This window comes from Ranitomeya imitator, chromosome 2, assembly GCF_032444005.1.
Source record: "Ranitomeya imitator isolate aRanImi1 chromosome 2, aRanImi1.pri, whole genome shotgun sequence".
Classification (NCBI taxonomy): domain Eukaryota; kingdom Metazoa; phylum Chordata; class Amphibia; order Anura; family Dendrobatidae; genus Ranitomeya; species Ranitomeya imitator.
In genome coordinates this window covers 547,041,670-547,113,758 of record NC_091283.1, presented here as the reverse complement: position 1 = coordinate 547,113,758, position 72,089 = coordinate 547,041,670, and the positions used below count along the sequence as shown (strand labels likewise).

General features: G+C 45.5%; 1 protein-coding gene across 1 annotated transcript; it reads right to left on the bottom strand.

The window, feature by feature from the left end:
- Nucleotides 1-39,434: 39,434 nt before the first annotated feature.
- Nucleotides 39,435-62,342, bottom strand: PIGT (phosphatidylinositol glycan anchor biosynthesis class T). The gene is made up of 12 exons (XM_069751947.1): nucleotides 62,098-62,342; nucleotides 61,161-61,338; nucleotides 58,348-58,475; nucleotides 57,129-57,229; nucleotides 56,967-57,053; nucleotides 56,741-56,828; nucleotides 56,450-56,544; nucleotides 44,845-45,013; nucleotides 44,390-44,590; nucleotides 43,633-43,798; nucleotides 43,459-43,542; nucleotides 39,435-41,639 (listed from the first exon to the last, which is right to left on the bottom strand). Exons 1-12 carry the CDS (start codon nucleotides 62,276-62,278, stop codon nucleotides 41,387-41,389), a joined length of 1,731 nt encoding a protein of 576 aa, XP_069608048.1. The 5' UTR covers nucleotides 62,279-62,342; the 3' UTR covers nucleotides 39,435-41,386.
- Nucleotides 62,343-72,089: the final 9,747 nt, after the last annotated feature.

The window sequence follows — 72,089 nt, the reverse complement described above, 5'->3', positions numbered from 1 at the left end:
ATTAAAATAAAAAATAGTTATATACTCACCCCTGGGATCCAGCGAAGCAGCGGCGATACGCGCACAGCTGCCGCCATCTTCCGTTCACAGGATGCATTGCGAAATTACTTAGATGACTTAGCGCTAAGTCTTCTGGGTAATTTCACAATGCATCGCCAGGAACGGAAGATGGCGGCAGGCGCGTGCGGCTCGGCAGACTACGGAGGGTGAGAATAGCAGGTTTGTTTTTTTTATTATTTTTAACATTACATTTTTTTACTATTGATGCCGCATAGGCAGCATCAATAGTAAAAAGTTGGGGACACACAGGGTTAATAGCAGCGGTTATGGAGTGCGTTACCCGCGGCATAATTTGGTCCGTTACCGCCGGCATTAACCCTGTGTGAGCGGTGACTGGAGGGTAGTATGCGGGCGCCGTGCACTGACTGCGGGGAGTAAGGAGCGGCCATTTTCTTCTGGACTGTGCCCGTCGCTGATTGGTCGTGGCTGTTTTGCCGTGACCAATCAGCGACTTGGATTTCCATGTCAGACAGAGGCCGCGACCAATGAATATCCGTGACAGACAGACAGACGGACAGACGGAAGTGACCCTTACACAATTATATAGTAGATATTTTGATTGGTGCATTGCTAATAGTACATTAATGGTAGGGTACATATCTGTACTCAGGGGCGCAGTATGGGGGAGATACATATGTATGTATACAATGTATGTGACCTTGTTATTTTCAGGGCTGTGAAGACAAGACGAGTCATGGCTGGGAGACGTCGACATGAAGGTCTGACCAGATGGAGAAGAAACAGGAGAAAGAGGCTCTAATCAGATGAGACGTCAGCGGTAAGTGCCTGGATATAGATATTATTCTGTATCTGCACTGTGTGATGAGGAGTGATGATGTTTTTTTCAACATCCTTCATTCTACATTCTCACATTTGTGTGAATTGTCCATGTGCTTCCAGGTTTTTTTATCGGATGGCACACGGACTCAGAGTTTTATAGGTCCAATAGCCTAGAAAGGGGCCATGGATACTGTCTCCCCAGACTAAAAACATCAGCTCTCAGCCGCCCCAGAAGAGGCTCATCTATAAGATGTGCCAATTCTGGCACTTAGCCTTGCTGTTCCTACTTGCCCTGTAGCGGTGGCAAGTGGGGTTATAGTTGAGGGGTTGAAGTCACCTTTGTATTGTTAGGTGACATCACGCCCCGAGATTAGTAATGGAGAGGCATCTATAAGACGCCTCCATTATTAACCCCATAGTCATATTGTATAAAATCATATACAGAAAGTCCTTTAATTGAAAGAATGACAGAGACTCCTTTAATAAATTTTAATTAAACCATACTTACGCCATCGCCCATTCCTGAGACGCCATTGTCACCTGCAAATAAGTTAAAATAACAAGCTGTTGCAATAACAATTTTCCTCACCAGATGCAAGCAGTATTGTTTCTCCTTGCGGAGAGTGACATGATAAGCAAGTCGAGGTGAGGAGACTTAAAGCTGCAATGCTCCTCTGGGAAATATGCAAATTGTCTCTTCAGAGAGGAAGAGGACTAGAACTCTAGTGCCACCTATTGGAAGTAGCAATCCTAACAGTCAATGTCAACCCTTTACCGAGCCTTGTCACATGACTTAGGATAATAGCCAAACCAGAATCTCAATTTGCAGACACTGTGTTTCGGGGTACTGCCCCTCGTCAGTGCAATGTGGAGATCTGGTTTGGCTGATTGAGAGGCGTCTGACCGGGATCCAAGAAGTATCATTTCTCCTTGTGGAGAGTGACATGATAAGTATGTTGAGGTGAGGAGACTTAAAGCCGCAATGCTCCTCTGGGAAATATGCAAATTGTCTCTTCAGAGAGGAAGAGGACTAGAACTCTAGTGCCACCTATTGGAAGTAGCAATCCTAACAGTCAATGTCGACTCTTTAACGAGCCTTGTCACATGACTACCAGATGATAATCCATTTGTCTCACAAAACCCCGATTACAAATAAAACAAGCTCTTTGCATGAGATTTCTGAAGTCTCATAGCTTTGCTGGTACTGTAAACCCAGCTGAAAATTTGCATTAAAAACGCTGCAAAAACGCCTAGTATGAACTTTAGCCTAAGTGTTTCCAGATGCATTATGTAGTCCGTGGGTGGAGAAAGTTGCCATTCTCAGTTATAGTATTTGAAGGCACAGTGGCATATGATTTAACCCATCCTGCTGGAAAACGAAAATCAAAACAATAATGTGAATTATTATTCTATTCCATTCATAACTTTCATAATTACCCCCAGCAGAGAGCAACTTTAAGCATATGCATCATTCTTCATCTTTGAGGCATACTGCTGACAAATAGGCTCGAAAATGTTGTTTCATTGCAAATAGCGGAAAGTTTGTAAATTTTGTTAATAAACCTAATTTTCAATCGGAGTTGAATATGTTTGACTGCAACTGTAAGTTGTACTGCTGTCAGGGACCAATCTCACCTTTGAACCGACACCTACCCATCACATGGGTATTACAAAGTTTTACTTATAAAATGAAAACCCTATTGAACAGGCAATGATGTGCAACTTGGTTCCCAACATGATGGCCTTCATATCACAAAGGTCTAATGAACAGGTCTTAATTAGTAATGTTTTTTTTCCACATGGAATGTGAGAGGTAGTATTGAAGATCAGATAAAGTCTGGAGGTCACTCTGCTAGACAAGAAGTGTAACATGTTCCTCAGATGGAAAGCATGTAATCCAGATGGCAGCCTTTTATGAATCAAGTCAAATCTCCTACTTGTTCTTTATTTCAGTCACAATGGGTTAAAAACACATCTGTACTAAATTTTCTCTGAAGCCCTCAAAATTCCAGAGAATACTTTTAGGAGCAAATCTAGTTATGCATGGGTAGAAACCGCTGGCGGCTGAGGTTAGGAGACATTTTCGGGCCTTTTCTATGGTTATATGCTATGGTTGGAATAGTTAAGCCTTTGCCCTGACATTTGGAGAACAGCTGCATTATTTCAGAGTCCAGCTGTCTCCGTTTCCCAGAACAGCTGCATTTCATGAGATGCTGCTTCCCAGCTGTGGCCATGGGTGGCATTTTTCTTAGTTTTTAGGCCTGCGAATGTTAATTTATCACTACTCTTGGTTAAAAATTTCACTCATATGAGTGTTCAGACAAATATAAATTGGAACATTTATATTTGTCTGAACACTCATATGTATATATTCATAAAACAGTATGTATAACTATATATACAGTATATCCGAGATGTAATAAAAATTACGCAACCTATAAGTAATTTCTGTTTGACACTTATAAGACTACCATTTTTATGTGAAAGAGGGGAATAAAGACCTCTGAGTTCACAGAGTGCTGCCGTCATCAAGCTGCTGAATATCAGGGCCAGGAAAGACGAGCGCTCCTCTCTCAAAGTCAGTGTTCAAATGTATTCACATTTGAAGGATGCAAATACGTTTGAACACAGGAAGAAGGGAGCGACGTCTCATGGACAGCTCTGCGGGCTGCCTAAAATCCTTCGGCGGGCCGTCCAACATCCTTCGGCGAACCACATGCAGCCAGCGGCCGTATGTTGTGCAGGCCTGGTCTACCAGGAATGGCTGTAACTCTTCATTATCTGTCTTTTTTGGAGCTCCTCTCAGCTGAATTATTGGCCACAGACTACAATGAAGTTGAATGTGTCAGGAACCAAATATACCGTAAAAGCAAAATTGTGCAACATTTGTATTGAAAAACTAGTTGAAAACTGATGTTTGGACCCAAAAATATGCATTTAAGTAAAAAAAAACACATTTCCCCAAAAGGTGGACAACTCCTTTAAGCTCAATGAATACTCCTTGTTTTTAATTCCCCTACTAATGTATTGCATATAGTAACTTAAAGCTTTTGCTACCCAACCTGAGAGCAGCATGATGTAGACACTAATGCCAGCTGCACCCGCCAATATCTTAAGAGTTCGGCTGAAACTCCAATGTATTTGGCGGTATTAGCCAAATTATGGTCAGGGGAGATGTGAATCAAGCTTGTCTGATTTCGGACTACCGATCACTGTGTTCTTCAGGAGAGAAGCATAGATGTCTATCTCCAATTTTCTCTTAGAGAACACAGGAGCACTTGGCAAACGATTGCTACTGATGAGTAGGGGAAAGACAGCCATAATATGTATGGGAGCTTTTGGGTAGGCACCCTCAATTGGTAATGTGTACAGTAATGACTAGTGATGAACGAGTATACTCTTTGCTCGGGTTTTCCTGAGCACGCTCGGGTGACCTCCGAGTATTTATGACTGCTCGGAGATTTAGTTTTCAAGGCAGCTGAATGATTTACAGCTACTACCCAGCTTGATTACATGTGGGGGTTCCCTAGCAACCAGGCAACCCCCACATGTACTCAGCCTGGATATTAGCTGTAAATCATTCAGCTGCCGGGATGAAAACTAAATCTCCGAGCAGTCATAAATACTCGGAGGTCACCCGGGAAAATCCGAGCAACGAGTACACTCGCTCATCACTAGTAATGACCTTCAGGTGTACAATATGACACTTACAACCTGCTATAGCCCTGAAGGTTACAAGGCAATTAACTTTCCTTGGTTCACATCATTTTGCTATACACAATGGAAGCAGTAGAAGAATTCTCAAAAATCCCTCATGAGAACTATAGAACGGAATGGTTGTAAATAAGAACATAAAGAATTTAGCAAGAATCGTGAGTGGGATCACCATCAAACATGTCCTGACTTTCACTGTACAGTAGAATAGACAATTAGTTCACATCTTAAAGTTACAGAAAGTCTGGTCAGCTTGTACTTAGGGTTACACTGGTTTTTTAAAGATTTAGATTCTTGTTCTGTCATGGTTCCCACGCGTGAAAGAATGAGACCAGTGTAATTTCCGGATGTATGTTAATTTTTGCATGGTTGTCACGTTCAGCAACATATAAATTCTTGGAATGCTACTTACCATAGTTCAGACGTATCACCATTACTAAGTGTTCTTAGGATCCGTCTCCAACATTATACTATTGTTCTAGGGATTTCCCATTTTGTAAAGCAACCAAGTACCCTATTAGATTAAGGGAACTGTTTGGTTTGAATGAAAGATGAATTGTAATTTAACTATCTTTATTAATAAGGTGATATCCTTATGACAATTCTAGTAACATTCTGATTAGCTTGCAGTACAGAGCCCACTATACACCCAGGGCCCAAGTCTTTGACTGTTGTGCAAAATTAGTAAGAGCATTTAGCATTATTGCCTACAGTACAGAATCGAGGCAGGACTGTGGGTAAGGTCATTGGCGCTGCCATGGCCCCTCCACATTTGTATGAGCCTTCTTTTTTAAATTGTGCTCGGTCTGCGCCTGAGCACATTCATGTCCCGGTGTTCTCCAGCAAAATGGCGTCGGGGCTGCGCATGCTCAGACGGGGAACTCTGCTCATTGTTGAGCCAAGATCTTGATCCGCGCAAGTGTCATCATTTTGCTGGAGACCGTAAGGTTAATCTAAGCATGTGCTGCCTGTGGTGCATTTTGCTGGAGACTGCTGGAGGTTAATCTGAGCATGCGCCGCCTCTTGCGCCATTTTGCTGGAGAAGACCAGGACATGAATGTACGCAAGCGCCATTCGCTGCAAGGGCAACGCTAGTGCAAAATTTAAAAGAGGAGGCTCATACCAATTCGGAGAGGTCACGGCAGAGCAGAAGACCCTACCCACATTCCCGTCCTGATGCACAAAGAGGCTATTTCACCCAAACTTCAGATGTGAATTAAACAAGAACCAGGCTACAGATTTTTTCACTACAGGCATGTATTAAATCAGTACAACAGTGCAATTATGGCCATACCTTTAATAGGTTAAATCATGATAACAGGTTCTTTTTAACCCCTTTACCCCCAAGGGTGGTTTGCACGTTCATGACCGGGCCAATTTTCACAATTCTGACCACTGTCCCTTTATGAGGTTATAACTCTGGAACGCTTCAACGGATCCCAGTGAATCTGACATTGTTTTCTCGTGACATATTGTACTTCATGACAATGGTAAAAATTCTTCGATAGTACCTGCGTTTATTTGTGAAAAAAACGGAAATTTGGTGAAAATTATGAAAATTTCGCAATTTTCCAACTTTGAATTTTTATGCAATTAAATCATAGAGATATGTCAACAAAATACTTAATAAGTAACATTTCCCACATGTCTACTTTACATCAGCACAATTTTGGAACCAAAAATTTTTTTTTGTTAGGGAGTTATAAGGGTGAAAAGTTGACAAGCAATTTCTCATTTTTACAACACCATTTTTTTTTAGGGACCACATCTCATTTGAAGTCATTTTGAGGGGTCTATATGATAGAAAATACCCAAGTGTCACACCATTCTAAAAACTACACCCCTCAAGGTGCTCAAAACCACATTCAAGAAGTTTATTAACCCTTCTGGTGCTTCACAGGAATTTTTTTAATGTTTAAGAAAAATGAACATTTAACTTTTTTTCACAAAAAAATTAATTCAGCTCCAATTTGTTTCATTTTACCAAGGGTAACAGGAGAAAATGGACCTCAAACATTGTTGTACAATTTGTCCTGAGTACGCCAATACCCCACATGTGGGGGTAAACCACTGTTTGGGCGCATGGCACAGCTCGGAAGCGAAGGAGTGCCATTTGACTTTTCAATGCAAAATTGACTGGAATTGAGATGGGACGCCATGTTTCGTTTGGAGAGCCCCTGATGTGCCTAAACATTGAAACCCCCCACAAGTGACATCATTTTGGAAAGAAGACCCCCCTAAGGAACTTATCTAGAGGTGTGGTGAGCACTTTGACCCACCAAGTGCTTCACAGAAGTTTATAATGTAGAACCGTAAAAATAAAAAATCATATTTTTTCACAAAAATTATCTTTTCGCCCCCAATTTTTTATTTTTCCAAGGGTAAGAGAAGAAATTGGACCCCAAAAGTTGTTGTACAATTTGTCCTGAGTACGCTGATACCCCATATGTGGGGGTAAACCACTGTTTGGGCGGATGGGAGAGCTCGGAAGGGAAGGAGCGCCGTTTGACTTTTCAATGCAAAATTGACAGGAATTGAGATGGGACGCCATGTTGCGTTTGGAGAGCCACTGATGTGCCTAAACATTGAAACCCCCCACAAGTGACACCGTTTTGGAAAGTAGACCCCCTAAGGAACTTATCTAGATGTGTGGTGAGCGCTTTGACCCACCAAGGGCTTCACATAAGTTTATAATGGAGAGCCGTAAAAATAAAACAAAAATTTTTTCCCACAAAAATTATTTTTAGCCCCCAGTTTTGTATTTTCCCGAGGGTAACAGGAGAAATTGGACCCCAAAATTTGTTGTCCAATTTGTCCTGAGTGCGCTGATACCCCATATGAGGGGGGAAACCACTGTTTGGGCGCATGGGAGGGCTCGGAAGGGAAGGAGTGCCATTTGAATGCAGACTTAGATGGAATGGTCTGCAGGTGTCACATTGCGTTTGCAGAGCCCCTAATGTACCTAAACAGTAGAAACCCCCCACAAGTGACACCATTTTGGAAAGTAGACCCCCTAAGGAACTTATCTAAATGTGTGGTGAGCACTTTGACCCACCAAGGGCTTCACAGAAGTTTATAATGGAGAGCCGTAAAAATAAATCAAAAATTTTTTCCCACAAAAATTATTTTTTAGCCCCCAGTTTTGTATTTTCCCGAGGGTAAGAGGAGAAATTGGACCCCAAAATTTGTTGTCCAATTTGTCCTGAGTGCGCTCATACCCCATATGTGGGGAGAAACCACTGTTTGGGCGCATTGGAGGGCTCGGAAGGGAAGGAGTGCCATTTGAAATGCAGACTTAGATGGAATGGTCTGCAGGTGTCACATTGCGTTTGCAGAGCCCCTAATGTACCTAAACAGTAGAAACCCCCCACAAGTGAAACCATTTTGGAAAGTAGACCCCCTAAGGAACTTATCTAGATGTGTGGTGAGCGCTTTGACCCACCAAGGGCTTCACAGAAGTTTATAATGGAGAGCCGTAAAAATAAAACAAAAATTTTTTCCCACAAAAATTATTTTTTAGCCCCCAGTTTTGTATTTTCCCAAGGGTAACAGGAGAAATTGGACCCCAACAGTTGTTGTCCTATTTGTCCTGAGTACGCTGATACCTCATATGTTGGGGTAAACCCCTGTTTGGGCACACGGGAGAGCTCGGAAGGGAAGAAGCACTGTTTTACTTTTTCAACGCAGAATTGGCTGGAATTGAGAACGGACGCCATGTCGCGTTTGGAGAGCCCCTGATGTGCCTAAACAGTGGAAACCCCCCAATTATAACTGAAACCCTAATCCAAACACACCCCTATCCCTAATTCCAATGGTAACCCTAACATCACCTCTAACCCTGACACACCCCTAACCCTAATCCCAACCCTATTCCCAACTGTAAATGTAATCTAAACCCTAACTGTAACTTTAGCCCCAACCCAAACTGTAGCCCTAGCCCTAACCCTAGCCCTAGCCCTAACCCTAGCCCTAACCCTAACCCTAGCCCTAACCCTAGCCCTAGCCCTAACCCTAGCCCTAACCCTAGCCCTAACCCTAGCCCTAACCCTAGCCCTAGCCCTAACCCTAGCCCTAACCCTAGCCCTAACCCTAGCCCTAACCCTAACCCTAGCCCTAATGGGAAAATGGAAATAAATACATTTTTTAAATTTTTCCCTAACTAAGGGGGTGATGAAGGGGGGTTTGATTTACTTTTAGAGCGGGTTTTTTTAGCGGATTTTTATGATTGGCAGCCGTCACACACTGAAAGACGCTTTTTATTGCAAAAAATATTTTTTGCATTACCACATTTTGAGAGCTATAATTTTTCCATATTTTGGTCCACAGAGTCATGTGAGGTCTTGTTTTTTGCGGGACGAGTTGACGTTTTCATTGCTAACATTTTCGGGCACGTGACATTTTTTGATCGCTTTTTATTTTGATTTTTGTGAGACAGAATGACCAAAAACCAGCTATTCATGAATTTCTTTTGGGGGAGGCATTTATACCGTTCCGCGTTTGGTAAAATTGATAAAGCAGTTTTATTCTTCGGGTCAGTACGATTACAGCGACACCTCATTTATATCATTTTTTTATGTTTTGGCGCTTTTATACGATAAAAACTATTTTATAGAAAAAATAATTATTTTTGCATCGCTTTATTCTCAGGACTATAACTTTTTTATTTTTTTGCTGATGATGCTGTATGGCGGCTCGTTTTTTGCAGGACAAGATGACGTTTTCAGCGGTACCATGGTTATTTATATCTGTCTTTTTGATCGCGTGTTATTCCACTTTTTGTTCGTCGGTATGATAATAAAGCGTTGTTTTTTTGCCTCGTTTTTTTTTTTTTTTTCTTACGGTGTTTACTGAAGGGGTTAACTAGTGGGACAGTTTTATAGGTTGGGTCGTTACAGACGCGGCGATACTAAATATGTGCACTTTTATTGTTTTTTTTTATTTATTTAGATAAAGAAATGTATTTATGGGAATAATATTTTTTTTTTTTTCATTATTTAGGAATATTTTTTTTTATTTTTTTTTACACATTTGGAAAATTTTTTTTTTACTTTTTTACTTTGTCCCAGGGGGGGACATCACAGATCGGTGATCTGACAGTGTGCACAGCACTCTGTCAGATCACTGATCTGACTTAGAGCAGTACAGCCTTCACAGAGCAGGCTCTGTGAGGCCACCTCCCTCCCTGCAGGACCCAGATCCGCGGCCATCTTGGATCCGGGCCTGGAGCAGGCAGGGAGGGAGGTAAGACCCTCGCAGCAACGCGATCACATCGCGTTGCTGCGGGGGGCTCAGGGAAGCCCGCAGGGAGCCCCCTCCCTGCGCGATGCTTCCCTGCACCGCCGGCACATCGCAATCATCTTTGATCGCGGTGTGCCGGGGGTTAATGTGCCGGGGGCGGTCCGTGACTGCTCCTGGCACATAGTGCCGGATGTCAGCTGCGATAGGCAGCTGACACCAGGCCGCGATCGGCCGCGCTCCCCCCGTGAGCACCGCCGATCGCGCTGGACGTACTATCCCGTTCGTGGTCATAGGGGCCCACCCCATCTCGACGGGATAGTACGTCCGATGTCAGAAAGGGGTTAACGGAAACCTGTCAGATTCCCTAAGTGTTGAAAGTAGGGTTGAGTGAAACGGGTCGATCATTTTCATAAGTCGCCGACTTTTGGCAAAGTCGGGTTTCATGAAACCCGACCCGATCCCTGTGTGTGGTCGGCCATGCGGTACGCGACTTTCACGCCAAATTCGCGTTTCAATGACGCAAAAAGAGCCATTTCTCAGCCAATGAAGGTGGACGAAGAGTGTGGGGAGCGTGATGACATAGGTCTCAGTACCCACCATCTTAGAGAAGGGCATTGCAGTGATTGGCTTGCTTTCTGCGGCATCACAGGGGCTATAAAGGGGCATTCCCGCCGACCCACATCTTACTGCTGCTGATCTGAGCATAGGGAGAGGTTGCTGCCGCTTCGTCAGAAGCAGGGATAGCTTTAGGCAGGGTACATTAACCCCCAAACCGCTTGTGCTGTAGCGATTTCCACTGTCCAACACCACCTTTTGTTTGCAGGGACAGTGGAGGCTACATTTTTTTCCTCAGCGCTGTAGCTCATTGGGCTGCCCTAGAAGGCTCCCTGATAGCTGCATTGCTGTTTGTACACCGCTGTGCAAACCAACTGCTTTTTTCAAAGCACAAATCCTGTTGCTCCTTCCTTTCTGCACAGCTATCTTGTTTGTTTGTCCACACTTTTGACTTTTTTGTGCAGCAGTCTACTCCTTGTTATTGCTGCCTGCCATACTTTGCTGAGGTTACTGCAGGGAGATAGTAATTGTAGAACAGTCCCCCTTTTTTTTTTTTTGTTTCGTTATATCTCTTCAAGCCACTTTCTGCCAGAGAAAATATACTCTAATACAGTGGCCCAGATTTATTCACTAGTCTCCCTGAAGAAAAAAAAAAAGGGTGCAGATTAAAATTGGCAAATCTGTATCAGTGGCAGACCTGTGTGTGGCATCTGTGTCTCATTTTCTGGCACAGAAAACATACAGTCTAACAGTGGGCCTGATTTCTTGCCAATTCTCCCATAAATAAAAAAAAATAGTGGGAGATTAAGATTGGCAATTTTGCCTCAGTGCCAGTGCTGTGTGTGGCATCTGTCTCTAATTTTGTGCCACATTAAACCTAGTGTGTAATACTGGGCCAGATTTCTTTTCAATTCTCCCTGAAAGAAAAACAGTGGGATATTAAGATTGGCATTTCTGCTTCAGTGCCACTTCTGTGTGTGCCACCTGTGTCAAATTTTGTGCCACATTAAACCTAGTGTGTAATACTGGGCCAGATTTCTTTTAAATTCTCCCTAAAAAAAAATAGTGGGAGATTAAGATTGGCATTTCTGCTTCAGTGCCACTCCTGTGTGTGCCACCTGTCTCAAATTTTGTGCCACATTAAACCTAGTGTGTAATACTGGGCCAGATTTCTTTTAAATTCTCCCTGAACAAAAAAAATAGTGGGAGATTAAGATTGGCATTTCTGCCTCATTGCCAGTGCTGTGTGTGCCACCTGTCTCAAATTTTGTGCCACATTAAACCTAGTGTGTAATACTGGGCCAGATTTCTTTTAAATTCTCCCTGAAAAAAAAAATTGTGGGAGATTAAGATTGGCATTTCTGCTTCAGTGCCACTCCTGTGTGTGCCACCTGTCTCAAATTTTGTGCCACATTAAAGCTAGTGTGTAATACTGGACCAGATTTCTTTTAAATTCTCCCTGAACAGAAAAATAGTGGGAGATTAAGTTTGGCATTTCTGCTTCAGTGCCACTTCTGTGTGTGCCACCTGTCTCAAATTTTGTGCCACATTAAACCTAGTGTATAATACTGGGCCAGATTTCTTTTAAATTCTCCCTAAAAAAAAAAATAGTGGGAGATTAAGATTGGCATTTCTGCTTCAGTGCCACTCCTGTGTGTGCCACCTGTCTCATATTTTGTGCCACATTAAACCTAGTGTGTAATACTGGGCCAGATTTCTTTTAAATTCTCCCTGAACAAAAAAAATAGTGGGAGATTAAGATTGGCATTTCTGCTTTAGTGCCACTCCTGTGTGTGCCACCTGTCTCAAATTTTGTGCCACATTAAACCTAGTGTGTAATACTGGGCCAGATTTCTTTTAAATTCTCCCTGAAAAAAAAATTGTGGGAGATTAAGATTGGCAATTCTGCCTCATTGCCAGTGCTGTGTGTGGCATCTGTCTCTAATTTTGTGCCACAGAACATATACTGTATAAGAGTGGGCCACATTTCTTCAATATTCTCCCAGAAAAAATAAAAAGGGGGAGATTTTTATTGGTAGTGTCTGCATCAGCGTCAGTCCTGTTAGTGGCATATCTGTCTGCCACTGAAGCTGTGTACTGTTATACATTGGGCCTGATTTTCCCTGCAGTCTCACCCACCTATAAGGGGATATATAAATCCAACAGAAGTTTGAGTTCACCTTGTAACTGGTTTTACAGTAACAAATACCGTTAGTTTGGTTACGTTTTTCAAACAATGAGGAAGTCTGGTGGAAGAGGTCGTGGCCGTGGGCGGTCATTGCCAGCTGGTAATGATGGTAGTGGTGGTGGAGCATCAGGTGGTCGTGGGAAAAGCAATATAGCACCTAAGTCTCGAGTGGTTGAGCCAGGTTCGTCGTCTGGCTACACAAGGCCTCGAACGCTCCCTCTTCTGGGAATAGGAAAACCGCTTTTAAAGCCGGAGCAGCACGAACAAGTTTTCGCTTTCCTTGCTGACTCAGCCTCTAGCTCTTTCGCCTCCTCTTCTGAAACTGCTAAATGTAAAAGCAGCGCGTCGTTAGTGGATGTTCACGGTCAGGGACAAGTCGCTTCCTTGTCTTCTTAACCAAGAACAACAGAGAAGGATGCGTCAGGCGACACAACGGGTAACTCCATGGAGCTCTTTACACATACCATTCCTGGGTTAGAAAGTGAAACAGTTAACAGGCCATGCCCATTACAAGTTGAATCGGACATGGAGTGCACAGATGCACAGCCACAGCCAGATTACTATGCTGTTCCTTTGACTTAGACCAGAACATTGCCCTCGCAGTGTACTGATCCAGAATCAGACCCTGATGAGACTATGGTGCCCCGTCACGAACGCTATACCACCGGCTTACACGGTGACAGACGAAGTTGCACACGAGATAGAAGAGGAGGTCATAGATGACCCAGTTGTTGACCCCGATTGGCAGCCATTGGGGGAACACGGTGCAGGCGGCAGTAGCTCTGAAGCGGAGGATGAGGAGCCGTAGCAGGCATCAACATCGCAACAGGTTCCATCTGCCAGGCCCGTATCTGGCCAAAAACGCGTGGCAAAACCAAAACCAGTTGTAGGACAGCGTGGACATCCGGTTAAAGAAGCTGAGTCTGCAATGCCTGAAAAGGTATCCGATAGTAGAAAAAGTGCAGTCTGGCATTTTTTTAAACAACATCCTAATGATCAGCGCAAAGTCATCTGTCAAAAATGTTCAACTACCTTAAGCAGAGGTCAGAATCTTAAAAGTCTAAATACAAGTTGCATGCGTAGACATTTAACCACCATGTATTTGCAAGCCTGGACTAACTACCAAACGTCCCTTAAGGTTGTAGCACTCTCGGCCAATGAAGCTAGTCAGCAACGCTACATCCCTTCCCTCACTGTAAGCCCACCATTTCCCGCACCATCTGCAGTAAATGTGCAGGTTTCGTCGCCAGGCCAAAGCAGTCAGGGAATCACCAGTTTCGTAGTAGGAAACACTGCATGTAGGGCACCAGCAAGAATACCATCTCCATCCCTCTCTGTCTGCCATGTCCACCGGCACCCCCGCTAGTTCCACGATCTGCAGCTCTCCAGTCCAGCTCACCCTACATGAGACTCTCCTTAGGAAAAGGAAGTACTCATCCTCGCATCCGCGTACACAGGGTTTGAACGCCCACATTGCTAGACTAATCTCATTAGAGATGATGCCCTACCGGTTAGTTGAAAGCGAAGCTTTCAAAGCCCTGATGGACTACGCCAGCCCTCCACCAGCATGTAAAAGACCGCATCGTCCATACACTCAGGCAATCTGTGAGTACAAACATGCACCTGACAACAGATGCATGGACCAGTAGGCATGGCAAGGGACGTTACGTGTCCATTACGGCACACTGGGTTAATGTGGTGGATGCAGGGTCCACAGGGGACAGCAATATTGGGACAGTTCTGCCTAGCCCACGGTCTAGGAAGCAGTTGGCTGTAGGCGTTCGCCCTCCTCCTCCTCCTCCTCGTCCTCCTGCAGAAGCGAGAGCTCGTCCACAGACCGCAGTCGCACAACCAGTCCATCTGCAGCTGCCACTGTTGCACTCGAGGTGTCCCATTATGGGACAGCTAGTGGCAAGCGTCAGCAGGCTGTATTGGCAATGAAGTGTTTGGGCGACAACAGACACACCGTGGAAGTTCTGTCCGAGTTCTTGCAGAAAGAAACTCAGTCAGGCTGGGCACTGTACATCTTGAGGCAGGCAAGGTAGTGAGTGATAAAGTAAGGAATTTTATGGCTGCCATAGCCCTTTCCCAACTGAAACACATTTCTTGCCTGGCTCACACCTTAAACCTGGTGGTGCAGTGCTTCCTGAAAAGTTATCCGGGGTTCCCTGACCTGCTCCTCAAAGTGCGCAGACTTTGCACGCATATCCGCCGTTCGCCCGTACACTCCAGCCGTATGCAGAACCATCAGCGGTCTTTGAACCTTCCCCAGCATCGCCTAATCATCGACGTTGCAACAAGGTGGAACTCCACACTGCACATGCTTCAGAGACTGTGCGAACAGAGGCGTGCTGTTATGTATTTGTGGGAGGATACACATACACGGGCAGGCAGTTGGATGGCAGACATGGAGTTGTCAGGTGTGCAGTGGTCGAAGGTACAAGACCTGTGTCAAGTCCTTCAGTGTTTTGAGGAATGCACACGGCTGGTTAGTGCAGACAACGCCATAATAAGCATGAGCATCCCCCTAATGCGTCTGCGGATGCAAAGTTTGACGCACATAAAGGAGCAGGCGTCTGCAGCCGAGGAAGAGGATAGCCTTGATGACAGTCAGCCATTGTCTGGTCAGGGCAATCTACAGGACGAGGTAGCGGGCGAAGAGGAGGAGGACGAGGAGGATGATGGGGATGAGTATTTTTTGAATGAGGAAGCTTCTCCGTGGCCAATAGAAACTGGTGGCGTTGCAAGGCCGGGTTCAGGTTTTTTGAGGGAGACAAGTGACGTAGATTTGCCTGAAACTGCCCCTCAACCCAGCACAACCGCAGATTTGACAACTGGAACTTTGGCCCACATGGCGGATTATGCCTTACGTATCCTCAAAAGGGACCCACGCATTATTAAAATGATGACCGATGACGATTACTGGTTGGCCTGCCTCCTTGATCCTCGCTATAAAGGCAAATTGCAAAATATTATGCCACATGAGAACTTGGAACAAATATTAGCAACCAAACAATCAACTCTTGTTGACCGTTTGATTCAGGCATTCCCAGCACACAGCGCCGGTGATTGTTCTCACACGAGCTGCAGGGGGCAACAGGGCAGAGTTGCACAAATCAGAAGTGGCGTTGGACAGAGGGGTTTTCTGACCAGGTTGTGGAGTGATTTCGCAATGACCGCAGACAGGACAGGTACTGCAGCATCAATTCAAAGTGACAGGAGACAACATATGTCCAGTATGGTTACTAACTATTTTTCATCCCTTATCGATGTTCTCCCTCAACCGTCATTCCCATTTGATTACTGGGCATCCAAAATAGACACCTGGCCTGAATTGGCAGAATATGCATTGCAGGAGCTTGCTTGCCCAGCAGCTAGTGTGCTATCAGAAAAAGTATTCAGTGCTGCTGGTTCAATATTGACCGAAAAAAGGACTCGTCTGGCTACCCAAAATGTTGATGATCTAACCTTCATTAAAATGAACCACTCATGGATTTCAAATTATATTGCCCCACCTTTCCCGGCTGACACCTAGCTTTCCTATAAAAAGGTCTCGCTTTTGGACTGGTCTTACTGAGTGTTCCAATTTCTCCATTTGCAGCAGCTGTTTGTCCAGCATACGACATGTTTACATCTCCCTAAATGGGCTAACTCCCCCCACGGGGCCGTGGTCTCGCCACTTGGCGCAAGCACCTGTGAGAGTGTCGTTTGTCTGAAGAGGTGGGTGTGCCCATTTTTGGTCGACGGCAAGGCCACTGGGTCCCTCATAGTACAATAAAGTGTCTCTGGCGGTGGTGGCGCGCCACCAACGCCAGACACACCATTGTAACATGAGGGGCCCTGGGCCTGTACCGCCGGTCACAAGAGAGTTTCCCCCCCCCAGCTCAAACACTGTTCTACCACTTGCAAAATTATCTCTCACAGCTCCACCAATGTTTAGTCTATGCGCTGACATCCTTCAATGCCTGGCACTGACAATACCAATTTGTTGACATGTATGATGCTAGTTAAAATAGTCAGGGTCAGTGTCCTATATTGACACCAGTAAATACTTAGCACCAAATTACTATGTCTGAAACTCAGCAGAGGAGCCCACCCCTGTACCTAAGTATGCCACCCTTTTGCTTTTTGGTTTTGTTGTTTTGCGAGACATTAACATCTATTTATTTTTTGGGAGTACTAACTGTGTCAGACACTCCTTCCAATCGTCCTCCGCTGACCACACCAATGCTGCCTGTGTACCCCTGCAAGATAATTCAAACTGCATTGAGCCTAATTTTTTTTATTTTAGGCCTACTAAGTCTGTCTGCGGTCCCTCCTTCCAATTGTCCTCCGCTGACCACACCAATGCTGCCTGTGTACCCCTGCAAGATAATTCAAACTGCTGTGAGCCTATTTTTTAAAATTTTAGGCCTACTAAGTCTGTCTGCGGTCCCTCCTTCCATTTGTCCTCCGCTGAGCACACCAATGCCGACCGTGTACCCATGTAACTTTTTTTCATCCTGCAGTGAGCCTACTTTGTGGTGTAAATCCTACTAGCAGTGTCTGTCTGCGCCACTTAATACAGCTGTCCTCCTCTAAAAAAAAAAAAAAAAGGCTGATTTTCAGCTTGTCAGAATTATAAAACTGCATTGGGGCCACAAGTTTCGTTGTGGTCTACAAACTGAGTCTTCCGCTCCAAGGTGTTCTCTCTGTTGCCTCTCCCTCGCTTCTATCTTGAAGCTCTTGTTAAGTAGTTGTTGAAACAACACTGCATTAGGCCTACAAGTTGGGTCTGGGTTGTAGAGACGGTGTCTGCCGCTCCAAGGTGTTCTCCTGGTTGCCTTTCCTGAGCTTCAATCTTCAGGCTCTTGTTAAATAGTTTTTTAATCAAACAACTGCAGTGGGGCTACTAGTTTGGTTGGGGCCTACTAACAGTGTCTGCCGCTCCAAGGTGTTCTCCTGGTTGCCTTTCCTGAGCTTCAATCTTCAGGCTCTTGTTAAATAGTTTTTTAATCAAACAACTGCAGTGGGGCTACTAGTTTGGTTGGGGCCTACTAACGGTGTATGCTGCTCCGTGCTGTTCTCCAGGTTTCCTGTCTTGAAATTCCATTTTCAGGCTCTCGTTAAGTAGTTGTTGAAACAACACTGCATTAGGCCTACAAGTTGGGTCTGGGTTCTAGAGACGGTGTCTGCCACTCCAAGGTGTTCTCCAGGGTGCCTCTCCCTAGCTTCTATCTTCAAGCTCTTGTTAAGTAGTTGTTGAAACAACACTGCATTTGGCCTACAAGTTGGGTCTGGGTTGTAGGGACGGTGTCTGCCGCTCCAAGGTGTTCTCCAGGTTGCCTCTCCCTAGCTTCTATCTTCAAGCTCTTGTTAAGTAGTTGTTGAAACAACACTGCATTTGGCCTACAAGTTGGGTCTGGGTTGTAGTCACGGTGTCTGCCGCTCCAAGGTGTTCTCCAGGTTGCCCATCCCTAGCTTCTATCTTTGAAGCTCTCGTTAAGTAGTTGTTGAAACAACACTGCATTAGGCCTACAAGCTGGGTCTGGGTTCTACAAACGGTGTCTTCCGCTCCAAGGTGTTCTCCAGGTTGCCTTTCCCTAGCTTCTATCTTCAGGCTCTCGTTAAATTGTTTTTAATATAACACTGCATTTGGCCTACTTGTTTTGTTGGCCCTACTAACGGTGTCTGCCGCTCCTTGATGTTCTCCTACACTGAACAAACCAGTGCCGCCTGTTTACTTCTGTTACCAATTTTGAACTGCATTTAGCCTACTTACTGATTTGGGCCTACTCACTGTGTCAGCCTCTCATTACAGTTGTACTCCACTGAACAAAGCAATGTCCCCTGGTTAGTCCTGTTACCAATTTTGAACTGCATTTAGCCCACTTTATTATTTGGGCCTATATCTGTGTTTCCTCCTCATCCTGCCCATTGCCCAGCCAGTGATAGATGAGTCTGCTGGTACATTGACCCAGAACGCTACATTCCCTGTGCATGCTACACAGCCAGAATGTGACCCTGCTGAAAGTCAGGTTCCCCTTCCCGCATACCATACCACCTTACACGGGGACAAAGAGGAAGGTGCAGATGAAAGTGCAGGTTCCTTCATCAGGTAGGCGGGGGGGGGGGGATAACCGTTGGCGACGTCACTGGCACAGGGCCCCTCATAGTACGCAAAAGTGTCACTGCCGGTGGAAGGCGCCCCCGCCGTGCAAACACACCGCCGTACATTGAGGGGCCCTGTGCCAGTGCCAATGCCAACCAATGGGCCCCCCCTGCTTGCTCAGGATCACAGCACTTGCAAAGTTGAAATACTTACCTCTCCCTGCTCCACTGCCGTGACGTGGTCCAGATTTCCTGGGCCCACTAAATACTTGAACCAGCCCTACCCCCCACAACTTTAGCCAAATGACCCCCAATTTCCATTGCCTTACTATTATTATAAGGTAAATTAAGATTGACAAGCTTCAGTAACAAGAATGGATGTTTTTGCCATTAAAATGGGCACTGTAGGTGTTTTCCTGGCCTCCACTCACTGCTGACTATGCTCCCCCATTGACTTGCATTGGGTTTCGTGTTTCGGTCGATCCCCGACTTTTCGCGATAATCGGCCGATTCCACTCGACTCGACTTTTGAGATAGTCAGGTTTCGCGAAACCCGACTCGACCCTAAAAAACTAAAAGTCGCTCAACCCTAGTTGAAAGCCATCATTATAGTTATATAGATGCTTATAGCAGTATTTTGACAAAGTTGTCATTTGTAAATGACCAAGCATTGGTTTAGTATCACTTTCCCCAGAGGTGTTCTAGCTCAGATTCTCTAATTATGATCCCTAGAAAAGATTGACACCTTCCATACACTCTAATTCAAAGCAGACTATGGAAATCTTACAGAAGCACCTGCCATGCCTGTTGTCTTGCCATGAAATGGGGCATGACTGAAATCCTTTACAACCCACTTCATGGTAGTATAATCAGCATATCACATGCATGCACAGGATTTCCATTGGTCATGCCATGACATTCTATAAATCAGGAAAAAAAATCTGTATAAAATCATAAACTTACAGGGGGTAGAAGATTCATGCAACTGTATGTTATCAGATAGCATGTGCTTGAGGGGTATTCACACATTATTCAAATCCTTTAGTTATCATGAAACTAAGCAAATTTGCAATTTACTTTTCTATCTGCAATTACAGATTTTATCTTTAATAGTGGACAGCTACTTTCCAATGAACTTGACCAGTTGTACCTGCCCAGATCCTGGCCACGTGTGTACTGCAGTTACATTCCAGAAATATTAATACCTAAAATACCAGCCCATTGATTTTTATACTGCAATCATGTTCTCAACCCCCCTTACCTTGCCTCTCATCTTTTGACTAGTGTTATAAATCTTGAAAAATCATAAGCCACCAGCATCAGCTGCTTTCAGAGCAGGTCTCCCTATACTCTCACTGTCCCACTGGAGCCCTATGTTTGTTCAGATGTCCTGTTATTTCTGCATGTAAATATAATTACACTATAGACTCCAGAACAAACCACTGACAGCTGATCGTGTTACCCCAGAACTGTCACTTTAAGGAGGAGTGCCCGCTCTTCCAGAAACCAGGAAGTGAGACTATAACAGTGTGTTGCCCCTGATGTAACCTTCAAGATAAGAAAAACAGGTTATATTATACTCACCCAGGGGCGGTGCCGGTTCTGTTCGGGTCCAATGGGCATCGCGGTCCGGCTCCTCACATCTTCATATGATGACGTCCTCTTCTTTTCTTCCTGACACGGCTATGCGCAGGCGTACTTTGTCTGCCCTGTTGAGGGCAGAGCAAAGTACTGCAGTGCGCAGGGGCCGGGCCTCTCTGACCTTTCCCGGAGCCTTCGCACTGCAGTACTTTGCTCTGCCCTCAACAGGGCAGACAAAATACGCCTGCGCAGAGCCGCGTCAGGAAGAAAAGAGGACGTCATCATATGAATATGGGAGGTGCCGGACCCTGACCGCAATGCCCATCAGACAGGACCGCACCGGGACTGCCCCTGGGTGAGTATAATCTAACTTGTTTTTCTTATCTTTCAGGTTACATCAGGGGCTTATCTACAGCATTACAGAATGCTGTAGATAAGCCCCTGATGGCGGTGGCCTTAGCTTATAGGCGAATTTTGGGGTGACAGATTCCCTTTAAGAGACAACTTGAGAACAACTCTTTAAGGCAGGGGTAGGCAATTAATTTTCCTGAAGGGCAACATGAGAGACCGTGACTCTTGTGGAGGGCGAACCAATAGGATGAAATTAATGTTGAATAGTAACATATTTACCCCTTTCTGATATTAGACGTAATGTACCATCTATGTGAAATGGGTCTACCTGACTAGGAACAGATTATTACCTCTGTGCGATCACCCACGCACACTGATGGTGTGCAGATGATCGCCAGCGGGTATCAGCTGATTCTGACAGCTGACACCTGGCACTAAGTGCCAGAAGCGGTCACGCACCACTCCCGGCTCTTTAATCCCTGAAATGTTGTGATCAAATGAGATTGCAGCATTCCGGGAGCCGGAAGAGGGCGGACAGCCCCTCTGCCTTTGGATCGGAGACCCTGTGGCATGATGTGGGTCCCGATCGTTGCCATGGTAACCCTATGTCATCTTGACAACATCCCGGTCACCAGAGCTAGTAAACATGCTGATCATGCACAGTGCATGATCAGCAAGCTTCTCTGTTAGTGCAGAGCTGACAGTTTCTACAACATGGGGATGCCGCTGCATCCCTATGCTGTACAAGCGATCAATACATAAATATTTGAATGATAAAAAGTATAAACAATAAAAGTACACATATTTGGTATTGCCACGTATGCAATGACCCAACCTATAAAACTATCCAACTAGTTAACCCTTAAGTGAACACCATAAAAAAATAAACTAGGCAAAAAACAATGCTTTTTCATACAGCTGAACAAAAAGTGGAATAAAACGCTAGCAAAAAGATGGATATAAATAAACATAGCACCACTGAAAACGTCATATCATCCCGTAAATAACAAGCTGCCATACAGTTCCATCAGCAAAAAATAAAACAGTTATAGCTCTCAGAATAAAGCGATGCAAAAATAATTATTTTGTCTATACAATTGTTTTAATCGCTGTAATCGTACTGACCCGAAGAATAAAACTGCCTTATCAATTTTACCACACACTGAATGGCATAACTCCCTCCCCCACAAAAAAAAAATTCTGAATTGCTGGGTTTTGTTCATTCTCCCTCCCAAAAATTGTTGGAAACCCTGATCGCTTTCTATGTACATCTCTGAAATACGTGATTCAGACAGAATGTCCGGCGGAAGATTGCCTATAATGAGGAGATGGCGGCCCTGTGGATGCCGTCTGACCAGTGATCTGGCAGTGTCCGTCTTTTTAGGATTGCATAACAGTGCCATAGCCCCCAGTTTGTGTACTTCTGAAAGAAGGACACCACTGAACGGAGGCCAAACAGTGTCCAGAGTCCGCGTCCCTGAGTCTGTACGAGAGGGGATGCGACAAGATACAAGAGATGTTGCGTTTAGGGGTCATTGAAGAGTCAGATAGTCCCTGGGCATCCCCCGTAGTGTTAGTGCCCAAGAAGGATGGGACTACACGGTTTTGTGTAGACTATCGTAAGCTCAATGAGAAAACAGTGACGGATGCATATCCCATGCCGCGTGTGGATGAGTTGTTAGACCGGCTGGCGGGGCAAAGTATTTGACCACCATCGATCTATGCAAAGGCTACTGGCAGATTCCCCTTAGTCCTGGTGCTATTCCCAAGTCGGCATTTGTCACCCCGTTCGGCTTATTCAAGTTTTGAGTTATGCCATTCGGGTTTAAGAGTGCCCCGGCGACCTTCCAGAGGCTGGCTGGCCGGCTTCTGGATGGCCTCCAGGACTATGCTTGTGCCTACCTGGACGACATCGCCATCTACAGTGTGACATGGGAAGAACATCTAAATCCCCTAGAGACCTTATTGGACAGGATCCACAAGGCCGGAAATACCCTGAACCCAAACAAGTGTCACGTGGGCAAAGCAGAGGTTCAGTATTTAGGGCATTGGGTGGGAAGTGGGAAACAACGACCAGAACAAGCCAAGATTGAGGCCATAGCCAAATGGCCCACCCCACGCACTAAAACCCAGGTCATGGCGTTTCTAGGGACAGCGGGGTATTACAGGAAATTCGTTCCCAATTACAGCAGCGTAGCTAAGCCCCTCACTGATCTGACCCATAAGAACCAACCCCGCCAGGTAACCTGGACCCCAGAGTGTGAGGAAGCCTTCCGCCAACTAAAGGACGCCCTCACCAATACCCCTGTATTGGCCGCACCCGATCCAACTAAATGTTTCCTTGTTCACACAGACGCTTCTATGTTTGGATTGGGGGCAGTACTGAGCCAAGTCGGGCCGGACGGCCAAGAACACCCGGTAGCTTACCTGAGTCGGAAACTACTGCCCCGTGAAGTAAGCTATGCGGCCATCGAGAAGGAGTGCCTGGCGGTAGTATGGGCACTCAAAAAAGTTGCAACCATATTTGTATGGACGACAGTTTTCCCTAACTGACCATAATCCCCGAGTCTGGCTTAATCGGGTCTCCGGAGACAACGCCAGATTGCTGCGGTGGAGTTTAGCCCTACAACCTCTGGACTTCACCATCCACTACAGACCCGGCAAACAAAACGGTAACACCGATGGACTAAGCCGACAAACGGAACGTGTACCAACCCCATAAACTTCGGTCATCCCCAAACCGATCCGTTAAGGATCAGACTGTGTGTGCCAATCGCGTCGCTGAAAAGGGGAGCCGTGTTACATGTTATGGAACCACTCAGCACCCAAAATATGTTGTGCAGTTATATGTATGTATAATAGGTTCCATGTGAGATGCATGTCCCTAATGCATCAGCCCACAGGCTGCGCCCCTGGGCAGAGGGGACACGATATTCCCCTTTTGTCCGCCCCCCCACCTTTGTAATTCCCACAGTAAATATCGGCAGGCTCCGGCCACCTGCGGCTATTGTAATGTATGTCTGGCCTGCCGCTTTTCTATTGGCCTGCTCTCTGTATCTGTGTGATATATTTTGTGTCCTGTGAGTAAAGTGTTGTCAGACTGGAAATACATGGAGAAGCAGTGATCTTTTATATGCGCCCATGTAACCAAGCAATTCCAGCCAGCGTCCTTCATTCAGACTCCAGCCACAGCAGAGTGGACCTCCTGAAACACGGGGTGGTACTGAAAGAGGTACCCCAGCTTGGTAGACCCCGTTACAATAGTGATAAAATTTGTCAGATATAACTTGCATTTATTTCTGAAAATATTGTAAGTTTAGCAAAAATTTTGAAAATGTAGCAATTTTCAAACTTTTAATTTTTATGCCGTTAAAACAGAGAGTTATGTTACACAAAATAGTTTATAAATAACATTTACCACGTCTACTTTCCATAAGAACACTTTTTGAAACATTGTTTGTATTAGGAAGTTAAAGGGTTAAAAGTTAATCAGCAATTTCTTATTTTTGCAACAAAATTTACAAAACCTATTTTTTGGGGACCACATCATGTTTCAAGTGACTTTGAGGGGCCTATATGATCAAAAATACCCACAACGACAGGATTTTAAAAACTGAACTCCTGAAACTGCTCATCACATTCAAGAAGTTTATTAGCCCTTCAGGAGCCTCACAGAAACTAAAGCAAGGTGGAAGAAAAAAAATGAAAGTTTTACTGTTTTCCACAAAAATGTTAAAATTTAGCACTAATGTTTTCATTTTCTCAAGGGTAACAGTAGAAAATGGATGCCAAAATTTGTTGTACAATTTTTCTTGAGTGTGCCAATACAGTATATGTGGTGGAAAACTACTGCTAGGGTCCACAGCAGAGCTTGGAAGGGAAGGAACTCTATTTTGGCTGGAATATGTTACGGGCACCATGTCACATTTGAAGATCCCCTGACATGCCAAAACAGCAGTAACCCCCACAAGTTACCCCATTTTGAAAACTACACATCTCAAGCAATTAATCTAGGGGATAGTGAATATTTTTAACCCTCAGGAGTTTCACAAACTTGTATAACATTGGGCTGAGTAAATGAAATATTACTATTTATTTCACTAAAATGTTGCTTTGACCCCAAGTTTGTAATTTTAAAAAGGAATAACAGGAGAAAACAAACAATACAATCTGTTGTGCAATTTCTCTTTAGTACATCAGTACCCCATAAGTGGTCGAAAGCTACTTTTGAGGCACCAGTGCAAAGCTCAGAATGGAAGCAGCGCCATATGGGAATGCAGATTTTGCTTTTATGGTTTGCGGGTGCCATGTCACATAGGCACAGGCTCTTAGGTCCTAGAACAGCAGAACTCCCCATATGTAATTCAATATTACAAACTACAACTCTGAAATGTATATGTGTCACAGAATGTAATACCATTGGGCAGTGAAGAAAAAATAATTACATTTTTACCACCAAAAAATAGTTTTAGCCCCAGATTTTACATTTTTACAAGGGGAAATGGGTAAAAATAGCACCAAAATGTGTCACACCATTTCTGCTGAACGTGGCAATTCCCCAATTGTGTCTGTACAGCACTGCTTAGCTACACGGCTAGACTTGGAAGTGAAGGAGCGCTATTTGACTCTTGGAGAACAAATTATCATAGAATAGTTTGTGGACTCCATATACAGAGGCAATAAGTGCTAGAAGAGCAGAATCCCCCCTAAAGAAACCCCATTTGGCAAATTACACCCCTCTGGGAATTTATCTACAGGTGCAGCGACTAATTTGACTCCATGAGTGTTTTCCAGAAACAGGTAGCAATAGGTGTTGCAGAGTGAAAATTGCAAACTACCATTGTAGTGCCCAGTGTGTTCTAGTGCCCAACTCGCGCTTCTGGAGATGTCGACCCCGCAAACTAGGACGTCTCACGTCTCTACAAAAATACCAAACTAATGGACAATAAATGTGGCGTTGGCACACTGGGGCTCAGAAGGGGTGTAGTATTTGGATTTGGGAGATCAAGATTTGCTGATTTCTCTACTTCTCCAGAGCCTTTGTGCTACCAGTACTATGGAAGCCCCTATATTTCCGTTAACGGATGATGTACCTGAATGGGGACTTGCTTTTTTGTGGGTTGAGTTGTAGCTTTTATTTTTATTTGAGGTGCACAAAACTGTGTCCGACCACGCTTTTATGCATGCCTAAAAAGAAGGACACTTCTAGATCACAGGCCAAACAGCAGATTTTAATGAACTCAGAAATAGAGTAATAGAGTAAGAAAGGTCCAAAGGTTGGATGTTCTAAATGACAGAAATGTCCAAGAAGGATAGGAGATTTTGCTAAATGAAATTCTCATTGCACAATGGGTAACAATCCCGAAAAGAAGGAAGAAATGGAAGCATTTAAAGAGACCATGAAGGGTGAACACAAAAATGAATCACTTATTTAAAAGAAAAAAAAAGTATATTAAATGGAAAGAGTGGACATATCTAAAGAAGAATAAAATGCTGTTTGAAGTGAATGCAGAGCAAGCATTAGAAGAGCTAAAGCCAGTAATTAAGTGAGGCTTGCAAGGGAGACCAAAAGCAGTAAAAAGGATTTTTGGGAATGTCAAAAGCAAATGAAATCTCAAAGATGCTGTAGGATTTTTACAGGATTAAAAGGGTGTAGTGGTCAAAAATAATGTTGAGAAGGCCGATCTTTTAAATTCCTATTTTATATCTGTGTTCTCTAAGAAAGCAATAGTAACATCAACTGATCTTCACTGTGCCATTGAAGGAATAAAAAAATCCACACTATCCATAAACAGAAAGATGGTGAGGGAACACTTAGCTAATTTAAATGAATTTAAATCTCCTAGTCCAGATGAATTACATGTTAGGGTACTGAAAGAGTTAGCAGAGGAAATTTCAGGACCAATAGCCAGAATCTCTGAAAAATCCAGTGAGCCTTACAGGCCAGTGAGCCTTACTTCTATACCAGGAAAGATCTTTGAACAAATTATTAAACTGCATGTATGTAAATACTTGGATAAGAATGAAATAATGTAGCAAACAAGTCATTTCAGACTAATATAATTTCCTTCTATGATGGAATCTCTGATTGGGTGGATCAGGGAAATGCGGTAGGTATAGTACATCTCGACTTCAGCAAATCATTTGATAAAGTATCTCATACTATCCTTATTGGAAAAATGACCAAGTATGGGATTGACAAGACTATGGTTAGGTGGATTCATAACTGGCTCTGTAAACATACTCAAAGAGTGGTAATAAATGGTTGAACATCCAATTTGAAGACTGTTTCAAGTGGGGTACCACAAGGCTCTGCCCTGGCCCCAGTGTTGTTCAACATGTTTATAAATGATTTAGATCAGGGAACTGAAGGGAAACTAATCAAATATGCAAAGCTGGGTAGGATAGCTAAAGGCACCGTCACACTCAGCGACGCTGCAGCGATATAGACAACGAGCCGATCGCTGGAGCGTCGCTGTTTAGGTCGCTGTAGAGACGTCAAACACAGCAACTTCAGAACGATGCAGGAGCGATCCAGTGATGTAACGGCGACTCACTTATCGTTCTCGCTGGTTGTTAGCGCCATGTAAAACGTTGCTGGCATCGTTGCTTTTTTTTTTTTTTTTTAATTCGTTTATTAATTGCAGAATAAATCAACTAATACACACATTTGCATTCATGTCCATCATTTACAAATAATCACAATGCATCGTCACTTCAGGAGTATTACAAAAAAAAAAGACAAATGGTGTATGTCAATCATTAACATCCTATAAATCTCCTATTATGTAACCTTAACTACATTAACTACTAACAGTACGCCACCTTAAAAGAGAATTCGGCATAAATTTCACTCTGTAAGTGATGCCCCCAAAACCAAGAACCCTACTTCTTACATAGATATTAAATTAGTGTAGACTATAAAGTGTGATGAGAGGAATTCCATCTACCCCATATTTTCTCAAATTTATTTGGACATCCTCTATTCTGATATAATGTTCGTTCATATGGGATAATTGAATTTACCAAATCCACCCAAGCTCTAAGAGTTGGGCAAGAGCCACCCATCCATCGTAACGCCAACACCTTCCGCGCCAAAAAGAGTGTCTCTCGCAGAAAAATCCCAGTGTAATGATCCCAGGTTTCAGCATCCCACACTCCAAATAAACAGATCAGAGGCTCAAGTGGGACAGGAATCGACAACAAGGATGACAGTAATGTCGTCACCTCTCCCCAATAATGAAAAACAACAGGGCACCTCCAAATCATATGAATGAAATCTGCATCGCTAGAATGACATCTCAGACAATCTGACGAGTAAAGACGGCCCATTTTAAAAAGACGAGTCGGGGTCAGATAGGATTGGTATATGATGTACAATTGAATCATCCTATTATTAATTGATGGGGAGACTTTAGTTGGAGATTCCAAAATATCTTCCCATTCTTCCCCTAGTGTATCAGGAAGAAGCCCCTCCCATTTCCTTTTAATAAAGTCTATAGTAGATCCCTCTCCTATGGATAACAGATATGTATATAAAGAGGATATAAGACCTTGAGGACCCTGTGAATTAAGAATTCCTATTAAAGGTAAGGAAGAGATAGCTCGACCCGCACCCCCATTCCGCATGTGAGATTGAAAGGCTGACCTTAACTGTAGATAACGGAAAAATTGGGATCTCGGGATGTTATAAGTATTTTGTAATTGGTCAAAGGACATAAAAACCCCCTGTATATGTATATTACCTACCGAAAGAACACCATGCGATCTCCAAAAATCCGCGGACGGGTGGTCTAACAATCCCGGGAAATAACTGTTATTCCACAGCGGCATTTCCGCCACTATATCTACAAATTTTGTGATTTTTTTAATTTGCCCCCATATTGATCGTGCCAACCGGAGCAGAGGCAGCAAGCGAGGAACACCAACCTTCTCCAGCTCCAAAAACCCCAGTGGACAATCAATTCGGGCAGAATAGAGTAGATGGCTCTCTGAATTAGGAAGAGGATTAGAATTATTGGGCATCCAGTTATTTATCATCCTAGCCTGCCCGGCAAGATAATATGAGTAAAAGTCTGGCAAAGCCGCCCCGCCCCCCCGCTTTGGTCTCTGCAGAGTAGATAACTTAAGTTTGGGCCTAGCCTTCCCCCATATGAAAGATGTGATTAGGGAGTTTAGGGTCGCAAAGAAGGATTTGGGTATTGGCACAGCACTGTGTTGAAGGCAGTAGCTCAATTTGGGAAGCAGTATCATTTTAATCAGATTGATGCGACCAGCCACAGAGAGTGGAAGTTTATCCCAAGCAGCAAACTTGGATTTAACCAGATCCAACAGTGGGTAAATATTAAATTGTAAATCGAATTGACTACTTTGAGACATATGAATTCCTAAATATTTAAAATTGGAGACGGTGGGTAACAGCGAGAGAGTTTCAAGGCGTGCCATTGGGGTATGAGAAAGAGGCATCAGGGCAGACTTATCCCAGTTTATATAAAGACCGGAGAATCTGCTAAATTTATCTATAATCGTTATTACTTTCGGCAATGTGTCCTCTGTTTGATCCATGAACATCACCATATCGTCAGCATAAAGACCAATGATGTCTGTTCGATCCGCAATACGTATTCCCTTGATATCAATGGAGGACCTCATCCGTATTGCTAAAGCTTCTATCGCCAGGGCAAATAGAGCTGGGGAAAGAGGACATCCCTGATGAGTTCCCCTATGTAAAGAAAAAAGCTCAGAAATAGAGTTATTCACAACCATACGTGCCCTGGGTTTCGTATATAATGTACCTATCCCTCTCAGAAATTTGTTCCCAAAACCATACTTCTGCAAACATGCAAAGAGGAAGGGCCATTCAAGGGAGTCAAAAGCCTTAGCCGCGTCCAACGATGCTAGTGCCCACTTATTATCTCGTTCTAGAGAGCTATACTGAATGACCGACTGAACCCGCCTAATATTGATGGAAGTACTTTTCCCTGGCATAAAACCAGTCTGGTCTGGGTGTATAAGATCCAATATGATCGTGTTCAGCCTAGTAGCCAGAATTTTAGTAAGAATTTTATAATCTACGTTCAATAGAGATATGGGTCGATACGATCCACAGTCTAGAGGATCCTTCCCCTCTTTCCTGAGCACAACAATATTGGCATCATAAAAGGTTTCAGGCATAGGCTCCCCCTCCCATATTCCCCTTAGTACCTTCAATAGAAGTGGTGCCAATTTCTCTCGGTATTTCTTATATAACTCAATGGGAAACCCATCGGGTCCCGGGGCCTTCCCAGCAGTCATATCCGTTATAGCTTGTTCTACCTCCTCCAGAGTAAACTCAGCATCCATAAAGGCCTGTTGGGATGGGCTCAACGAGGGGAGTGTTATATCTGCTAAGTAATCTAAGCATTCATAGACGTCAAGACCACTGCTAGATTTATATAGTGACTTATAATAATCATGAAAACATTGTAATATCTCATCAGTGGAGGACACCAATGAGCCATCAGGTGCACGAATCTGCAATATTGTGTTAGAGGTGTTATGTTGGCGTACTAAGAAAGCCAGGAGCGTACTGGCCTGATTCCCCAGCTCAAAGTATGACTGACGGGTAAAAAATAATTTACGTTTCGACTTATTGTCTGCATGCTGGGTATACAACCTTTGGGAAGTGAGCCACTCAACCCTATTACCACTAGTCTGACTAGCTATATATGTGGCCTCCGAGTCCTTTAACCGCTGCTCCATCTCATCATCCTCCCTCGTTGTTATCCTTTTAATATAAGAGATTGTAGAGGACAGGCACCCCCTTAAATATGCCTTTAGGGTATCCCAAAATAAACCAAGATTCTGGGGTTCCGGATGGGTTAGAACAAAACAATTTAACTGATCAATCGTCCTATCACTAGAATCTATTAATTTCATCCAAAAGGGGTTCAATTTCCAGGATCTGTTATTATTGGATTTCCCATATTTAAGTTTTAGAATAACTGGACTATGGTCCGAAATCCCCCTGTTGCCATGCTCAATACTATCCACCCATAATGCCAGGCCACTAGATCCAAATATATAATCTATACGAGATAGAGTTCTCCTAGTAGATGAATGGCAAGTATACCCCTTATCCTCCGGGTGACTCACTCTCCATAGATCTAGCCAACCGCTGCCTTCCATAAATAGTGCCAATTGGGTAGGGGGCTGAGGTAAGGACTCCCCGGATGCTGTGTCATCTAATCTCAATCTGTCCATGGAGTTATCCATAATGAGGTTAAAGTCACCCATACAAATAACATTCGCATCTGGATATTTTAAGGAGAAGCCCATTGCCATACGGAGAATTGATATGTTAGCAGGAGGAGGGTTATAGACACACAATATGACATATTCACACGAATTAATAAATGCATGCACAAAGACAAAGCGATCCTCAGGATCTCGTCGTGCCTCCCTGGCCTCCCATCTAACCTCCCTGTGGGCATCGTTGCTTTTGATGTCAAACATGACGATACACGCCGACCTGACGACGAAATAAACTTCTAGCTCCGACCAGCGATGGCACAGCGGGATCCAGATCGCTGCTGCGTGTCAAACACAACGAGATCGCTATCCAGGACGCTGCAACGTCATGGATCATTGTCGTTCTCGTTGCAAAGTTGCTGAGTGTGACGGTACCTTAACACTAGAGAAAACAGAAAAAGGAGTCAGAAGGATCTAGATAAGCTTGAACAAAGGGCAGTGACTAGTAGCATAGTATTTAACAGGGAGAAATGCAAAATTCTACAACTGGGCAAGAAAAACAAAAATTATATCTACAGAATTGAAGGAATAGAACTAAACAACAGCACATGTGAGAGACTTTGGTATACTAATAGATCACAGACTGCAGGAGTCAACATTGTGATGCAGCAGCAAAAGAGGCAAACACAGTTCTAGGATGTATTAAGAGAAGCATAGAGTCTAGATCACGTGAAGTAATTATCCCCCTCTACTCCTCCTTGGCCAGGCTTCATCTGAAATACTGTGTCCAGTTCTGGGCACCACATTTTAAAAAAGACATTGAAAAGCTGGAGCAAGTTCAGAGAAGAGATACGAGGATGGTGAGCGGACTGCAAAGTATGTCTTACGAGGAATGGTTAAAGGATCTGGGAATGTTTAGCTTGTAAAAAAGAAGGCTAAGAGGAGACTTAATGGCGGTCTACAAATATATGATGGGATGTCACAGTGTAGGGGTAAGTTCACATAGGCGTTTTTCAGCATTTTTTGTTTTTTGCAGCAAAACCTGATTTCTTGGCAGGAAAGACGCTGCAGAAATAAAATCATGTTTTCCTGGATTTTTCTTGCATTTTTTGCTGTGTTTTCTGAGCGTTTTTGCTGCAGTTTTGGCATGCCAGACTTGTGTCTTGTGCATGCTGATAAAGTTTAGTGTTGAAAAAAAGTCCTATTCATTAGAATCAGGTTTTCCCACAAAAAACGCAGCACAACATGATTCCTGTGTTTTTTTGTGCAAAGCACTAACTACTGATAAAACAAATTCTGAAATCTCATATGCTTTGTCGGTACTGTAAAAAGCAGCTGAAAATTTGCATTAAAAAACATTAAAAAAAGTAGCAAAAACACCTTTGTGTGAAGTGTGTTAGCCTAGAACGATCATCATTATTCTCATCTGCACAGGGAAACACAAGAAGCAATAGAATGAAACATAAAGGGAGAAGATACCGATTAGATATTAGAAAAAACTTTTTGACAGTGAGTGTAATCAATGAGTGGGACAAGCTGTCCCCAGAGGTGGTGAGTTCTCCTTCAATGGAAGTCTTCAAACAGAGGCTGCATTGAGCAGGGGGTTGTACGGAATGACCCAGGAGGTCCCTTCCAACTCTAACATTCTGTTTCAGTCAGCGCAGGTAGATACGAACACGTTGATACCAAATATGTGTAATTTTTTTTATTATATTTACATAAATATGCAGATTTATTGGTTTAGGATTTTTCCATTTTTTTTAAATTTATTTTGTGACTACCATGACTACCCATAGCTCCACCGTGATCACATCATGGGGGGGGGGGAAAGAGGCAAGCGAAGGAGCTCTCTCCCACTCACTGTCTTCTAAATGCCACGATCGCTATTGATCGAGGCAGATAGAAGAGAGCAAAGAGTTAACCTCATTGGAACCTGATCCAATCTGTTCCCAATGATGCTACCTGTCAGAGCTACCACACTGCAGGACCCTGGAAGTCTTGAATATTGAGACACCACCACCCGTAGACAAATTCGGCGCTGTGCAAAGCCCAGCAAGCGTTGACGTTTATCTACAGTGGTTGGTCGGGAAGCTGTTAAGGCATTTTAAACCAGTGTCACTGGTTGGGCCATGACTGTCACGTATTGATATAGCTTAAGTTAATAAGGATAATGCTATATCTGAGCACGCTCGCTCATCACTAGTACTCAGCATAATAGGTTGTACAAGACCCATCATAGTCTTACAAAGAAAAGCTGTCCATACACCTTGAAGGTACCTATAGGGTCATAGAACTTTTCAGTATAAGCAGTAGTGTGCACATGTGTTATAACTCTATGTCTAGCTGCTACATGACTTCCCCCTCTGCAGACACCAATTTGCAATTGATTTTGCGATGATGGTAGACTAGATGCTATGAACTTTCCCCTTCATTAAAGACCTTAGGTAGCACACAGGCAGAGGCAAAATTATTCTACAGCAGTACTGAGCTGCGTGGCTGTGAATCCTGCATTAGGAATGGCTAAATGACACTGCAACACAATCGCTTTCTGTCCCTGCTTGTTTTCTCAGTCTGCTACTCCCTATTCCTCACTCTTATCTTTCCATAGACTTCAATAGGCTCTGTAAGCTGATAGCTCAGTGAGCAAGCAGTCCCTCTTCACAGGATGGATTTGAGTTGTTTTTCCTAGGTGGTGATCTTAGGAGACAGGATGAAGGGAAGGAGTGACTGTTAAGTGGAAAATGGATTTCTCAAATAACATATTCTTCAAAGTTTCTCATATTTGCCTGTACTTGAACTATCAAAATCTGTTCAAAGTATAGCATCTCCAATAAAATTGCTGGCGGTAGAAAACTTGTTTGGACAACAGTTTTCCCTTTTGTTCCGACACTTGCCTGAGCCTGCATGTGTTTTCCATGGGGATATGGGTGTTTGACTCCTAGTGGCTGTGAGAACAAAATGGTGATGTTCTCCACTTGTCCAACCTTTTCTGTCCTTGACATTTGCCATCATGGATGAGTTGGGGGCCCCCTTTACATGAGTTGGTCTGTTGGTTCTACTGAAATTGGCAGGTTTGAATGGGTATTTATCAAATTTACACGACCACCTTCGTTATATATCAGATATTTTTTTTAAAAAGATAATAGGGGTACAAGGGGTTTGTGCAATGAACCCCTTTCCCACCTGCATTTCTCAGATTTTGTTTTTTTTCCCTTCCTATAAAAGCCAAAATCTTTGATATCTTTGTCAACAAAGCAGTGAAAAATCTTGCTTTTTGTGACACAGGATGTATTTTTTTTTACAGATTTCATTGTGTCACAATGACCCAGTAAGTTGTTTCTGCATGTTAGTATGACTACAGGGATACCAAAATCATATAGGTTTTTTTAAAAAAGAATTTAGTGTCAAAAGTCAGATCCTTAAAAACAAAAACTTGTTGGAGACTGATAACGTTCTTGTTCTTTATCGGTATAATTTTTGGGTCCATACAACCTCTTATCCCTTTTTTTGGGGAGGCATGGGGCATGATCTTATGCGTCACCACCTCTACATTGTGGATACCCACAACCACTCCCATAGATGTGAACGGAGCAGTGTTCACGCATGCACCCATAGGACGACTGAAAAGAACTAATTATGGCAGCAGCCAATGGGACCCCTGCCAGCCAGGGAACACAGTCCAGATACAACAGGTGAATGGTAGAACCTTTATAGACCTTCTATATATCTCAGCTCCGTGTCCGTCAGCATCTTTACACCATTGTTGGCCCAGTGTCTCCTGGTAGACAATCCCTACATGTGTTATGGCTGTCGAATATCAGTGAATGCCAGTAGTCACATGTCTGGAGGGGGGGACCCTGACAGCTTGTGGCCCCTGGGCAAAGAGCTGGCATAAAGCAATGGTACTGCTGAAAAGTCTTGCTCCAGTCTTGCCCGATCTTTGTTAATATACCGTAATTGTAGAATTCATGTCATGACTAAAGCAATTTACCACTGCAGCCAATCACTGGCCTGAGATTGCTGACCCTACTTGGACAACTCCTAATGTGTATGAGCAAGATATGTTTTGCCAATATTAACGTTACACGTGTCATACTGACTACAGATGAAAAATGTCATCACATACGGTAACTTACCTAGTATTAGATTGTAAATACACTGGATGGGTGAGAACTTAGTAACTGAGGGTAACTGAGCTTCTATCCCTTTTAGAATGGAGTGACACTGCACATGCTTGACCGCCCCCTCTATTCATTCTGTATGTGATCCTTGTTAAAAGGGGAGCGCATCGCTCAGCAGCTCCATAAGTGATAAATAGAGATTTTGCACTATTACTCACAAGGATAAAAGTTGCTTCCCAGCGGTAAGACACCCACCACTCAATAAGTTACACCAATTCTGATTTTGATTGAGGAATCCCTTTAATTACATAGAAACCTGAACTAGAATAAGCCCAGATCTGGGAGTAGACTGCCACCTAGTGTTTTCATTTGAATGATACATGCCATGTACTATTAGTATAGCAGCAGCTGCAGAATGTAGTAGGAAGGCCGGAGTCTCATTAGCGTGTCACATCCAATGTGAGATGTTAATGACACTGTGCTCCTGCTCGGCTGGGAGCGTGAGCCGAGTGTCAGTGCTCTATGATAAGGTCCTATCGCATGAATGAATCGGAGCACAGCTGCGGAAGAGACGGAGAAAGTAATTTCTCCATCTCCTCCATTGCCGGAGTCTGGGGCAATCGCGCTGCACTCGCAATCCGATCGGAGCAGGAAAAAAAATGCCACTGAGAACAGAAGCATAGGATTAAATTGGTACGAACGCAATACGATTTTTAATCCCATGTGGGAGTGAGCTCTAAAGCTGGCCATACTCATAAGATAGCTATAGGCTAGTCAGCCATCACTCCTGACTCCCCCATACACAGAGGACCTCATGTATTTTCAATGGATAGAGAGGAGATAGGCCGCTGATAGACTTAACTGGTAGCCATTTATCTCCACTAAAAACTGAAGTCTCAGGAAATAATATTCTAACTGGCTGACCTTTCTTGATATCACCCGGCAGGGGCAAGTATGAGGCCCCCATACACATCAGCGGGTCGCGCCGAAATTGGAAGTCTTTCAGTATATTGCAGGAGTTATCCAAGGTTGGATTTACACATGAAGTTTTCTAATCAAAGCCAAAATGTGGATCCAAAAGGTAGGATCCACTTCTGCCCAGCAGTCAAAAAAAAAATCCATCCATCCTTTTTGCCAGGGACAGTCCACATACAGAGGGATCGAGAAGAAAAGAGGAGATTAATGGAATTTGTGGTCAGTAAATATGCAGAAAGTATAGCTGTACAGGTCCTTCTCAAAAAATTAGCATATAGTGTTAAATTTCATTATTTACCATAATGTAATGATTACAATTAAACTTTCATATATTATAGATTCATTATCCACCAACTGAAATTTGTCAGGTCTTTTATTGTTTTAATACTGATGATTTTGGCATACAACTCCTGATAACCCAAAAAACCTGTCTCAATAAATTAGCATATTTCACCCATCCAATCAAATAAAAGTGTTTTTTAATAACAAACAAAAAAACCATCAAATAATAATGTTCAGTTATGCACTCAATACTTGGTCGGGAATCCTTTGGCAGAAATGACTGCTTCAATGCGGCGTGGCATGGAGGCAATCAGCCTGTGACACTGCTGAGATGTTATGGAGGCCCAGGATGCTTCAATAGCGGCCTTAAGCTCATCCAGAGTGTTGGGTCTTGCGTCTCTCAACTTTCTCTTCACAATATCCCACAGATTCTCTATGGGGTTCAGGTCAGGAGAGTTGGCAGGCCAATTGAGCACAGTAATACCATGGTCAGTAAACCATTTACCAGTGGTTTTGGCACTGTGAGCAGGTGCCAGGTCGTGCTGAAAAATGAAATCTTCATCTCCATAAAGCATTTCAGCCGATGGAAGCATGAAGTGCTCCAAAATCTCCTGATAGCTAGCTGCATTGACCCTGCCCTTGATGAAACACAGTGGACCAACACCAGCAGCTGACATGGCACCCCACACCATCACTGACTGTGGGTACTTGACACTGGACTTCAGGCATTTTGGCATTTCCTTCTCCCCAGTCTTCCTCCAGACTCTGGCACCTTGATTTCCGAATGACATGCAAAATTTGCTTTCATCAGAAAAAAGTACTTGGGACCACTTAGCAACAGTCCAGTGCTGCTTCTCTGTAGCTCAAAAGTGGCTTTACCTGGGGAATGCGGCACCTGTAGCCCATTTCCTGCACACGCCTGTGCACGGTGGCTCTGGATGTTTCCACACCAGACTCAGTCCACTGCTTCCTCAGGTTCCCCAAGGTCTGGAATCGGTCCTTCTCCACAATCTTCCTCAGGGTCCGGTCTCCTCTTCTCGTTGTACAGCGTTTTCTGCCACATTGTTTCCTTCCAACAGACTTACCATTGAGGTGCCTTGATACAGCACTCTGGGAACAGCCTATTTGTTGAGAAATTTCTTTCTGGGTCTTACCCTCTTGCTTGAGGGTGTCAATGATGGCCTTCTTGACATCTGTCAGGTCGCTAGTCTTACCCATGATGGGGGTTTTGAGTAATGAACCAGGCAGGGAGTTTATAAAAGCCTCAGGTATCTTTTGCATGTGTTTAGAGTTAATTAGTTGATTCAGAAGATTAGGGTAATAGGTCGTTTAGAGAACCTTTTCTTGATATACTAATTTATTGAGACAGGTTTTTTGGGTTATCAGGAGTTGTATGCCAAAATCATCAGTATTAAAACAATAAAAGACCTGACAAATTTCAGTTGGTGGATAATGAATCTATAATATATGAAAGTTTAATTGTAATCATTACATTATGGTAAATAATGAAATTTAACACTATATGCAAATTTTTTGAGAAGGACCTGTATATTATGTCCCAGACATAGCAATGATCTGACGAACCTTTTTTTCCGTTCTTGATTTTGCTGCTTCTGTGTAACAAAAAATCCCTTTTTACATGATTTTTTTTTTCAGCATCTAGGCTTATGAATGAGGGTTTCCGATGTTTTTAATAGGTGACGAAAAACTTCTATCAAGAATTTTTGTAACACCTTGGGAATCGGAGGGATGTAAGGGAATGAGTAGGTTGGGGTGAACTGTAATTATGAGAGAAACGCATCACCACCACAAATCCTACTCCAGTTCATGCTAGTGTACGATTTGTGGAGTAGAAGATCGCCATGTCCACCACAGCTCCAGTCACTTTCTTGGAGCTGGGCGGAAATTGCATGAGAACGCCAAAAGCTGCTAAATTTTAGGGCAGCCTCGAGCTACGCCAAAATTATACCTAACTTTTTGTGGAAAAAATGTCTGGAATTGAAATGACTGTTTTAATTTTCCTCCACATATTCCTTTCAACCTTGCAATCCATTGGATTTGCTACCTGTGTGGCATCCTTGTCCCAGATCCAACTGAAAATCCTAAGTGGGAACATGGAAGGTGAAAGAGATGGATTCATGTCTGGGCGGAATTATTATTATTTATTGTTATAGCTCAATTTATTCCATGGTGCTTTACATGTGAGGAGGGGTATACATAATAAAAACAAGTACAATAATCATAAACAATACAAGTCATAACTGGTACAGGAGGAGAGAAGACCCTGTCCGCGCAGGCTCACAATCTACAAGGGATGGGTGAGAATACAGTAAGTGAGGATAGAGCTGGTCATGCAGTGGTTTGGTCGATCAGTGGTTACTGCAGGTTGTAGGCTTGTCAGAAGAGGTGGGTCTTCAGGCTCTTTTTGAAGGTTTCGATGGTAGGCGAGAGTCTGATATGTTGTGGTAGAGGGTTCCAGAGTAGGGGTGATACACGAGAGAAATCTTGTATATGATTGTGAGAAGAGGAGATAAGAGGGGAGTAGAGATGGAGATCTTGTGAGGATCGGAGGTTGCGTGCAGGAAAATACCGGGAGACGAGGTCATAGATGTATGGAGGACACAGGTTGTGGATGGATTTGTACGTCATGGTAAGGGTTTTGTAGTGGAGTCTCTGGGCAATGGGGAGCCAGTGAAGGGATTGACAGAGGGGAGAGGCCGGGGAATAGCGGGGGCACAGGTGGATTAGTCAGGCAGCAGAGTTTAGAATAGATTGGAGGGGTGCAAGAGTGTTAGAGGGGAGGCCACAGAGCAGGAGGTTGCAGTAGTCAAGGCGAGAGATGATGAGGGCATGGACTAGGGTTTTTGCAGATTCTTGGTTGATGAATGAACGGATTTGTGAAATATTTTTGAGTTGAAGGCAGCAGGAAGTGGAAAGGACTTGGATATGTGGTTTGAAGGAGAGATCAGCGTCAAGAATTACCCCGAGGCAGCGAGCTTGTGGGACTGTGGAGAGTGGGCAGCCGTTTACTGTAATGGATAGGTTCATTGGGAGGGGGGGGGGGAGGGGGTCGCGTGAGATGGGGAAAAGATGATGAATTCTGTTTTGTCCGTGTTAAGTTTCAGAAATCTAGCGGAGAAGAAGGATGAGATAGTGGACAGACATTGAGGGACAGAATAGATGTTCTCTTTAATAACAGACGTTCTGGATGCACATATACTCAGTTTGGTACTGGTGTTGGGGAACAATCAAAGAAACTACAGACCATACACTTTTTAAGTTACTTTTTATTTACAGAATCAAATTACCCGACCTCAGGTATTTCATGAAAAAGTGGTGGAACATGAAGTCTACAGCTTCTCGGATATAGTGAAGATTTTCCACACCTAACATTTTGCAGCAAACCAGCATTGGCTTGAAATCTACCGCACAAATTGTCCAATCTGCTGCTCCACTTAATTCATGCTGCAAATTTCTCCTCTGTATTAGTATTGTAAAAATACTAATACATCTTAAAAATATGCGGCATATCCAACCCATGCGGATATATCCTGAAAGGAAAACAAACCTCTCCCTCCTGGCACAGAAATGAGACTATACATTTGTCACCTTACCCCCCACTGCCTATGCCAGGATGGAGGACTGCTTTAACCCCTTAGTGACCGAGCCAAATTTTTGAAATCTGACCAGTGTCACTTTATGTGGTAATAACTCTGCAACGCTTCAACAAATCCCAGTGATTTTGAGATTGTTTTTTCGTGACACATTATACTTTATGATAATGGTAAATTTTGTTCAACATTTTTTGTGTTTATTTATAAAAAATATCAAAAATTTGAGAAAAATGTTAAAAAATTAGCACTTTTCTAAATTTGAATGATTATCCCTTTAATCCAGATGGTCATACAACAGCAAACCATTAATAAATAACATTTCCCACATGTCTGCTTTACATCAGCACCATTTGTAAAATGTTATTTTATTTTGTTAGCATTTTAGGAGGTTTAAAAATGTAGCAGCAATTTTTCATTTTTTCAAAGAAATTTACAAAATTAATTTTTTTAGGGACTTATCCATGTTTGAAGTGACTTTAGGGGTCCCATATATTGGGAAACCCACAAACGTGATACCATTTTAAAAACAGCACCCCTAAACATATTGAAAACTGCTGTCAGGTAGTTTATTAACCCTTCAGGTGCTTTACAGGAATTAATGCAAAGTGGTATGACAAAAATGAAAATGTGTATTTTTACCACCTAAATGTTGCTAACTTCTAAACAGATTACTACAGCCGTCAGACTCTAAGGCCGCTATTTGGTCATGAATTGCCATGGCAAACATCAGGACAACAAAATCATGATCTGAGGGCACCAATTGTGACAAAGAAGAAGCCCCCACAATCTGTTAACCATTTATAATGATGTAGTCACTATTGACAGCAGCATCTAAGGGGTTAAACAGATTTAGATGGTGCAAATACTGATCGTGGCTGGTACAGCAAGTTGTCAGCTATAGTGTACAACCAACAGATGCTGGATTGTCATCTGTATGGGGAGGCTATTCTCTTATATCTCAGGTCAGTTAAAAGACGTATTGGCGGTCATTAAGGGGTTAAAAATGGTGATAGTTCCTATTTTTTATTGATGACTGTTAAATAGACGGACAGTGGAGATCTAAAAAAAAATAAAAATCATGATACTTCATGCCCCGGGAACTTAAGTGCTTTTTGGAGATTTCCGGAATTCAGGAACTTCCATGTATGGCTTTCCTTTTTTTGGAAAGGTCACTCCTTACACAAGCATTGTATGTGCTGAAGTATAAGCTACAAATATCTGTGAACATGACCTGAGCTTCAAAGACAGTTCATTCTGGAAACGGATGTGGTCTCAATTATTGGTTGCCCATCCCTTTAAATAAATACTCACAACATACATAACTCTACCCAACATTAATCATTATACAACAGTCTTAATTAAACACCTCTCTCATGAAACACCACATACAATGCGCCACTCGTGTGGCGATGTGGTGTGGTCCTCCACTCGAAAACCATACCTTGGAAAAACTATCCATCTTTGAAAGAAATATGTATACCAAAAAACCTTGTAATTGTAACTTTGGGGCAAACTTTTAGCTAAGAGTCTCTAAAAGTCACTGTGATGGATGGGTTGGTAGTAATAGGCCACTAGAGGACATGGAAACAAAACCGGTTCCATTCTACTCATAAAGGTGCAACACCACGCAATCTGCGTATGATATTGGCTATCTTCTTTACCAGTCCACCCCTGGTGTGGTCCTCCACTTGAAAAGTCCTTGTGAGAAGGTTGTAGAAAGAGCCGTAGCCCACGGCCACCACAGTACAAGTCAGGCAGATGACATTATAGGGCATGCTGAAGTCAGGAGTTGGAAGGTTCACCAGTAAGGGCTCGGTGTACAGCCGCATAAAGTAACTGGAGCCATCGGAGGACGGGAATCTGACAAAGAGAAGTGGACAATAAGAGGAACAAGTTCTGTGGTGATGACATGGCGCACATTTATATGAATGAGGAATCACATAATATACCGTATATACTCGAGTATAAGCCGACCCGAGTATAAGCCGACCCCCCTAATTTTGCCACAAAAAAACTGGGAAAACTTATTGACTCGAGTATAAGCCTAGGGTAGGAAATGCAGCAGTTACTGGTAAATTTCAAAAATAAAAATAGATGCTCCATACCGTTCATTATTGCCCCATAGATGCTCCATATAAAGCTGTGCTATATACAATGCTCTATACCGTTCATTATGGCCCCATAGATGCTCCATAGAAAGCTGTGCCATATATATTGCTCTGCACCGTTGATTATGGCCCCATAGATGCTCCTTATAAAGCTGTGCCCCATATAGAATGCTCTGCACCGTTCATTATGGCCCCATAGATGCTCCTTATGAAGCTGTGCCCCATATATATTGCTCTGCACCGTTGATTATGGCCCCATAGGTGCTCCTTATAAAGCTGTGCCCCATATAGATTGCTCTGCACCATTGATTATGGCCCCATAGATGCTCCTTATAAAGCTGTGCCCCATGTATTTATTGCTCTGCACCGTTGATTATGGCCCCATAGATTCTCCTTATGAAGCTGTGCCATATATATTGCTCTGCACCTTTGATTATGGCCCCATAGATGCTCCTTATCACGCTGTGCGGTGCCATATAGATTGCTCTGCACCGTTGATTATGGCCCCATAGATGCTGCATATATAATGCTGCTGGTGCTGCAATAAAAAAAAAAATCACATACTCACCTCTCTTGCTCAGGATGGCAGCGCTTTCAATAATTACCTGCTCCTCGTGCGGCTCCGTCTCCAGCACTGACGCTCAGCAGAGGGCGCGCACTGACTACGTCACAGCGCCCTCTAACCTGAGCGTCACTGCTAGAGGACGCTAGAGACAGAGCCGCACCGGAGCGAGGAGCAGGTAAATATAGCGCAGCGCTGCGCTCCCCTTACCTGCTCCTGGCGCGGTCCCTGCAGTCCCTGGCTTCCCCGGCGCTGCAGCTTCTTCCTGTAATTGAGCCATGTGACCGCTCAGTACAGGAAGAATCTGCAGCGCCGGGGAAGCCAGGGACTGCAGGGACCGAGCCGCAGCAGGTAAGTATGATTACACAGCCCCCGCTCTCCCTCACCTGCCGACCCCCGGGTATATGACTCGAGTATAAGCCGAGAGGGGGACTTTCAGCCCAAAAAAATGGGCTGAAAATCTCGGCTTATACTCGAGTATATACGGTACAATAGAGTGGGGACCTAACATTGCTATGGGGGACAGATGGTGGTCCTAAGCAGGGTCCGCTTATATGATGGCCTATTTGGCAATACGATAGGCTTGGTTCCTAATGACACATTGTTCAGTGTCTCCTCCCATTAACATCGTGATTTTTGCTACACATTTTTGCCGAGAACACACTAACTAACCGTAGCATCTGTCATAGCTTTCATTTCAAGGGGTTTTCCGAAGTGTAGACAAATTTCAGAATGGTCACATGAGAAGAATGTGAGGATTCTTCTGTACTTCCAGTGAATGAGGAGCGTGACCACAAATGTTCATATCACATACCTGTGGTCCTGTGAGCTTTTCTTGGCCCCTAATGTACACACAGACTCACAGCCTTACTTGTATTTACTTATTTTTTCATATCGCCTAGCAACAACGTTCTTCCTCACTAGGTGACCACCAACTCATTACATGGTGCTACATTTAGACAAGTAACTTGCATTACTCTTCACAGTAAAATGAGGTCTAGATACTTACAGCGTTGAGAAGAGCGGGCTTGCTTCTAGCTCATCGGTCTTTACATTCCTTATACTGGGGATCAGGACACTCAGTACTGAAGGACTACACAGAAAAGACATTTTAAGATATTATTTGGGAAAGGAAGTAAAAGCAATGGCTGCAAAAAAACAAAATAAAGTGTAGGTATTTCACCTGATATAAAATCCATGGTTTGGGTCAGGAGGGTACTCCGTCCACTTCAGCAGCGCCCTCTCAAACTGTATGCTAATCTTAGTGACTGAATTAGGAGGCAGCTGGATTAACATCTCTAGAAGATGAGGGCGCTGACGGTCCTTGGCTGGCACGTAGTGAATATAGCCTGGAAAAAAAGGGGGCCGAATTGGCCAAAGATCAATCTATTACTTATCCTTAGGATAGCTGATCAATGTCCTGCACCCCCACTGATTAGATAAAACATGCCCCGGCTTTATCTCCCATTCAAGAGAATAGAAGATCAGGTGCAGTACTAGCCGCTAAGTGACGTACGGAGCTTCTATGTTCCACCCTCTTCATCACTTACATATAGCTGCTGTCAAAGAAAATTCTGCTGATCACTGGTGGTTCTGGGATGTCGAACCCACAGCAATTATATATGACCTATCCCTTGAATTAGGTCATCATTTGTTAAGACCTGGAAACCCCTTCACTGGGCTTTATACACTAGATGAAAGTTGTGATCTAATGACTATGTGGGTAGGCCTAATGCTTGATGACAGTAGGCATTAGACAACCCAAAGATCAAGCATGTCCCTATCTTCAGTGACCCCACTGAAGATATCAGCTTATTACATTAATTAATATTTGTTGGGCACTACTAATGGTCAACTCTGTCTATATTGTTCTATCCAAGTGAGGACTTGTGACTGCAGCAGGGGAAGATCTAAGGTTGCCCAGTCTCTGACACACTTACTAGGTTTATTTTCTTTGCCTTTGGTAATTATAGTCAGCGTGTGGACATATAAGCGGAGATACCAGGGAACTGTCTCCAGGAACATGACAGGAAAGGCTCTGTATGGATGGTTGTTGTAAATCATGGTATTAATCACTCCAGTCTGAAGACCATAGCCACTAACATAGCGTTCAGCGTGGAAGATGGGTGGCTGTGGTTGACCTAGTAGAGACATATAAAGGTCTTATTGTTACTTAAATGATTTAATACAGTGGTAAGAGCAAAATACATACACTTATCAATGAAGAAACATGGCAACCCTCTCAATCTCAGAGACGAGGATGTCCTGACAATCAGACCTTTTGCCTGTAGTCACAGGCTGTAGAAGCAGGAGCAGCAAAGACTGACTTTTCACTGGGTGGCTGAATTCTAAGAGAACAGTGCCAACAGTGTCCCTGGCATCTTGTAACACTCACCAGAGTCAGAACCTCCTTTCCACTTCAGTGCCACATTTAAGTTTCTAGAGGTGTTGAAAAGCTCAGGTTCTAGAAGGTCATACAATGTATACACCCTTTGATCTCCATGGACGGGAACTCCGACATCCAGAGCGGACAGCGGTGTGACTTCAAATAGGTCAATTTCTTTCTACAAAAGTAGAGAATTGTGTAGATAGTATAAAGCCAGTTTACCATGTCCGGCAATCACGGTCCAAGCATGAGGCCTTACAGTTTGGTTCAGTAGACCTCTGGCTGGTGCTTGCTTGGACCAAGAATGATGGGCATATGAAACCAGCCTTAGGCTGTGTTAAAAGATGGTGTTTAGAGGCTTTGTCAGAGGTACATCTGAAGAAAATCTATCATATCCCCTTGTATATACATACATTGATCCAATGGCGGAGTGACAAGGCTGTATTGAGAACATAGTGCCGATGAATGCCTTTCTATTGCCACAATTATAACTGTTGCCCCTGAAGGTATTTGTACAGCTAACAAAATCCATTTACATATGTTTTAATTGGAGGATCTGAGCTGTCCTGCATTACAAAGACTGCACTGTTTGACAAAAAAAACAAAAACTTAAAAATGGGGTCTGCACATCTTTAGTATTAATGTATAGGTGCACAAATCTGAAATGTGGCCAATATATGACCATATACAATCACGATGCAACAGCATACTGCAATTAATGAATACATGAACTTCAATATAGTCTGTCTCTGTGGTGTGTTTATGTATATTATATTATATTATTATACATTTTTATAGCGCCATTTATTCCATGGCGCTTTACATGTGAATACGGGGCAAATATAGACAAATACATTAAACATGAGCAGATAACAAGGCACACGAGTACATAAGGAGGGAGGACCCTGCCCGCGAGGGCTCACAGTCTGCAGGGGGTGGGTGAGGATACACTAGGAGAGGGGACAGCTGGCTGTGCGGCTGTTCAGTAGTGTTTCTAGAAGGGTGTCTCTAAAAGCATAACAGCAGAAATATACCAGAAAAATAACCCCCTGCTATAGATGCTTCATTATTATTAGTACTATGCTTCGTTATTGCTATCAATCTGACAATTGATCTGCTTCATCCTCAGGCATGTCCGCTGGCTGCAACCCCAATCCCATCACCATCACCCAACTTTCCTGATCTTCCTCACCCTGTATCCGTCTGCTATTCCTGGTATGTCCGCTGGCTGCAACCCCAATCCCATCACCATCACCCAACTTTCCTGATCTTCCTCACCCTGTATCCGTCTGCTATTCCTGGTATGTCCGCTGGCAGCAACCCCAATCCCATCATCATCACCCAACTTTACTGATCTTCCTCACCCTGTATCCATCAGTTATTCCTGGTATGTCCGCTGGCTGCAACCCCAATCCCATCACCCAACTTTCCTGATCTTCCTCACCCTGTATCCATCAGTTATTCCTGGTATGTCCGCTGGCTGCAACCCCAATCCCATCACCCAACTTTCCTGATCTTCCTCACCCTGCTATTTCTTCCTGGTATGTCCGCTGGCTGCAACCCCAATCACATCACCATCACCCAACTTTCCTGATCTTCCTCACCCTGTATCTGTCTGCTATTCCTGGTATGTCCACTGGCTGCTTTTACTGTTTTGTTTTTTTCCCCCCTGCATGTTTTCTCACTTTAATTCCTTGAGGTCAACACACAGTTGGCTTTATCTTTCCATATGGATCTATTTCCCCTTGCATTTTCCCTTCTGACTTCTAATTAATCCCCTCCTGTGTCTGTGACCAGTCTCCCTGCTGCCCCTCTCTCCTGATCACACCTGGTATATTTCATGTGCACTTAGCTTGTTATAAATTCAGAGCATGGACAGTGCTCTATCTCTATGAGGATAACAGCAGAAATATGCCAGAAGTGAACAGAAGGTAAGACTAACCACGGATATTAAATATACTAAATTTCTTTCTCTTTCCTCCACTCTTACTCTCATCATGCTGACATACGCTCTAACAGGTTTGGCTCCATTACTCCTCACTCTCCTTCGCTATCCCCAAACCCCAGCACCCTCTAACAAAGTAATAATCTCTTCTTCCCTCTTGCCTCCCCACCTGACCTCCTCCACTGACTTGCTCCTCAACCTCAGATCACTCCTAATAAAACAAAACAAGCCACCCACTCTCCTTCTCCCACCTACTCTGTCTCTCTCTGCTTCTCCTCACTGCTGGTGACATATTTTCCAATCCTGAACCCCCACAACTCATACCTCCCATTATTACCCCCTCCTATCGCTCCCAACCCAATATAAACACCCGAAATCTTGCCCACCTCAAATCCGTGCCCATGACGCCCACTCCCCTGCACCCTCTCTCTGGATCACTATGCAATGCCTGCTTCATCTGCAATAAACTCCATGTGATTCACGACCTCTTTACCTCTCATAATCTTTTCTTTCTGGGCATCACCGAAACATGGCTGACACCCTCTGACACAGCCTCCCCTGCAGCACTATGTTACGGTGGCCTCCACTTCACCCAGACTCCTCGCACTGGCAACAAACATGGTGGAGGAGTGGGCCTTCTCCTTTCTTCCAACTGTACCTTTTACCCAATCCCACCTCTACCCTCCCCTTTTTTGAAGTCCACTCTGTCCGCATGAACTCCCCCTACAACCTCCAAATGGCTGTTATATACCGACCTCCGGGCGCGACCACTGCCTTTATTGACCAATTATCCACCTGGCTCCTTCACTTTCTCTCTGCTGACATTCCCACCATCATCATGGGTGATTTCAACATCCCCATTGACACCCACCAGTCAGCTGCCTCCAAACTCCTATCCTTTACTTCATCCTTTGAACTTACTCAGTGGTCTTCCTCAGCCACCCACACAGACGGACACACATTAGACCTGATCTTCACCCATCTCTGCTCCCTATCTAACTTCACCACCTCACCTCTCCCTCTATGTGACCACCATCTACTCACTTTCTCACCCCTGTCCTCCTCACCTGTCACCCATGTCCAGCAACATGCGCACCCACACAGAAACCTAGACACACTCTCTTGACTCTATCCTACCACTAGCATTCACATCCTCACTCCACGACACAGACACTGTCACTGCTTTCTACAATGCCACTCTCGCATCAGTTATTGACACAGTCGCCCGTCATGCATAGCAGAGTGCGACGAACCAATAGACAACCCTGGCACATTAGCATCACTAAAAAGCTTCGGCAAGTATCCAGAATTGCAGAACAGTGTTGGAATAAAACACATTCGCAAGAAGACCTCACTGCACTCAAACAAGCAACACTCACATTCAAATCAGCTCTCACCTCTGCTAAACAGGCCTATTTTACATCCCATGTATCTTCTTTATCCCACAACCTCAAACAGTTGGTCAACACTTTTAACTCCCTCCTCCGCCCACCACTGCCCTCTCCAAGTTCCCTAATCATTGCCGAGGACTTTGCCATGCACTTCAAAAATAAGATAGACCAAAGAAGGCAAGTCTTTGTTGTCAAACCACCACAACCCCTTTGTATACCAGACCAATGCCCTAACCCCATAACTTCCTTCTCCAAAATCACTGAAGGACAGCTTGCTCATCTTCTCTCCAAATCACACCTCACCACTTGTACAATTGATCCCATCCCATCCCACCTCCTCCCCAACCTCACCACCACACTAATCCCATCCCTATCCTATCTCTTCAACCCATCACTAGCTTCTGGTACCTTCCCCTCTGCTTTATTTCATGCCATAACCACACCTATCCTCAAAAAGCCATCCCTTGACCCAAGCGCTATGTCCAGCTATATCTCCATATCTTTGCTCCCATTTGCTTCCAAACTGCTTGATCAGCACGTACATGCTGAACTTTCCTCTCACTTTGCATCTAACTCTCTCTTCGACAACCTACAATCTGGCTTCCGTCCCCACCATTCCACTCAGACTGCCCTGACCAAAATTACGAACGACTTTCTTACAGCAAAAGCTAACAGAAAATTCTCTATACTCCTCCTTGTAGACCTGTCCTCTGCCTTCGACACAGCTGACCACTCCTACTCCTACTACTGATCCTCTCTTCCTTTGGTGTCAAAGACCTTGCCCTATATTGGATCTCCTCATACCTTACCAACCACACATTTAGCGTTTCCTACTCCCATACTACCTCTTCATCTCGCCCCCTGTCTATTGGTGTCCCTCAAGGCTCTGTCCTAGGACCCTTACTCTTCTCAATCTATAGACTCGGCCTGGGACAACTCAAAGGTCCTATGGCTTCCAGTACCATCTATATGCCGATGACACTCAGATCTACCTTTCTGGCCCAGATGTCACCTCTCTGCTCTCCAGAATCCCAGAGTGTCTATCAGCCATATCCTCCTCCTTCTCCTGTCGCTTCCTTAAGCTCAATGTGGACAAATCTTAACTAATTAGCTTTCCTCCAGCTCACACACCTTCCCTACCTGATCTATCTATCAAAATAAATGAAATCACACTTTCCCCTGTCCCCAAAATCCGCTGCCTTGGAGTAACCCTTGATTTTGCCCTGTCCTTCAAACCACACATCCAAGCTCTCGCCACCTCCTGTCGCCTCCAGCTCAAAAATATTTCTAGAATCCATCCTTTCCTCAACCCTCACTCTACCAAAATGCTTATGCATTCCCTAATCATCTCCTGCCTCAACTACTGCAACATCCTCCTTTGTGGCCTACTTTGTAACACTCTCACACGCCTCCAGTTCATCCTTAACTCTGCTGCCCGACTAATCTCTCTCCTCGCTACACTCCTGCTTCCCCTCTTTGCAAATCCCTACACTGGCTCCCAATTTCCCAGCGTATCCAGTTTAAACTACTAACACTGACCTGCAAAGCCATCCATAACCTTTCTCCTCCGTATATTTCCAGACTAATCTCTCAATATCTTCCCTCACGTAATCTCCGATCCTCCCAAGACCTCCTTCTCTCCTCCACGCTTATTCGCTCCTCACCCAATCGCCTCCAAGACTTCTCCCGAATTTCCCCCATCCTCTGGAATTCTGTGCCCCAACACGTCCGGTTATCCACCACATTAGATTTTTCAAAAGAAACCTGAAAACCCACCTCTTCAAAGAAGCTTACAACCTGTAATGACCACACGGACACCTCAACACCAGCGGAGCTACTGTAACCCTCGACCTACTGTCTCCTTCCCCATAATCCTGTAGAATGTAAGCCCACAAGGGCAGGGTCCTCTTCCCTCTGTACCAGTCTGTCATTGTTAGTTTGTTCACTGTAAGTGAGATTTGTATTTTGATGTAACCCCTTATGTGCAGCACCATGGAATTAATGGTGCTATCTAAATAATAATAATCTTGCTGCAAACGTTAAAAATACCGGATTACGTACCGGTAATGCTCTTTTATAGAGCCCACGACAGCACCCACTAGAGAGAGGGGATCCGCCCCCAGGAACAGGAAACCTACAGAGAGATAAAAGGGGCGGCCCCCCCCTCGCTCCTCAGTTGTTTTACAGAGAATAGGAGGAACCGCCGCCAGGTTTTAGTTAACAGGTTCGGGTATATCCATATATATATACATATTTACAACCTCATACTATATTTTCTAATATTTACACCTCACCAAACAAGCACCATGTGCAACTATATACAGAAAAGGGAGGGATGTGAACGGGTGCTGTCGTGGGCTCTATAAAAGAGCATTACCGGTACGTAATCCGGTATTTTCTATTCGCCACGACAGCACCCACTAGAGAGAATTGCAGAGACTATAGACTGGGTGGGTTTACTGAGTCAAGGACCGATACACCAAAAGTTAGATCAGAAGCAGAGGATAGATCTAATCTATAATGCTTATAGAAGGTATTTGGTGAAGACCAAGTTGCAGCCTTACATATAAGGTCTATTGGCACATTCGCCCTTTCTGCCCAGGAAGTCGACAAGGCTCTTGTAGAGTGTGCTCCGACATGCATTGGAGGATCTCTCCCTCCAGCTTTATACGCCAAGATTATGGCCTCTCTGATCCAGCGAGATAATGTGTTCTTTGTGACTCCGGCACCCTTGGTTTTACCCTGGAAAGACACAAAGAGAGCCCTACTCTTCCTCCAGTCCCTAGTTCTCTCTAAATAGGCTAGGACAGACCTTTTTACATCTAGGGTGTGAAGTCTTTCTTCTTCTAGAGTTGAGTGGTTCTCATAAAAGGTGGGTAACAAGATCTCCTGGGATCTATGAAAGGTAGAAGCCACCTTAGGGAGATAACAAGGATCTGTTTTTAAAAGTATCCTATCTGATGTTACCACAAAAAAGGGAGGATCTATAGATAAAGCATGAAGATCACTTACTCTTCTGGCAGAAACTAATGCCACTAATAATACCGTTTTTAAAGAAATATTTTTTAGTGAGGCTGCATGGAGAGGCTCAAAAGGTGATTGAGTCAATGCATTTAGGACTATTGATAGATCCCACTGAGGGACCCGAGGTATGCTAATTGGTCTCGATCTCTCACAGGCAGATATAAACCGAGATATCCATTTATTACCTGCTACATCAAAATTAAAAAGAGCTCCTAAGGCTGACACCTGCACTTTCAGAGTGCTTACAGAGAGTCCTAATTCCAGACCTTTTTGTAGAAATTCCAATATTGGAAATATAGGAATATCAGCGGAAAGTTGTGTAGTATGGAATTGAAGGAATTTCCTCCAAATTCTGACATAAATCCTGGTAGTTGAGGGTTTTCTACTTTTCATCAGAGTATCTATTAACCCACTAGAAAACCCCCTGAGATTTAGTAACTGCCTTTCAAACTCCATGCAGTTAAATTCATGCCCTTTGCCTGAGGATGAAGGAACGGACCCTGAGAGAGCAGGTCCTTGGATTGAGGCAGAATCCACGGGTCCGACACTGACATCGCCCTCAGCCATGAGAACCATGGCCTTTTGGGCCAGAATGGGGCTATTAATAGAATTCTTGCTCCTTCTTCTCTTATTTTTCTTATTACCAAAGGTAGTAGATTCCATGGAGGAAAAGCATATGCCAGGTCGAAAGTCCAGGGCACTTGGAGGGCATCGAGTATGTCCGGCTTGTCCTCTCTGTTTAGAGAGGCAAACATCCTGACCTGTCGGTTGGCTCTTGTGGCAAACAAGTCTATTTGAGGAATACCCCATTGCGCTGTTATCATTTTGAAAATTTTTCTGTTTAGCATCCATTCCCCTTGATGAAGGGTGTGACGGCTCAGAAAATCGGCACGAAAGTTGTCTGTGCCCCTGATGTGAACTGCTGATAGTGATAGCAGATGACCTTCGGCTAATTCCATGATGTCTGATGCCAGCTGCCTGAGTCTGTCCGACCGCGTACCTCCTTGATGGTTTAAGTAAGCTACTGCCGTGGTGTTGTCGGAGAACACTCTTGTGTGAGAGCCGCTGAGCTGAGGAAGAAAGTGAAGTAGGGAATAATATATTGCCCTCAACTCTTTGACATTTGAAGAACTATCTAGTTCCGAACTAGACCAAAGATCCTGAACCCACTGATCCTTAAAATGTGCCCCCCAGCCTTTAGGACCAGCATCTGTGGTCACTATACTAGAGGGGGAAATTATCCAGAGAACCCCTTTTGAAAGGTTTTTCTGATTTAACCACCACCTAAGGGAGTGTAATACTTCCGTTGTTAGATAAACTGTTCTATCCAGACAGCCTCTATTCTTAATGTCCTCCTCTAATATAAATTTTTGTAGAGGCCTAGTATGAGCCTGTGCCCACTGGACCGCAGGGATACACGATGTCAGAGAACCTAGTAATGACATGCTCTGTCTGAGTGACATACTACGATTTTCTATTGCTAAAGATACCTTATCAACTATGGAGATTTTCTTATCCTCAGGCAGCTTACAAATCTGGTCAGCTGAATCTAGAAGGAGCCCTAGGAATTTCTGACACTTAACCGGCTGAAGTCTAGATTTTTCCCAATTAACCAGCCACCCCAGGGATTGTAAGGAAACCACTACTTCCCGTAACCTCTGCTCACACTGTAGGGGGTCTTTACCCACAATCAATAGGTCATCTAGATATGGAATGACTAAAGTATCTTTTACTCTTAGGAAAGACATAACTTCCAATAGCAATTTTGTGAAAACCCTTGGGGCCATGGATAATCCGAAGGGCATCGCCTTATATTGTAGATGACGAATTTGTCCCTCTATACAGACTGCTACCCGAAGGAACTGCTGGAATAAATGATGTATAGGAATATGATAGTAAGCATCCTTAAGATCCAATACTACCATGTAACAGTTTGGAAATAAATTCTTTATGGCTGAACGAATGGATTCCATTTTGAATGTTTTAGGCCTTATAAAGGAGTTCAGCTTTCTTAAATTAATTATGGTTCTGAAAGAGCCATCCGGCTTATTAATCAGAAACAAGGGAGAATAAAATCCCCTCCCCCTCTGGGAAGATGGGACTTCCACTAGGACTTGTTTGCGTAGGAGGGTTTTAACCTCTGTTTCAAGTGCCTCTTGCTGAGGCCTGGATCTTAAGGTGGTAAGGAGGAAGGAGTCCGGTGGAGTTCTAATAAAGTCTAATGTGAGGCCTGAAGATATTAATTTAATGGCCCAAGTATTTATTGTTATCTCTTCCCATTGTTGCCTAAACTGTTTTAATCTTCCACCCACTGGAGGAATATAATTACTGGAATTTGTCGGCTGGCTTGAATGGACGTTTATTAAACAGGTTTCCTTTTTGTTTAAAATCCTTATTGTTCCATCTGTCTCTGAAGCCTCCCTTCTTTCCGAATGGTGGCTTCCTGAAGGCCCTTCTGTAAGATGGAACAAAGGGATTAGGGAATCCTTTTTTCCTTTCACCTGCCTTCTTGAGTATATCGTCAAGGACTGTTCCAAACAGGTACTCACCCTGACAGGGTATGGCACATAATTTTGATCTAGATTGGGCATCTCCTTTCCAGTTTTTTAGCCATAAAGCCCGCCTAGCCGTGTTGGAGATATTAGCTGTTCTGGCCGCCAGACGTAGGGAGTCAATAGAGGCATCCGATATAAAGGCAGCCGCACCCTTGATCAAAGGGATAGACGCTCGTAACTTCTCCCTGGATACACCATTTTTAATATTTTGCTCCAGCTGATCCAGCCAGACTAACATTGATCTGCCAGTACATGTGGCTGCAATTGCCGGTTTGAATGCCGTGACACAGGCCTCCCACGATTTTTTAAGGAGCGCATCTGATTTTCGGTCCATGGGATCTGTTAAGGAACCTGCATCTTCCACGGGCAAGGAGAACCGGCGAGATGTAGATGCAACTGCAGCATCGACCTTTGGTATTTTGGTCCATGTACTTAAATCTTCGTCATCAAATGGGTAGCGCCTTTTACAGGGTATTGGTACAAAACCTTTTTGACCTTTACCCCATTCCTTCTTAACGAGGTCCTTTATGGCCTGGTTTATTGGAAACACGTGGCCTTTCCGTTGGGAAAGACCAGCAAACATGATTTCCTGTGGTGTTTGGGGTTCTTTTGACTCCGATACCCCCATCGTATTTCTCACCGATTTAACCAAGTTGTTTATGCCTTCAGTTGGAAAGCAAACAAAGTCTTCTTCCCCTGAAGAATCAGACAGTTGAGAGACCTCAGAGTCGACCTCCCCACTCTCTGCTGACGTGTCGGCTCTAGGTGAGGATACTCTTCTTTTCTTTTTCTCGGTATTAATCGAGGAAGAACCGCCTCCTAACGACTGAAGTTCTTCCCTAATTATGAGCCGTATCTCGTTCATTTTCACCGATTCCTCCTGCCGTAAGGTGTTATCTATACATGCCTGACATAGACTCTTAGTATAGGAGTCAGGCAAGGGTTCGGTACATATAGCACATTGTTTGTGCTTACTCTTTCCCGTCCTTTTTGCCTAAAATAATACAAGCAAAGGAATCAATATATACTTCTGTGAAGTATGCGTACACTCACCCAGCGTATTAATTTTACCGGCTGCGGGGTTGCCTTAGTTTGGGATGTGGAACGGGATGATTTTCTTCCCGATTTATCAGTGGAGTCACTTAACTTAAAGTGTCCACTGCTGTTTTTCCTGGTTTCGCTACTAGGTACTAGTGGCTCTTCCATGGAGTGCACACGGACCTCCTCTTGGGATGACATAATGCACACTGACTGCACTTCTTATCCTGACTTTTATAGTGTAGCCACTCCTGCATACATCCCCATCCTGTTTTTTTTTTTTTTTTTTTTACTCACAAGACCGGCATCCAGACGCTGGGATCGCATGGGGGAATCCAATATGGCGGTTCCCCCGGAAATGGTACTCTGACACCGCGACCCCGGAAGTTCAAGCTTCCTTCCATGGGACGCCGACGCTACTGCGCATGCGCCCGCGTCTCTGCAAACCGGAAGCGCTCTCAGCGCTGCTTCCCACCATGTCGCCTCTTACCTCTGGAGGGAACGGAGGGAAGATTCCCCAGGGATACCACACCGCTGCTCAGCTCCACTCAGGAGGGCATTCCACAGGTATCCACACTGCGCCGTGCCTTCCATTAGCACTTACCCAACGGTGTCCCAGCAGGGAGACCGTTGGTACCTTCAGGCTTCCCTGTCAGCCGCACCAGATGAGGGGGGAGCCCGCAGGAACATTCCCCCGACACTGTCTACCTGCTCTGGGACCCCTGTCGCTCAGCAGAGTCGATACAGGCGGTAGCCCAGGCAGGTCTTCCTCTTCTTAGCCATAGAGTTCTTCTCTGTGGGTTCCCTTCCAGGAACAGGAAACCAACTGAGGAGCGAGGGGGGGGCCGCCCCTTTTATCTCTCTGTAGGTTTCCTGTTCCTGGGGGCGGATCCCCTCTCTCTAGTGGGTGCTGTCGTGGCGAATAGAAAACATAAGGTACTTAGTTAGCATTTTTTGATTAAAGAGTGCAAAAGCCATCCAACCACGTCAAGATGACCTTCAATACGGATGATCACTATCACTATTGACCTAACTCGCCATGTGCCAAACCAGTCTTATTTGAAATGGCAAGAGGGAAAAGGAAACCAGGTATAGTTCGCAATTAAGATCTTGTATGGGATAGATGGGTGGATAAGGGTGCTGGGAACCACACCCCATGATATGTACTACAAAAAAAAAAAATACTTAAATAAATGGGGCCCCCACACCTTTGGTATTAATTTATTAGATGCCACTTTTTTGGCACATGGAGAGGTAGGTTATTAGTATTTAGGGATCATTCATATTTAGGTACACCTTGACGTGGTTGGATGGCTTTTGCGCTCTTTGATCAAAAAACGCTAAGTACCTTATGTTTTTAACGTATGCAACAATATTGGACTTCATTAACCGCAGTGTGCTGACGCACCGTGTATGTATAGGTGCATTGATTGCGTCTGAAAGGCGTCATAGATAATAAAACTAACAGATACTGACTTCAGCCACTGTTTCGGTCCACGCTTACCTCTAGGCAGCCGTGCTCGGCACTGCCCAGCGATTGCTTGCAGCGCTCATGCATGCAGATGTTATGTGATTAGCTGCCCAGAAACGTTTGCCATTTCCAGTGCAGTTCGGAAAGTAACAGCGGAACTGAGACCCAAAGTGTTCCAGCATTTTCCTACCTCGTCATATCCAGAGTCCACGTAGATTTTGCTTTGAGTTGCCAGAGGACAAGGCTCAGTTACTGTTCGGCTGAACATCTTAAAGAGCGACCAGTCTGTAGGAAACAAAGTGTCAGTGATGAAATAGATGGATGGAAGTCTTTAAGAGGGGACATTTACTGAGGAGAAAACTGTAGGGAGAAAGCATTTTACATGGAATATTCACAGACTCTAACATACATTCCCAATACATGATATATAGGATATTTATGGGTGTACATTAGCCACAATCACTACAAGACTCGGAAATACCTCTTTTCCCCTGTCCATTGGTATACATATCAAACACCACAGTTAAGGTTTGTCTCAACTCCCAGGAGATCGCTGAGCAACCTGCATCCTAAAAATAAAAAAGAGAAAGAGGCCATAGAAATGATTACAGAATACAAGCTGCCAAACAGTAGCCAACAATCTGCTGACGATTCACAGAACAGGTGGTGATATTGGGAAATGCTTGTTAAAGCTATACATGACTTACCCTACATACTGGCCGGATGTGCACGGACTGAGAGTGGTAGCTGCTGTGATACAGACGTTCTGCCTCCAGCAGAGAAGCCAGTCCAACCTGTGACGACAAGGCGAGGCGTGAATACCTCGGAATCCGCCATGTTACTATCCTACAGTATCTCTATGTAATTACCTTAGAACCACAAGGCAGTAACTTCTTCCATGGGGTGAGATTTTCGGTGCACACGATCTCCCTGGGTAACATGGCGTATCTCAGGAGGTGGTGATCGGTCACTGGAGAATGTGAAGAGTAGCATCAGTCCAACAAGTGCTGACCCATAACCTTGAATGCCTGCATCAATCAGCCATGATATTAAAACCTGGTATTAAGTGCCGCCAAGACATTTCGGACCCTTTGAGGAATGGACAACATAAAACCTTGGAAAGTGTCAGGTGGCACCTGGCACCAACAGGTCTACAAATGAAATGACTTAAAGGGTTTTTCAGAACCTGTGGATAGGTCACCAATATCAAAGTAATGGAACAATCCTTTAATATTGGTGCTCATGAGCTTTCAGAGATGGGCAGGGGTTCGGCATGGACAATGGACCTGGGGTCTGCATGGATAACCAGCCTGTTGTGCAGCTACATAGCCTCATATGTGGCAAGCTGTGATGTCATCTAAGTTCTGACACCTCCATTATCACCAGTATTACAGCAATTATTGAACCAGAGGCGAACCTCTGCTGCTATCACACATAAATGAGTCTTGGGTGCCCTGATCCTTCATTGGACCACTACTGGTAGGTACTAACCACTGTATATTGGGAACACCCCACAAGACCAGCCATTTGGCGATGTTCTGACACATTTGTATCGACATTGCAATTCAGTCCTTGTCGAAGTTGCTCATATCCTCACTCGAAGTGTTTGGAGCAAATCTGCTCAAAAAACACTTAAAAGTTTTACTACTCTTTCTATTGAAAATCCACCATGCTGTTTATATAAAGTTTTCGTGAAGAGATTTTTTAAAAATCTCCTAGTGATAAGGAAAGCACGTCACTTCTTCAGAGGTGGATCCTGATGGAATCTGCTCCAAACTATGGATTGTCGTATCAAAAGTCTGAAAGGAAAAGACGCTCCTCAAAACTTCTTTGGGGAAAGAAAAACGCCTCCAAAAAAAGTTTCTTGACCATTGCCTGAAGGTTCTCTCCTTTAAAGCCATTACAACCATATATTCCATTTTATCCACCCTGGTCACTGGTTTTAATTTTATTGCTAAACAGTGTCTGAATATGTGAGGGCAACTTGGGTGAGGGCAACATGGGTGAGACCAGAGAAAAGATTTGGAGGAAAGGTACAAGGGATTAGTAGAGGGTCTATATGCTGACAAGTGATACTCATACACTGACCATTGGCCAATCCCAAAGGCTTGAAGGACGCGGTTGGAGTCACGGTGTTAGTGGAGTCTATGAAGTTTAGAGAGGCGCAGAAGATTCCGGATAAGATATTAGTCAACTCCTTCCAATTTCTGTCCACACTGAAATTACAAATGTAACCTCATCAATAGAAGGGATAGGGCCATTACATCCGTCTACACCAAAATTATCAGAGCAACAATGTACATTATACATTACACCTAAATAAAATGGGAATGGTTGGTGATATCAGCTTCCTGTTTGTGGCACATTAGTATATGGGAGGGGGAAAACTTTTCAAGATGGGTGGTGACCATGGCGGCCATCTTGAAGTCGGCCATTTTGGATCCAACTTTATTTTATTCAGATGTTTCAGATGCAGCACATCTCATATCTTCACAGCATGTGGTGGTGCACCATCTTGGGTGTCAGGTCCGAGCATTCCTACATTAACAGTTTCCTGGAAAGTGGATTGGTTGCCGTGGGCCAGTTGAATGGCCACCAAGGTCACCTGATCTGACCCCCTTAGACTTTTATCTTTGGGGTCATCTGAAGGCAATTGTCTATGCTATGAAGATATGAGATGTTCAGCATCTGAAACAACGGATACTGGAAGCCTGTGCTAGCATTTCTTCTGCAGTGTTGCTATCAGTGTGTCAAGAATGGGAGAAGAGGCTTGCACTGACAATCCAACACAATGGGCAGCACTTTGAACACATTTTATAAGTGGTTATAAACTTGAAAATAACTCGTGAAAGAATAAAGTTACCTTAAAACCAAGCACACCCTTGTTTTTCTTGTGAAATTCTCAATAAGTTTGATATGTTACATGTCCCTCTTACCATTGAAAAAAATTAAGTTATATCCAAAATGGCTGACGTCAAAATGGCCGCCATGGTCACCACTCATCTTGAAAAGTTTTCCCTCTCCCATATACTAATGTGCCACAAACAGGAAGTTGATATCACCAACCATTCCCATTTTATTTACGTGTATCCATATAAATGGACCACCCTGTACAATGACGCTCTTCTTATGACAAATCAGATTACACAAAGGATATAAAAAGTCTACACACCCATTAAAAGGACCAGGATTTTGTCACGTAAAAAAAAAAATCATGCCACGAAGAATCATTCCGGAACTTTTTCTATCTATAAACTGTACAAATCCACTGAGAAACCAACTGAAATCTTGGAGAATAAAATAGTAGTTGAACAAATATGCAAATTTGTCAGATTGTGAGGACGTCTCCTGTATACAGTGCCTTCTTCAAGTCACCCACAGATTTTCAGTTGGATAAAGGCCTGATCTCTCTCTTCTGGCAAAGCCATTCTTTTGCTGATTTGGAGGTACGTTAAGGTCATTGCAGTGCTGAAAGATTAAATTCCTCTTCATCTTTTTCTAGAGGACTGAAGAGTTTGTTACAAAATTGACTGATATTTGGAACTGTACATAATTTCTTCTGCTTTGTCTAAAGTTCTAGTTGCCGAAACACAGGTCCAAAGAATAATGCTGCCTCCACCATACTTCCCTGTGGGTATGGGGTTATTTTGGTGATGTGCAGTGTTGGATTTTCACCAAACATAAGTTTTGGAATTATAACCAAAAAGTTAACCGGGCGTCATGAGAACATAACACGCTTTCACACATGCTTTTGGCAGACTTGATATAGGTTTTTGCAAAATATAAATGGCCTTGGATGGTTTTCTTTGTAAGAAAACGCTTCCATCTTCTCACACCACTTGACAGGCTAGACACTTTAAGAATATAGAAGATTGTTATCAAACACAGTACTTATCAAAACTTCCTGCAGCTCCTTTAATGTTGCTGTGAGCCTCTTGGACCTATTTTCTTCTATTTTTGAGGGACTTCCAGTTCTTGGTAATGTTACTTTTCTGCAAAATGTAAGCCACGTATTGCGGTCTTCACAGTATTCCAAAGTGCATCTAAAACCCAGGAAATTTTTTTTTTGGAGCCTTCTCCTGACCGATAACTTTTAATAATGAGATCTCTTTGCTGTGGTGTAAGCTATTTATTGTCAATGACTTTTGATATATAATAAAACTAAGAAAATGCCAGGAAACTCCTACTAGAACAGTTACACTTTATAAGGGGTTAATGGGAATCACTGTAAATGACGCCAGCTGAGTACTGATCACAAATGATCATGTAAATGTGATTGGCCGATTCTGAAAATACCCACATTCCCAATTAAAAGTGGGTGTTCATACTTACGGAACCACATCATTTTAACTTTGTCATTTATGTTTTATCCCTCAAAATAATTTCAGTTGCTCAATAAACTGTACAAATTAAGCGTGATATCAGAAACTAGAAAAGTGCTGAAGTTATTCTTCTTGGTAGGATTTTTTTTCCTTACAGGACAAAAACTTTGCATGTTAACAGGGGTGTGTAGACTTTTTAGATCCACCGTATATACAGCCACAACAAGTCTAGAAGGGATTGTCCTATAGCAACAACTGGTACTCAGACGCTGCTGAGGAAGCTGCAGGGAATATATAGTAATATGCAGGAACATTCAGAGTGGGATCCAGCCCTGCAGGTGCCCCACGATGACCAAGGCCAGTTTCACACATCCGACATTAATGGTCCGAGTACAGACGGAGGGATCCAGATCAGCCGCGGGTCTCTTGACACAAATTCAACAGCCTCATAGGTCAGGAGACCCTTATTCAGTCTGGACATTGTGATCTGTAGTTGGACGTGTGAAATTGATCGAATAGAGAGTTGCTCCTTCTATGATGCCAACATGCAGTAACAGCTTCATACACGTCAGTACTTACTCTGTGACAGATTCTTGAAACCAGACCCACAGCTCGGCCCCAGCGGGGGCCTCCAGGAGGGGCTGCCCCCAGGATCTTGTGCGCCAGAACCCTTGGGTGAAGGATAGATGCAGCTCCTGGATGGAGTATTTGGATATCACTTGGCCCAGAACCTTAGGAAATAACCTGTAGTGAGAAACTGAGACAGAAATGGAGTAAGACTGAGCCAGGGCATCGCTCACCTGCCCCCGGGGAGACCCTCACCTGAGCCGGGGCGACCCCAACCTGCCCCCGGGGCGACGCTCACCTGAGCCAGGGCAACCCTTATCTGCCCCAGGGCAACGCTCACCCGCCCCCGGGGAGACCCTCACCTGAGCCGGGGCGACCCCCACCTGCCCCCGGGGCGACGCTCACCTGAGCCAGGGCAACCCTTATCTGCCCCAGGGCAACGCTCACCCGCCCCATTGCATGTCAACAAGAAGAGTCAGAATGTACGGACATCATAGAGGGGTGAGCCTGCTTAAGACCCCCATCCAGGATATTGTAGGAAAAAAGCATGGCTGGCCAGGGAGAATAGGACATGTGATTGATACTGATGGACAAACCCTTTCCAGGAGAGTTCTCATGTTGTGTCCTGGTTGCTGGGAGTGGTGCCCTTTAAGATGTCCCATAGATACAGACTGTTCCGACCTTTGTCTTGTGTATGTCCTCTCACTATGGAGGGTCCTGCTGCTGGGCCCCCGCCCAATAAGCAGCTGTCAGGGGGAACATGGGGTATGATGGTGTTCTGCATCCAGCGGGCCCCTCCATCTCCCCCGTCTGTGTCATGGCCTAATACTGCACACTGACAGTAGTGACACCACCGGCTCTGCTCCATCCACGAGCAATGGCCAGGCACCCTACATCCGGGGGATCAGGCGCTGCAGCTCTACTGCGCCCTCTCCGGCCGTGCTGTCACCTCTCTCTTTCCGGAGATCTGAGTCCAGGCGGGTCCGGAACTGGAAGGTGGCGGCGATGTCTCCGGAGCGCAGCGGGGTGAGGAGCAGCTCCTCTCGGAAGGTGTCGCCATGAGGCAGCTGCGCGGGGTCACCTCCCTGCGGGGCCAGGAGCAGAGCGAGCAGCAGCCACGCACCGGCCATAATACTGGCTGCAGGAGCAGAAGGACCTGCGGTGACGTCAGGACATGTGATCAGTCACGTGTCTGGGAGGAGTCAAGCTCTGTCAGAGGAATTCTGTTCGCTGAACCTAGAGAATCCGATTGCTGCAGCGATATTCGTGTAGCAGAGCCGTGCGTGCAGCGTCCGTGTAGCAGAGCCGTGCGTGCAGCGTCCGTGTAGTAGAGCCGTGCGTGCAGCGTCCGTGTAGCAGAGCCGTGCGTGCAGCCTCCGTGTAGTAGAGCCGTGCGTGCAGCGTCCGTGTAGTAGAGCCGTGCGTGCAGCGTCCGTGTAGCAGAGCCGTGCGTGCAGCCTCCGTGTAGTAGAGCCGTGCGTGCAGCGTCCGTGTAGCGGAGCCGTGCGTGCAGCGTTCGTGTAGCAGAGTCGTGCGTGCAGCCTCCGTGTAGCGGAGCCGTGCGTGCAGCGTCCATGTAGCAGAGCCGTGCGTGCAGCGTCCGTGTAGCAGAGCCGTGCGTGCAGTGTCCGTGTAGCAGAGCCGTGCGTGCAGCGTCCGTGTAGCAGAGCCGTGCGTGCAGTGTCCGTGTAGCAGAGCCGTGCGTGCAGCGTCCGTGTAGTAGAGCCGTGCGTGCAGTGTCCGTGTATCAGAGCCGTGCGTGCAGCCTCCGTGTAGTAGAGCCGTGCGTGCAGCGTCCGTGTAGCGGAGCCGTGCGTGCAGCGTTCGTGTAGCAGAGTCGTGCGTGCAGCCTCCGTGTAGCGGAGCCGTGCGTGCAGCGTCCATGTAGCAGAGCCGTGCGTGCAGCGTCCGTGTAGCAGAGCCGTGCGTGCAGCCTCCGTGTAGCGGAGCCGTGCGTGCAGCGTCCATGTAGCAGAGCCGTGCGTGCAGCGTTCGTGTATCAGAGCCGTGCGTGCAACGTCCATGTAGTAGAGCCGTGCGTGCAGTGTCCGTGTAGCAGAGCCGTGCGTGCAGCGTCCGTGTAGTAGAGCCGTGCGTGCAGTGTCCGTGTATCAGAGCCGTGCGTGCAGCCTCCGTGTAGTAGAGCCGTGCGTGCAGCGTCCATGTAGCAGAGCCGTGCGTGCAGCGTCCGTGTAGTAGAGCCGTGCGTGCAGCGTCCATGTAGCAGAGCCGTGCGTGCAGCGTCCGTGTAGTAGAGCCGTGCGTGCAGTGTCCGTGTATCAGAGCCGTGCGTGCAGCCTCCGTGTAGCGGAGCCGTGCGTGCAGCGTTCGTGTAGCAGAGTCGTGCGTGCAGCCTCCGTGTAGCGGAGCCGTGCGTGCAGCGTCCATGTAGCAGAGCCGTGCGTGCAGCGTCCGTGTAGCAGAGCCGTGCGTGCAGTGTCCGTGTAGCAGAGCCGTGCGTGCAGCGTCCGTGTAGTAGAGCCGTGCGTGCAGTGTCCGTGTATCAGAGCCGTGCGTGCAGCCTCCGTGTAGTAGAGCCGTGCGTGCAGCGTCCGTGTAGCGGAGCCGTGCGTGCAGCGTTCGTGTAGCAGAGTCGTGCGTGCAGCCTCCGTGTAGCGGAGCCGTGCGTGCAGCGTCCATGTAGCAGAGCCGTGCGTGCAGCGTCCGTGTAGCAGAGCCGTGCGTGCAGCCTCCGTGTAGCGGAGCCGTGCGTGCAGCGTCCATGTAGCAGAGCCGTGCGTGCAGCGTTCGTGTATCAGAGCCGTGCGTGCAACGTCCATGTAGTAGAGCCGTGCGTGCAGTGTCCGTGTAGCAGAGCCGTGCGTGCAGCGTCCGTGTAGTAGAGCCGTGCGTGCAGTGTCCGTGTATCAGAGCCGTGCGTGCAGCCTCCGTGTAGTAGAGCCGTGCGTGCAGCGTCCGTGTAGCGGAGCCGTGCGTGCAGCGTTCGTGTAGCAGAGTCGTGCGTGCAGCCTCCGTGTAGCGGAGCCGTGCGTGCAGCGTCCATGTAGCAGAGCCGTGCGTGCAGCGTCCGTGTAGCAGAGCCGTGCGTGCAGCCTCCGTGTAGCGGAGCCGTGCGTGCAGCGTCCATGTAGCAGAGCCGTGCGTGCAGCGTTCGTGTATCAGAGCCGTGCGTGCAACGTCCATGTAGTAGAGCCGTGCGTGCAGTGTCCGTGTAGCAGAGCCGTGCGTGCAGCGTCCGTGTAGTAGAGCCGTGCGTGCAGTGTCCGTGTATCAGAGCCGTGCGTGCAGCCTCCGTGTAGTAGAGCCGTGCGTGCAGCGTCCATGTAGCAGAGCCGTGCGTGCAGCGTCCGTGTAGTAGAGCCGTGCGTGCAGCGTCCATGTAGCAGAGCCGTGCGTGCAGCCTCCGTGTAGTAGAGCCGTGCGTGCAGCGTCCATGTAGCAGAGCCGTGCGTGCAGCGTCCGTGTAGTAGAGCCGTGCGTGCAGCGTCCGTGTATCAGAGCCGTGCGTGCAGCGTCCATGTAGTAGAGCCGTGCGTGCAGCATCCATGTAGCGGAGCCGTGCGTGCAGCGTCCGTGTATCAGAGCCGTGCGTGCAGCGTCCGTGTAGTAGAGCCGTGCGTGCAGCGTCCATGTAGCAGAGCCGTGTGTGCAGTGTCCGTGTAGTAGAGCCGTGCGTGCAGCGTCCGTGTATCAGAGCCGTGCGTGCAGCGTCCGTGTAGTAGAGCCGTGCGTGCAGCATCCATGTAGCGGAGCCGTGCGTGCAGCGTCCGTGTAGTAGAGCCGTGCGTGCAGTGTCCGTGTATCAGAGCCGTGCGTGCAGCGTCCGTGTATCAGAGCCGTGCGTGCAGCTTCCGTGTAGCAGAGCCGTGCGTGCAGTGTCCGTGTAGTAGAGCCGTGCGTGCAGCGTCCGTGTATCAGAGCCGTGCGTGCAGCGTCCGTGTAGTAGAGCCATGCGTGCAGCGTCCATGTAGTGGAGCCATGCGTGCAGCGTCCATGTAGTAGAGCCATGCGTGCAGCGTCCGTGTAGTAGAGCCGTGCGTGCAGCGTCCGTGTAGTAGAGCCGTGCGTGCAGCGTCCGTGTAGTAGAGCCGTGCGTGCAGCGTCCATGTATCAGAGCCGTGCGTGCAGCGTCCATGTAGTAGAGCCATGCGTGCAGCGTCCATGTAGTAGAGCCATGCGTGCAGCGTCCGTGTAGTAGAGCCGTGCGTGCAGCGTCAGTGTAGTAGAGCCGTGCGTGCAGCGTCCGTGTAGTAGAGCCGTGCGTGCAGCGTCCGTGTAGCAGAGCCGTGCGTGCAGCGTCCGTGTAGTAGAGCCGTGCGTGCAGTGTCCGTGTATCAGAGCCGTGCGTGCAGCGTCCGTGTAGTAGAGCCGTGCGTGCAGCGTCCGTGTATCAGAGCCGTGCGTGCAGCGTCCATGTAGTAGAGCCGTGCGTGCAGCATCCATGTAGCGGAGCCGTGCGTGCAGCGTCCGTGTAGTAGAGCCGTGCGTGCAGTGTCCGTGTATCAGAGCCGTGCGTGCAGCGTCCGTGTAGTAGAGCCGTGCGTGCAGCATCCATGTAGCGGAGCCGTGCGTGCAGCGTCCGTGTAGTAGAGCCGTGCGTGCAGTGTCCGTGTATCAGAGCCGTGCGTGCAGCGTCCGTGTAGTAGAGCCGTGCGTGCAGCGTCCGTGTAGTAGAGCCGTGCGTGCAGTGTCCGTGTATCAGAGCCGTGCGTGCAGCGTCCGTGTAGTAGAGCCGTGCGTGCAGCGTCCGTGTAGTAGAGCCGTGCGTGCAGCGTCCATGTAGTGGAGCCATGCATGTGCAGAATTATTAGGGTATGGGTCCACGTTCAGGATTGCATCAGGATTTTATACAGGTAAAATCCTGACCAAATCTGCACCTGAGGTCACTGGCAGGTCACCTGCGTTGTCCTTGCGTTTTTTCTGCAATGTAAGGACATGCAGCGTTCTTAAAAGACGCGCCGCATGTGCGTTTTCGAAGGTATGTCGCATGCGTCTTTTAATGCATAGTGGAGATGGGATTTCATTAAATCCCCTCCACTATGCTGTAACATCTGGACGCTGCGTGTTTGACACTGTGGCTCTACGCAACATCAAAAACTAAGCGTTTCCTGAACGTGTGCACATACCCTAAGGGTATGTGTCCACTTTCAGGATGGCCGGCGGTATCGCCGGAGCGGCTTAGCCGCTCTGCGGTAAGCCCCGCCCCCTTTCTGGGACACGATGATGCCGGATGTGTTCACAGCACACACCCGGCATCATCGCTCCCCACCATAGGGCCCTGTGCTATATCTTGCGGCGACACAGCGTCGCCGCAAGATATACGGACATGCTGCGATCTGAAAAGATGCGCAGCATGTCCGGAGTCGCAGGGCCGCCACGTGCGTGTTACCACGCATAGTGGAGACGGGATTTCATTAAATCCCCTCCACTATGCTGTAACATCTGGACGCTGCGTTTCTGACGCTGCGGCTCTATGCAGCGTCAGACACGCAGCGTTTCCTGCACGTGGAAACATACCCTTAGGCAACTTGTATTTTGATCACATGATACTTTTTATACATGTTGTCCTACTCCAAGCTGTTCAGGCTTGAGAGCCAACTACCAATTAAGTAAATCAGGTGATGTGCATCTCTGTAATGAGGAGGGGTGTTGTCTAATGACATCAAAACCCTATATAAGATGTGCTTAATTATTAGGCAACTTCCTTTCCTTTGACAAAATGGGTCAGAAGAGAGATTTGACGGGCTCTGAAAAGTCCAAAATTGTGAGATGTCTTGCAGAGGGATGCAGCAGTCTTGAAATTGCCATACTTTTGAAGCGTGATCATCGAACAATCAAGCATTTCATGGCAAATAGCCAACAGGGTTGCAAGAAGCGTGTTGGGCAAAAAAGGTGCAAAATAACTGCCCATGAATTGAGGAAAATCAAGCGTGAAGCTTCCAAGATGCCATTTGCCACCAGTTTTGCCATATTTCAGAGCTGTAACGTTACTGGAGTAACAAAAAGCACAATGTGTGCGATACTCAGGGACATGGCCAAGGTAAGGAAGGCTGAAAAACGACCCCCTTTGAACAAGAAACATAAGATAAAACGTCAAGACTGGGCCAAGAAATATCTTAAGACTGACTTTTCAAAGGTTTTCTGGACTGATGAAATGAGAGTGACTCTTGATGGGCCAGATGGATAGGCCAGAGGCTGGATCAGTAAAGGGCAGAGAGCTCCACTCCGACTCAGATGCCAGCAAGCTGGAGGTGGGGTACTGGTATGGGCTGGTATCATCAAAGATGAACTTGTGAGACCTTTTCAGGTTGAGGATGGAGTGAAGCTCAACTCCCAGACCTACTGCCAGTTTCTAGAAGACAACTTCAAGCAGTGGTACAGGAAGAAGTCTGTATCGTTCAAGAAAAACATGATTTTCATGCAGGACAATGCTCCATCACATGCCTCCAACTACTCCACAGCGTGGCTGGCCAGTAAAGATCTCAAAGAAGAAAAAATAATGACATGGCCCCATTGTTCCCCTGATCTGAACCCCATAGAGAACCTGTGGTCCCTCATAAAATGTGAGATCTACAGGGAGGGAAAACAGTCCACCTCTTGGAACGGAGCGCCAGGAGCAGGTATAAGCCGAGAGGGGCCCTTTCAGCCCATTTTTTTGGGCTGAAAATCTCGGCTTATACTCAAGTATATACGGTACCTGCACAAACAGATATCCTCCTAAGATAGCCAAATCTAAAAAAAACAAACCCCGACTTCCCAAAATATTAAGCTTTGATATTTGAGTCTTTTGGGTTGATTGAGAACATAGTTGTTGATCAATAATAAAAATAATCCTCTGAAATACAGTTTGCCTAATAATTCTGCACACAGTGTAGTAGAGCCGTGCGTGCAGTGTCCGTGTGGCAGAGCCGTGTGTGTAGTGTCCGTGTGGCAGAGCCGTGGTTGCAGCCTCCATGTAGTAGAGATGTGCGTGCAGTGTCCGTGTAGTGGAGCTGTGCGTGCAGTGTCCGGGTGGCAGACCTGTGCGTGCAGTGTCCGTGTAGTGGAGCTGTGCGCGTGCAGCGTCCGTGTGGCGTCCGTGTAGCAGAGCCGTGCGTGCAGCGTCCGTGTAGCAGAGCCGTGCGTGCAGTGTCCGTGTGGCAGAGCCGTGGTTGCAGCCTCCATGTAGTAGAGATGTGCGTGCAGTGTCCGTGTAGTGGAGCTGTGCGTGCAGTGTCCGGGTGGCAGACCTGTGCGTGCAGTGTCCGTGTAGTGGAGGTGTGCGCGTGCAGCGTCCGTGTGGCAGAGGTGTGCGTGCAGCGTCCGTGTAGCAGAGCCGTGCGTGCAGCGTCCGTGTAGCAGAGCCGTGCGTGCAGTGTCCGTGTGGCAGAGCCGTGGTTGCAGCCTCCATGTAGTAGAGATGTGCGTGCAGTGTCCGTGTAGTGGAGCTGTGCGTGCAGTGTCCGGGTGGCAGACCTGTGCGTGCAGTGTCCGTGTAGTGGAGGTGTGCGCGTGCAGCGTCCGTGTGGCAGAGGTGTGCGTGCAGCGTCCGTGTAGCAGAGCCGTGCGTGCAGCGTCCGTGTAGCAGAGCCGTGCGTGCAGTGTCCGTGTGGCAGAGCCGTGGTTGCAGCCTCCATGTAGTAGAGATGTGCGTGCAGTGTCCGTGTAGTGGAGCTGTGCGTGCAGTGTCCGGGTGGCAGACCTGTGCGTGCAGTGTCCGTGTAGTGGAGGTGTGCGCGTGCAGCGTCCGTGTGGCAGAGGTGTGCGTGCAGCGTCCGTGTAGCAGAGCCGTGCGTGCAGCGTCCGTGTAGCAGAGCCGTGCGTGCAGTGTCCGTGTGGCAGAGCCGTGGTTGCAGCCTCCATGTAGTAGAGATGTGCGTGCAGTGTCCGTGTAGTGGAGCTGTGCGTGCAGTGTCCGGGTGGCAGACCTGTGCGTGCAGTGTCCGTGTAGTGGAGGTGTGCGCGTGCAGCGTCCGTGTGGCAGAGGTGTGCGTGCAGCGTCCGTGTAGCAGAGCCGTGCGTGCAGCGTCCGTGTAGCAGAGCCGTGCGTGCAGTGTCCGTGTGGCAGAGCCGTGGTTGCAGCCTCCATGTAGTAGAGATGTGCGTGCAGTGTCCGTGTAGTGGAGCTGTGCGTGCAGTGTCCGGGTGGCAGACCTGTGCGTGCAGTGTCCGTGTAGTGGAGCTGTGCGCGTGCAGCGTCCGTGTGGCAGAGGTGTGCATGCAGCGTCCGTGTAGTAGAGTTGTGTCCGTATAGTAATGTATGCATTTAGTAGATCTATGCGTGTGTGGGTAGTGAAGCTCTGTGTAGCATCCATGTAGTAGAAAGGTTGAACCTAGGTCTTTTTTCATCCTATGTAATTATGTAGTGGAGCTGTGTGCGTGAGCATGTTGTAGATCTGTGTCTGCATGTAGCAGAGTGTGCGTATAGTAGAGCCATGTGTGGAGTGTCAGTGTTTGCATGTATTAGAGCTGTGTGCGTGTGTAGTAGACATGTGTGCAGTGTTCGTGTAGTAGAGCGGAGTCTGCATGTAGTAGAGCTGTGTGTGCGTGTAGTAAAGCTGTGCTTCCATGTAGTAAAGCTGTGTGCATGTGTACTAGAGCTGAGTGCGTGTAGTAGAGCCGTGTATGCATTTAGTACAGCTGTGTGTGAACAATGTGCATAGCGTAATGCTGTGAGTGCAGGGTATATGTAGCAGTGCTGTATGTGTAGTGGGCATGCGGAGGAGTTGCTGTGCACTGTGCCCACAGCTTAGTTGTAGATCTATGTAACAGGCCATGTGTACACGCTGCAGAGCTTTGTGTGCGGTTCCAGCAGCGGAGACCAGCAATCGCAGAAAGTCAGAACCAGGTGAACGGTACATGTAGCAGCTGCACAGAGCGATCTCTGGCCTCGGGCTCCGTTCTCACCATGAGTTTTTGATGTTGCAGATTTTCTGCACCTATTAGGTAAAATAGATTACCTGCATTTTTCTGAAATACGTAATGGAAAAAACTCCCTTTATGGGAAGGTAGCCCTAAAGCATTGCGGCTATGTCTCTGCCGCTGTCAATCGCTTTTTGTCCTTCCTGCATGACCCCATATTGATGACATCCATAAAGCAGCTATACAGTATGAGATGTGGCTATAGAATATTAGATAAATACAATGTGAGGTACACAGACAACATGAACTATGGATATAGAATATGAGCTACATACAGTATATTACACATTGCAAGCACATCAGGGTAAATATCTGCTCCAAGAGCCATATCCCTGGAATGAGTAGAATATTGATGTGTGGAAGCAGTTGGCCACTAGGTGGTGCTGTTCTGTTAGGAAAATGTCTTTACTGTTTTCCACAAAAAGTATGCATAGTGTCGGTCCAGAGCGGAAGAACATGGGAACTCTATCGCCACCTATTGAAGTGGTGAAATAAAAATCTAAAGTTTGCACAAAAACAAAAAAAACAAACTGGCGCCATTTTTCGAGACCCATAGAATCTTCACTTTTCGGGATCTGGGGGTGGGTAAGGGCTTATTTTTTGCGCGCCGAGCTGACGTTTTTATTGATACCATTTTGAGGTAGGTATGATCTCTTGATCAGCTGTTATTGCATATTATTGCAAAAAAAAGTAAAAAAAAAAAACAATTCTGGAGTTTTGATTTTTTTTTCTGGTTACGCCATTTACTGATCAGATTAATTCTTGTTATATTTTAATAGATCAGGCGATTCTGGACACGGTGATACCAAATATGTGTGTATTTGATTTTTTTTTATTTTGAATAGGGCGAAAGGGGGGGATTTGAACTCTTATATATTTTTAAAAACATTTTTTTTACTTGCTTCAATAGTCTCCATGGGAGACCAGAATCTGTGATCATCTGATCGCCTGTGCTACGCTTAGCAAGGCTTCAGCCCTGTTGTGTAGCTAAACTGATCATTTGGTGTGAGCGCCGGCCACAGGGCGGCTCTCACAGCAGATGACAACCACATGGGTGTCCTGCAGACCCCGGGATGTCACGCCCACCCATCAGTGCCATGCGGTCATGTGACACGGATGCTGATGGGCGAGATTAATGACGCGTTTCTGGCGCGCCCATGTTAAATGCCGCAGTCAGATATGTTACTATGATCCGCTCATATTGACTGCAGCATTTAACATGTTAACAGCAGTGGGTGGATTGTGGATCCACCCATGGCTGTTAGGGGCACATGTCAGCTGATAAAATCAGCCGACTGCCAGTCGTGCCAGAAAACATCCGGGCTCATCGCCAGAGCCTGCAGGGACACTACCTATGACTTATAGATACGTCATAGGTCATGAAGGGGTTAAAAGGTCTTATCACTTAGGATAAAAAGCCAAACCAGAAACTCAATTCTCAGACACTTATTTCAAGGTGTTTGTCCCCATCAGTACAAAGCAGTAGAGCCGGTTTGGCTGGGTGAGAGGCCTCTAACAGGAGGCCTAAGGGCTACAGTTTCTCCATGTGGAGAGTGCCAAGTGGCGTGAGGAGATTTATAGGCCATGCAGTGCTCTTTTGGGATTTAAAAAGCAGTGAGCCATCTGCTTTTCCTCACTTTAAATCCACCATGATCCTCTTCTGATATTTAGCAGGGGTTCATATACCTATTCTAAATAAGATCTATGGGCCTGATTTATAATTTGTGTTTTTTTTTTTTTTAAGTTTCTTTTCTTTTTTTGTCTACTGGCATGATTTTCTTATTGTGCCAAATTGGTCAAAGTGCCGCACACAGTTTGAGAATTTTTCACAAATTAAAAATTCTTTTTGGCTCTGATTCATGATTTGCATTTTTTAAGACCCTTTTCTTCTTTGCCTTCTGATATTTGTTGTTGTTTTTTTTGTGACAAATTTTTCAAAATGTAGCACGAATTACCAGTCTGTACCTCTTTTCTCACCATCTAGGCCACATCGATTCAGTAGAGGAACAGAGCCAGACTACGTGGGGTTTGTTTTCAGGTGGTGTCCGTTGAACACATCAGCCTGCATAGAAGCTGTAC

Coding starts and splice junctions, on each gene's coding strand:
- PIGT (XM_069751947.1), bottom strand. CDS start 62,278: ATGGCCGGTGCGTGGCTGCTGCTCGCTCTGCTCCTGGCCCCGCAGGGA. Junction 45,014..56,449: donor TGGACTCTGGATATGACGAG/GTAGGAAAATGC, acceptor CTACTTTTGTAG/AAAGAAATTGACCTATTTGA. Junction 43,543..43,632: donor AACCATGGATTTTATATCAG/GTGAAATACCTA, acceptor TTTTCTGTGTAG/TCCTTCAGTACTGAGTGTCC.